The following is a 72,089-nucleotide window of genomic DNA, read 5'->3' on the forward strand; positions in this document are numbered from 1 at the left end:
GCCTTCTTGTTTCTTGTAATGGCGAGCAGCAACGCGACAGTGATGGCAACAGCAGCACTGTCAAAATGATGGATTGTACTGATGTTCTACTGCAGAAATGACGCGCCATTGATAAGTGATAAGATTTTGAATTAAACGACATCGTGCTTCCTAAGGCAAGAAATCATCTTTGCTTGTCAGTCACGTTGAGGAAATTCTAGTGGCTTAATTAGATGTGTCCTAACAGCTCCAATTCAAACCTCACTTGTAGCCAAATAATGATGATAGCGGTTTCAGCATTTATTAGGCCTGTTGCCGATTCCTAACATCGCAGAACTTTCACTGCTTGTTGAGTCTCGAACTCACTGCTTCAATAATTCTGCTTCGCTTAACCGCCCGGCCTCCTCGCCGATTCTGCACAGAGCTTAGATTGAACCCTCACCTCTCTGCTCCAATCTTGGTACTTTGAACTGTAACGACTGGGCCACCCTGCCCTTGAAGCAAAGGAAGTTCATAAATAAGGCTACTGTGTGCCTGAGTAGTATTGTCATTTTTAGTGAGTAAAGGCACGTTTAGTGCTGTGACATCACTATGACGACTAGCTCAATTGTGTACACAAAACCGATCATAAAGTTAGGAATTGATTGCATAAATTCCTTACTTGAGGCTCTACTAGTATGCCAACTTATTTAAAAAGATTTGGCAAAAGTCGACGATGGTTTGTTGAGAACATTGAAGCTGAGCTCATTCAACCTTATTCAACTATTGCCCTTTTTCAGCACCATAGCATAATATTATCGGCGCTGAAAAACAGGCCTGTCGCCAATTCTTGCATTATATTATTCTAATAACTAACAATAAAAGAACTAATCTCGAATTACAATAAAACAATTTATTTCTCGTGTTTTTTAATTGACCTAATTTTTGTTGCTTCACTTCAGAGGTTTCGTTCCCCATGGTTAACCATGTCGTTTCCTGCGTCATTCTGCATCCGCAATGGAAGACAGCTGTCGGAAATGATGCAGTTTACCTGTTGAAGGAATCAGTTGGCCTTCTAATCTTCGCGAGTCGAAATGCATAAATGAAATTAGCACCTGTTGTAGAATTGTCGGTGTGAACTATCAATGCAATCTTTTCCGTTTCAAGAAAAGAATAAATTTCTTCGATTTTCATTTTTAGAAGAAAATTAATGTACTTATGAAGTAAGATGATTCCCATAAAGAGACTTCCACTTGGATCAAGACGTCCTAATACTTTGGAGCAGGAAAGAGAAAACTCTGAGAGGCAGCAGGTATGCACTATGTTGACTGGGTTCTAGCTAACTCTTTTCTCTGATCATGGATATGCTGAATAGTTTGGGACTTTGAACCAAACAAAAAAGACTTTAATTATAAACACACCATCTGCTTTTTCAAGAAATTTCCATTGTCAACTTGCTTGACTCAAGTTGACTGGGATTGCACTACAGCAGTCAGCACTAGCGATGAAAATATCTGCTCTTGTACTAAAAATATTCTTTACTCTGATCTCAATGAAAATTACAATATAAACATAACTACATAAGTTTAATACAAGTAAAAGCAAAAAAGCTATGAATTTATTTAGTTATCAAATTATGTCTCCAAAATGGACCAATTTTTATCACTTTTTTTAACTTTCGTTTCTATGTTTCCTATGAGCTAATTTCACCAATTTCAAAAATTCTACTGATTCTAGCACCATTAAAAAGCTCTTGTTGTAGACTTGTAGCCTTGTAGGCTATCTATTCTAACTTAAATAAAACACTTTGACTGCAGGTGGATGTGGAAAGCGGGTGTGTGTGTGACTGATAGATATGAATGGTATAAATTCACCAAAAGGCAGAATAGAACAGAATAAATTGCAGTTTTATAAATAAATCATGAATAAATGATCTAGAAAAATATATTATAAGTAAATGATGAAAGAATGATAAACAAATGATGAATGAACAATGATTGGATTATAAATGCATGATGACTAAATAATGAATGAATGATGATTGTATGATGGATGAATGAATGAATGATTGATAAATTATAAATAAATTATGCAGGTGAGTTCATTGATGCATTCATTATATGATAGGTAAATGATTGATAAATTATAGGAAAAAGATGGGAAATTGATCAGTGAAGGATCTGTAAATGATAGGTTAATTATAGGTAAATGACAGGAAAATACTAGAAAAATAATAAGAAAATGATTGGTAAATAATAGGAAATTATAGGAGACAAATGATAGGAAAATTATAGAAAATGATGGGAAAATTATAAGAAAATTATAGGGAAATGATAGGTAAATGATAAGTAAATTAGTAGATAAGTATTATTTGAGTACTGAAGTGAAGTAGTAGCACTAGTAGCAGCCTAGGCTCCATGCTTACTAGTATCAAGTCTAACTGACTAAGTGCTTGATAAGTTTCACTAGTACATAAGTAAATCAGGACAGGAGGTAGGTGCAACTGCGAGTAAAAAATTTCATGTAACAATGTTTTTGTAACAGAACTTTAAATTGTCCTGGTCAGTCAATTACCTATAAGCAATTTACTCCCAAACTTTGAACTATGAATCTAACGGAAAGGCACTATGTGAAAGCCTACTGGCTAACATGATGACAGAACATAAATAACATTACTACTCTCCGTTTCATAACCCTTACTATAAGGGTTATGTATTATATACCTAATATAGCTATACGAGCTATATTATTATATACTCATGATATATAGCTCATATATGAGCTATATTATTATATACTCATGATATATAGCTCATATACTTCCTATATGAGCTATACTCATATAGGGTTATGAGCTATACTTATAACCCTATACCCCCTCATAGCTCATAACCCCTCATATAGGGTTATGAGCTATACTCATAACCCTATATGAGTATAGCTCATAACCCTTAATTATATATACTCAATACTTATTGAGCTGAAACATATACCCAATACTTATTTAAGGCATTTGTTTAACAGGAAGTGAGCTACCGCAAGGCAATCAATGAACAGGAAGAACCCTCTAAGCCCAAGCATGTCCGCAACCTCATTATTGCAACTCACAAGGACAAAAATGCTACCAATTTCTGGAAGCTAGTAAGTTACTTGTATCATGTATTTAACATATAAATATTTGAAATTAGAATTATGAACAGGTTTTCTTTTTAAATTTTTTGTTCATTTGCAATATTATCTTCAATGTACGTATCTAGGCTCCTTTCATAACTAACATCATTGTATTCTCTGATGGCTAAATTGCATTTTTGGGCATAAAAACCTTGTTTTTCCAGGCCCACACCCTGAGTCCCCTGGCCACAGATGTGACAGCATGGAAGTTCTGCCACGCTCTCCACATCATCTTGAGAGATGGTCACAAGCATGCACTTCGGGACACCATGAAGAACTTTGAGTTCATCCGCAGCATGAGGGAGCATTTTGTATGTTTTAACTTCACCTATTATTGAGCATTATAATCTGTATAAATAAGATATGACTTGTATATAGATTTATGATTACATTTTATGCTCCTATGGTATCTATGTTAATTCTTGGCATTGTAGTTTCCTAATTAAATGTATTAACATTCCAAAATTTGACTGAAAGAAAAATTCCACATTTTTTTCTGTAATATTTTTTTGCCTCCATAAAATATCAGTATGATTGAATAATTTTCAAGATCTAGAAATAATTTCTTACTGAACAAGAAAACACAGAGCAACTAAACTTTAATATGTATTTTTCAAACATTATTTGAGTGCATATAAGCAAATTAATTGTTGTCAGGGTCACTTGACTCATGGGTATGGCCGCCTCATTGTGCGCTACTGCGACTTGCTGATGTGTAAGCTCAACTTCCATAAGCGCAACCCTCAGTTCCCCAGCAACCTCAGCGTCAAGCCTGATGATCTGCACTCCATTGCTGAGACTGACGCTAATGACTAGTGAGTTGCTGAGACTGATGTTAATGACTAGTGAGTTGCTGAGACTGATGCTAATGACTAGTGAGTTGCTGAGACTGATGTTAATGACTAGTGAGTTGCTGAGACTGATGCTAATGACTAGTGAGTTGCTGAGACTGATGCTAATGACTAGTGGGTTGTGACTGATGCTAATGACTAGTGAGTTACTGAGACTGATGCTAATGACTAGTGGGTTGTGACTGATGCTAATGACTAGTGAGTTGCTGAGACTGATGCTAATGACTAGTGGGTTGCTGAGTGTCTATTAGTTAACTATTTTGAAGGAATTAAAGCTAAGTGTTGTTAAGACACAGTTTATGTTTGTAAATATGTATTCACTCCAAATCCTGTATTATTAGGCATGTGGTGTTAAGCATCTAATCTTGAACTCTGTCATAGAAATGTCCCTCTGGACAGCACCTGCACACTGGGGCTGGTGGACAAGTATAGATCTCCTGAACAATAACTCCTGCAACGCAAGATTTATTCTTATTTATTATTTATTTATTTAAATCATATTTAATACAATATATATTTAAATTTAAAATTATTTAAAATAAAATCTAAATAAATATTGTTCATAAATCTTTGGCGTATATATTGTAAGAAGTGTGAGGCATCAGTCTAAGATGCTTATGTATACAACTACCTATACTCAAGAAGCAGAGAGCACAGCATTTGTGCCATAATGAAATCTTTTACATGTAGATGGAACTAAATTTAAAATTATTTACTTAAATTTAATAAAAAATAAATTCTGGATATAATTAGTAATAATGAAGTTGATTAACAATTTTTAAATTTTTTTTTTTTTAGTTTAAGGGTGTTATTACTGTCAAGATTTGCTTTATTGATTACAGTGTGTGCCTAAGGGTACAAAGTGATGTGTAACTTGTACACGAGTTGTATGCAAAACTGTTCCAGGAGTTATTGTTTGGCACTTCTGCATGCCCCCCCCCCACCCTATTCAGCTGTGTACTTTCACAAGGAACTGTGTAACGTTCCTGTGTGCAAGTGCAGTCTTAAGATTGTAATCTAAAACTTTGATATCTCACTAACAAATATTTTGGAATCCCTGTACATTTGTACACAAAATGCCTCGTCTTGATGACGCATACAATTCTTATCTACTTAAGATTGTTGATTGGTAGAGTTTTCTGTTTCTTTGAAATTTTATTTGGCTATTAAGTTTTTAATCTCTTCTGTGTAATGTTGTTTGTTCTATTTCAGGAGTTTATGACTTATGTTAAACGTTTATAATGAAAATAGGGGAAATTTGATTTTGTCATTTCTTTGTTTTATATTCTTGGGTAATTTGTCTTTGAGGGAAAGTAAGCATAGTATGGGTATTTAATTTATGAATAATTACTGTTCATTATTGCTGCTCATTCATAGTCCAATTTTTTAGAACTGTATAGCGTGAAATTATATACTTTTATTGTGATAATTAATTGAAGCTTTGGTTGCAGTTTTGAATTGGCTGTGGAGATGTTTGAATACACAGAATGCATCCTGAAACTATTCAAGGAAGGTAAGATGTTTGAGTACACAGAATGCATCCTGAAACTATTCAAGAAAGGTAAGATGTTTGAGTACACAGAATGCATCCTGAAACTATTAAAATCAAGTCGTAATCAATGCATTTTCAACATCATTTATTTGAAGTGTTTTTACTTAGACCACTTATGTTGCTAATAGTTACTAGACTCGAGTTACACTTGACATTTGATAAACGTATCAGTAGTGAATATATAAATAATAATAATTGTTTGATGCAGTATTCAATTCGCTGGATCAATCCCGTGCGGTGTCCAACACCCGCGAGGGGAAGTGTAGGCTGGCTCCCCTCATCCCCTGCGTGCAGGACTCTGCCTCCCTCTACGACCTCACCGTCCGCATCCTCTTCAACCTCCACAAAGGTACGTATTATTTGTGTAGAAAATTAAATTTAATTAATTGTAATTTATAGTGAATCTGCGATTCAAGCAATCTAGTGACATTATTACTAAGGTATTATTTATCTAGAAATTAGCTACACGCACCTATCTCATACTTGTTTTAATTAGGAACACGTATCCAGGGTATACTTGTCTTAATTAGGAACACTTATCCACCTCATTCTTATGTAAATTAGGAACACGTATCCACGGTATACTTATGTGAATTATTAACACCCAGACACACACCATATTTTGGACTAATTTCTACTTATCTAAGTTGTGAAAACTGATCGCCCAAGTGGTGCTTTCTCTTCGCATTATTTAGTTTGGTGTAAGGTTGATGTATACAAAATAAAATTCACATATAGTACAAATATTCCAATATTTTTTCAAGTGTGATTAATATAGTCTATATTAATTTTTAAGGCAAAATGTTTTCATATCCTAAAATATTGACGTAGATTTTTAGAAATCTTATTCAAAAAAAAAAAAAAAACGAGAAAGATAAGCAACCTGCTGTAGAGACTCCTTATAATGCCTTTAACCCTCTACCGCCTGACAAGAGTAATTGAAGCAATATTAGTAGTATAATAATATACCTAATCTAATATATTACTAATATTAATAATATTAGTAATATCAATAATATTAATAACCGGAGCAATATTGTCACAAATCCCAAAAAAGATACGTTCTAGTGAGCGCAAAATGACTTGCACTGATGGTTGCCGCCACGTACGACAACTTTAAAATGTTCTCTATTGCGTACAAACGTCCACAGCTTGCTACACTCAATAGTTTACGTATAATTTGAGATGAAAGTTACTTTAAAATGTTCTCTGTTGCGTACAAACGTCCTCAGGTTGCTACACTCAATAGTTTACGTATAATTTAAGATAAAAGTTACTTTAAAATGTTCTCTGTTGCGTACAAACGTCCTCGGTTTGCTACACTCAATAGTTTACGTATAATTTAAGTTGAAAGTTATGTTCCTGAAGAGTGACATATACGGCAGTAGAGGGGTAATTCCTTGCCATACATTCATATCTGTTTATTTTGGCTCGTCTTGCGATTAGTTTGCATGTAATGTAACTGTTTGTACAGTAACTGGTTGTACTGTAGCGTTGTATTGTGCCTGCAGAACCTAGCATGTACTGCAAGCATCCCACTGACCCATGTGAGTGAGCCCAGTATTTACTGTTGCTTGAGTGCAGCCGCTGTCAGTATATGCTCCTTGATTGATTACTTAGCGCCTTGATTACTTCGCGCCTTGATCATTACGCGCCTTGATTAATTCGCGCCTTGATTACTACGCATCTTGATCATTACGCGCCTTGATTACTACGCGCCTTGATCATTACGCGTCTTGATTAATTCACGCCTTGATTTCTTCGCGCCTTGATCATTACGCGCCTTGATTACTACGCGCCTTGATCATTACGCGCCTTGATCATTACGCGCCTTGATTACTTCGCGCCTTGATCATTACACGCCTTGATTACTTCGCGCCTTGATCATTACACGCCTTGATTACTACGCGCCTTGATTACTTCGCGCCTTGATCATTACGCGCCTTGATCATTACGCGCCTTGATCATTACGCGCCTTGATCATTACACGCCTTGATTACTACGTGCCTTGATTACTACGCGCCTTGATCATTACGCGCCTTGATTACTTCGCGCCTTGATCATTACACGCCTTGATCATTACACGCCTTGATTACTTTGCGCCTTGATCATTACACGCCTTGATTACTACGCGCCTTGATTACTACGCGCCTTGATCATTACGCGCCTTGATCATTACGCGCCTTGATCATTACGCGCCTTGATTACTTCGCGCCTTGATCACCACGCTCATTGATTATTGTTTACGTCTAAGCATATGCGTCTTGAGAATTACTCCAGCTAATTATTACGTGGCTCTCCTGTCTGTGCTCTAGCAATACAATAGTTTCACATTATCATTACTTTCTTCCTCATTCATATTGCTACTTTCCTCTTCATTCATGTTGCTACTTTCCTCCTCATTCATATTGCTACCTTCCCCTTCATTCATTTTGCTACTTTCCTCTTCATTCATGTTGCTATTCCCTTCGTTTTGTTGTGTCACTTCCTTGTATGTTTACGTTACCACTGTGGGGCAATTCATGACTTTATTCCTATTTCTTTGCTTGTATAAGCTACTATTCTTTGATTATTTATCCCTGTGTTTCTCCACCAGAATATTCAGCATTTACAGACAATACTCCAAATAAAGCTCCATTCAATTCCTATAGGTATCCTATACATTCCTATACATTTTGCTCTCAGGTTCCTCTGAGTTTGTGGCTGTATATATATTTAGTGAATTGATTTATCTCTTCAATTAATGTTTGTTAATTTAGTGAGGTGATGTTTAGTGTTGATAATGAGCGCACCTAAACTTGATGAGATAGTTTAGTTTGCTGCAGTTATTAGTGCTGATAAACATGCTTAATATCTTAACTTAGTGAACCTACTAGTGCTAGTTACAACCTGATTCGAGTGCACTCTTTATTTTGAATTCATTTCACATTGCAAACTAAAAACTGTACAAACTGTATTGCTAAAAAATCTCAATACTTGAAAATACAGGATAAAAGGACCGCGACTGATGGATTTGTCTCCTTGTGTACAAAGACAGGCTCTAAATTCACTGTCGTAACTGCACTGTTAGAAAAATTACCGTTAACGGTATTACCGGCGTTTCAGTGGCCGGTCGGCACGTGAAAAGAAACACCGTGTCGCCGTGTTTATTCTAATTTAACACTAGAAATCCGTAAAACATCTGATAAAAACGGCGAAAAAGTTCATTTTCACGGGGCGACCGGCCAATAGAACGCTAGTGGGACCGTTTTTTCACTGTTTTTTCTAACGGTGTGTTGGCCCTAATTTGCAATTAAAGGAGAACAATTAAGTGAAAACTGGACCAGGCTTAGGCTGAGGCTTGATTGCGGGATCCTGAGTTGGGATGGGGATTTCAGAGGTCATGCAATCAAAATTATTAAAGAATTTGTAACTCCGTTAACCAATCACTGATATATTTCCTATCTAAACTTACCAGAGGAGAAATTGGTCGCTACAAGTACTGATACCGTAGTACAGACTCTTGTTTTAGATAAGTTGCAAGGGTTGTGGCTCTCTGATCATTCAAAATGTTGCTATCCTGTGGGATTATTTTTCTTGCTATTCTTGATTTTCTGAGGAATTTTCCGTCTTAATTAATGCTCATCACTTTTATTTGTTTTTATTGATTTGTGTGATCCGCTTACTGGTTCAACTTAAACTTGTGTTTTAATTTTTTTATTTCTCGATTTCTGTTATTCCAATTTATTACTATTTTTTCAAGTATAACGGAAAATTTTAAGAAGTATAATCAAATGAAATAAACGTGTATGTGAGGACTAATTAAGGGACGGTTAATGTTACGATGTCAACGTAGCCTTTACATCCCTATGATGTAAAGGCTACAAGGACATCACTGCCTGCGTCTTTTGTCGACCCTTCCCGTCTGGAGAGGCTGACTGCGGAATGTCGCTTAACTTTTCCGAGTTTTACTATTTATATTTCAAACTATGATTTTCAAGGCCTCAAACTATGCCTTTCAAGGCCTTAAACTATGCCTTTCAAAGCCTCAAACTATGCCTTTCAAGGCCTCAAACTATGCCTGTCAAGGCCTCAAACTATGGCCTCAAACTATGTCTTTCAAGGCCTTAAACTATACCTTTCAAGGCCTCAAACTATGGCCTCAAACTATGTCTTTCAAGGCCTTAAACTATACCTTTCAAGGCCTCAAACTATGCCTTTCAAGGCCTCAAACTATGCCTTTCAAGGCCTCAAACTATGCCTTTCAAGGCTTTTCAAGGCCAAAGTTTAGTGGCAACTAGCGCTATTTTATGCGAGAATAAATAAATAAAAGAAGTTTGTGCTGATGTCAGCGCTGACGACCGACCTGCTGACGGGTCACCGCACGCGCTTCTCTGAACAATTCCTGGAGCTGCGTAACTTCTACTCCAGCACCTCCAAGCTCCAGTACTTCCAGCAGCTGGGCATTACCATCCCACAACTCCCTACCGTGAGTACTAGTACAATATTGTGGTTGAAAGTGATGCATTATAGCGACATCATCCTATTGATTGTACCTACCATTGTAGGTACTCAACCATGTCATCCCAACATTGTACCCCTATCTTTCCCCTATCATTGTACCTCTATCCTCCTATCATTATAACGCAATCATTGTATCCCTATCATTATATCCCTATTATCCTATCATTGTATCCCTGTCATCCTCCTATCATTGTACCGTACTCCTATCATACCTCTATCTTTGTATAAAGTCTCAAGGTAAGTGTAGTTGTGTGAATAACAGGAATTGAAAATGAAAGAAAATGGATTAAAAATTAACTAAATCTGTATTGGATGTATAATTTTAGAATCTAATTATTTTATAGAAATATGCTCAAATTTCATCTTATTTTTCCATACTCTCGAATTTTCGGTAAATTTTCGAGTGGAGCAGTCGTGTGATCTTAGTACTTGTGATCAGCGTATGCGAATAGTCTGTATGTACCACATCATCAATAAGAACATCCTAAATAACAACAATAAACTGGCCCAACCCCTTAGCATGATAAGAATGCCCTACAATAATTGACGTCGCTTTGCAAAATTTTGTTCTGGAAATTCGGACGTGTCTATATTTGAGCTCTGAGTTAATTGGGACCTTACCAGCAGAGCAAGAGTGCGTTGCCTGCCAACAGAAAAATGAATGTCACATTGTCCATAGAGTGTCACACTTCCTTACCACAGCACGAGCAGAGAAGCGGACCTAATACTGATACGCTTTATGTCTGATTAAACTGAGTCAGGATGACCCAGATAAGAGCAATAAGTGTATCGTTATTTGTACCTGCATGGTCTCGCTCATTGAGAGTGAGGCGGTGGGGTGTCAGGCGTCCATGTGTTTGCTCTTGTCTACCCCGCTTCGTTCTTTATTTAACTAAAAATTAATTGAAAATTATCAAATTAGCAACTACACTACCTACCATATATATATATTTTACAAAATATTAATATTGAAGAAATCAAATTAATTAGTAATTACTACTCCAGGAGGCACCCAACTTCCTGGTGCAGGCGGAGCTGTACGTTCGACCTTTAACTAAAAACTAATTGAAAATTATCAAATTACCAACTATATTATTTATTCACACAATTAATTATTATTGAAGGAATTAATAACTGCACCAGGAGCCACCAAACTTCCTGGTGGAGGCGGAGCTGGTGGTGCACTACCAACTACAATATTTATTCATACAATTAATTATTATTGAAGGAATAAATTATTATTGAAGCAATTAAATTAATAACTGCATCAGGAGGCACCCAACTTCCTGGTGGAGGCTGAGCTGGCGGTGCACGTGGCGCCGGTGGTGCTGGTGCAGGAGCAGCCTGACGACTGCACGTCCGAGCTGTACGACGCGTCTCTTATAGACACCTCTGACCCGCCCCCCATACCCCCACACCCCCTCGACCACACGCTCAATGGGTGAGATAATGCGTGATAAGTGGGGGATCAATGGGTGAAATAATGGGTGATGGCTGTAGACACCTCTGACCCCCTCCCCATACCCCCACACCCACTCGACCACACGCTCAATGGGTGAGATAATGCGTGATAAGTGGGGGATAAATGGGTGAGATAATGGGTGATGGGTGGGGGATCAATGGGTGAGATAATGGTTAATGGGTGATGCCTTAGGGATCAATTGGTGAGGCAATGGGTGATGGCTTGGGGATCAATGGGTGAGATGATGGGTGATGGGTGGAGGATCAATGGGTGAGATAATGCGTGATGGGTGAGGAATCAATGGGTGATGGGTGGGGGATCAATGGGTGAGATAATGGTGATGGGTGGGGGATCAATGGGTGAGATAATGGGTGATGGCTAGTAGCTTTGTAAGTACATGTAGCGTCGTAAGTACACGTAGCTTTGTAAGTACATGTAGCGTCGTAAGTACACGTAGCTTCGTAAGTACATGTAGCTTCGTAAGTACATGTAACGGCCGAAGTGGGTTTAACTGATGAAGCCCTCATTGATCGGCTGGCAGAGTCACGAATTCGTAACTATATTTCATATTAAGGCTAAATTTAAATTTGAAAGAAATAGGGAAGAAAAGAAGGATTTTCATGATGAATTAAACGTGCCATGCGGCAGGTCGATGGCAGAGAGCCTGGCTGAGCGGGATGCTCTGATCGAGGCGCTGACGCAGGAGCTGCAGAGCACCCGAGCACGCCTGCAGCAGCACCAGCAGCACCAGCAGCACCAGCAGGAGCACCAACAGCAGTTACTGACAGAGCTGCAGCATCTCAGAGCTCAGAACCAGAGTCTGGTGAGTGATGTAGCCTAGCTTAATTGGTGTTGAAATTAGCCTCTCCTTATGGTCGTCTAACCTTCCGTATCTTTCTCGCCTTTGAAGCTTTTTAGCTCATATAGGCATTCACAAGGAAGCATTTTGTATTTTTTCAAGTTTTCGATGGCCTCTTGTTATGTATTTTTTGTGTGCTTCTTTGTGATGTATTTTTTTGTGCTCCTTTGTGATGTATTTTTTTTGTGCTCCTTTGTGATGTATTTTTTTGTGTGCTCTTTTGTGAATAAAGAATAAAGAACATTTATGAGGGTTGAGAGAGAGGAGCTCACGATGATGGCTTGGTCCGCGTGGTAAGCAAATTGCTTGGATTCTGTCACTCAGAAAAATAAGGAGCTCATGTGGTCCACGTTCTTGCTTCCATTCATCTTGTGTATGATAATGAATGTCACTCATAGAAAAAAGGGGCTCATGTGGTCCAGTTTGTTTTTGCCATAAATGTTGTGTATGATAATGAATGTCACTCATTAAAATAACTGGCTGATGTGGTCCACGTTCTTGCTCCCGTACATGTTGTGTATGATAATGAATCTCATTCAGAGAAAAAAGGGTCTCATGTGGTCCAGGTTGTTATTGCCATACAAGTTGTGTATGATAATGAATGTTTTAATTAATATGTCTTACTCCCAAAAATGTTGTGTATGATAATGAATGTTTTAATTAAGACGTATGTGTTAGGAGCTGGCAGTGCATCACGTGTTGTTGCCATACATGTTGTGTATGATAATGTTGTAATTAATACGCATATGTTAGGAGCTGGCGGTGCAGGTTGTTTTTTCCATACATGTTGTGTATGATAATGTTGTAATTAAGACGTGTGTGTTAGGAGGTGGCAGTACAGCAGGAGAGGACGGCCAAGGAGAGCGTCATGCTGCAGGTGGAGGCCGCCGCTGCAGGAGTTGAGGCTCTCGCTAAGCTGCAGCATGAGGAGAATAACCGACGGTTGGTGTTGAATAATTATAATTATTACAAGATTAATAATAATAAAAAGGTATTAATAAGAACAACCGCCGGTCACTGCTAAATAAAACTTAGTAAAAGAGTAATAATAATAAAAAATTGTTATTAAGATCAATCGCCGGTCAGGGTTAAGCAATAATTATTGAAACAGTAGGTAGTTATAGTAAAAATTATTATAAAGAACAACCGCAGGTCACTGCTAAATAATTATAATTATTTATAATAATACTAAAAATTATTATTAAGAACAACCGCAAGTCAGGGTTAAATAATAATAATAATTATTAAAACAGTAACAATAAAATTATTATTAAAAACAACCGCCGGTCACTCTAAATAATAATTATTAAAACAGTAATAATGATAAAAAAATTTTATTAAGAACTACCGCCGGTCAGCGCTAAATAATTATAATAATTAAAACAGTAATAATAAAAAAATTATTATTAAAAACAACCGCAAGTCAGGGTTAAATAATAATTATTGAAACAGTAGTTATAATAAAAATTATTATTATCGTATCCGCTACTGATGAGCAAAGCGCTGGTAAATAACCGCGTCAAAATTACTGGCAAAGATAAAAGTGCCTATCGCAGGAGCAATAATGATAAATGTTTGGTGATGAAATGATTTTATTTTTTATTTAAGAATAGTAGCTGATTTCAAATGTGAATGCAACTTAGAATTTTATTGACTATTTATTTTTTACATATTGGGGAAAAACTCAAGAAGCAGTAAGAATCAATATATATTTGTACATTGTAAATTATTTTACATGAGAAAGAAACATTGTAAGTACGAAGAATATATATATATATATATAGATGGCTCGTATACACGCATCATGAAGCAGTAAGAATTATTCTATATTTGTACATTGTAAATTATTTTTCATGATGAGAGAGAATGATTGTAAGCACGAAGAATATATATATATATATATTGATGGCTCGTATACACGCAGGATTGCCGAGGAGAAGTTCACGAAGATGCGTGAGATCTACCAGAAGCTGCGTGATGAACACGTCTCACTCATACGCTCCGTGAGTCTGTGTGAATTTGTATAGAGTGTGTTTGTGTTCATGGAATTTGTTCGGTCTCTTTCAACAACTTAATGTCTTCGTGAAATTTGTATACTGTGTGTTTGTATTCATGGAATTTGGGAATTTGTATAGAGTGTGTTTGTATTCATGGAATTTGTGTAGAGTGTGTTTGTATTCATGGAATTTGTGTAGAGTGTGTTTGTATTCATGGAATTTGTGTAGTGTGTTTGTGTTCATGGAATTTGTATAGAGTGTGTTTGTATTCATGGAATTTGTATAGTGTGTGTTTGTCTTCGTGGAATTTGTATAGAGTGTGTTTGAATTCATGGAATTTGTATAGAGTGTGTTTGTGTTCATGGAATTTGTATAGAGTGTGTTTGTCTTCGTGGAATTTGTATAGTGTGTGTTTGAATTCATGGAATTTGTATAGTGTGTGTTTGTGTTCATGGAATTTGTATAGAGTGTGTTTGTTGAGAGTTTAGTTTGTATGTGTTATTAGGGTTGTATTACTGTGTGTGCTGTATCGCTGTGTGCGTGTTCTGAATGAATACGTTAATGTAACCATTACGCAGAGTATGTTGTGTGTGTCTTGTTTGAATGCGTTATTGGAGTTTCTGCAACATAGTGTATATTATATGTGTCTTGTATGAATGTGTTATTAGAGTTGCTGCTACACAGAGTATGTTATGTGTGTCTCATATGAATGAGTTAATGGCGTTGGTATACAGTATGAGCTATATACATGCAGTATGTGTTAATGACGCTACTACACAATGTGTATTGTGTGTGCAGAAGGCGGAGGTGGACAGGGCGGCGGAGGGAGAGAGGCTGAGGCGTGAGGCTGGGGAGGCCGCCGTGAGGCGTCTTGAGGCCAAACTGGAGGACCAACAGCGCCTTATCTCCGACATGCACGATAACACTGATAAGGTATTCTGTTAATTACTTCATCTGTAGCGGCTGGAGATAAGTACGTTGACCTAAATCTATTACCACTATTACCATAACTCTGATAAGGTATTCTATTGAATACTTTATCTGTAATGGCTGGAGATAATTACGTCGATCTGAATCTATTAGCACTATTACCATAACACTGATAAGGTATTCTATTAATTACTTCGTCTTTAATGGCTGGAAATAATTACGTCGACCTGAAGCTATTACCAATTATATGTTAACTAGACACAAGTGCTACCAGCGTTTGGTTCAACAGGAGAAGGAGACGTTGCTGGTATTCTATTAATTATATTATCTGTAATGACTAGAGGTAATTATGTCTACCTGAATCTATTACCAATTATATGTTAACTACACACAAGTGTAGTTAACATATAATAATAATAACAGCGTTTGTTCCAACAGGAGAAGGAGACGTTGCTGAACCGCGTCGCAGAGCTCCAGCAGGCCTTGGACGCTGCTAGGGAGCTGGCCGATAAACAGGTACATCCTTTCTGCAGTCTTATCTTCTTCATCCGGTCTTATCTTCATCCGGTTTTATCTTCTTCATCCGGTCTTATCTTCATCCAGTCTTTACATCTTCCGGTCTTATCTTTTACCACCCAGCACTATCTTTTTCGTTTGATCTTGTATTTTACATCCGGTCTTATCGTTTTAACCCAATCCCACTTTATGCCTTTGCGAAGTTTTGGACGTCCACGGTCATGCTGATGCACTGCATTCGTCGTACGCCACCCCCAGTCAGGTCTCTCTGTCTCTTTAAATGTATTAAAGGTGTACGTATGTACAAGCTTAAGCATCTGAGAAAATCCGTGTCACGGATCACGGAAATCTTCCTATCGTTATAGGAAATATGCAATATGCAGCATTGCATGAAGTATGCAATATGCAGCATTGCCTGAAGTATGCAGCATGCAATATGTAGTATTGCATGAAGTATGCAGTATATGATGTATATGAAGTATGCAGCATGCAATATGTAGTATTGCATGAAAGGTGAGATAATGGGTGATGGGTGGGGATCAATGGGTGAGATAATGGGTGATGGGTGGGGGATCAATGGGTGAGGTAATGGGGAATGAGTGAGATAATGGGTGGGGGATCAATGGGTGATGGCTGGAGGATCAATTGGTGAGATAATGGGTGAGGGATCAATGGGTGAGATAATGGGGAATGGGTGGAGGATCAATGGGTGAGATAATGGGGAATGGGTGGGGGTTCAATTTGTGATTTAATGGTTAATGGGTGGAAATGGGTAATGAGTAGAGGATCAATGGGCGCTATAATGGTTAATGGGTGAGCTTGGTTGCGAACCCACTGCGCGTTACCGAAAAGGCCCTTGTGGTGTTAGTTGCTCTCCGGTTATTGGGCACGTTTTACTGACGCAAATATTAAATGTAATGTTTATAGAAGCAATTTTTTATGTAATTTAAATAACGGCAAATTAGATTTTGTTAGATGTTCAGAACCTCGGTGGCATGACGAGAATCTTGAAAATTTTGTGCCCATTTCGACTGTTCTGTTTTCTATTTTGGAATTAATACATAGTGAAAATGACTGCGTTATATGAGACGAGTTTAATTACATTCATGGGCTCTTCGGGTTCAAAGTTTATGTCGTAATAGAACTGGGCCTATACTTTCAAAGAAAGTTAAGAGATTGTAAGTTCATCAGCCAATCATTGACGGCCTATCAAGCAAAATCCACCAATCATAGACAAGAAAATAGAGCGTAAGTACTTACGTTCACTTAGCGAGTTTTGAAAGTATGGCCCCTGGTGGTGGTCGCTAAGGGCTGTGTTCAGTGTTGTCATGGTCATGGTTAATGGAGGTTCAGTGGTCGGTCATCTCGTACAATATGTAGTGTATTTTTGTTCATTTATATCTCTTTATGGAACCCAGGGTGAAAAGTAAGTTTCGGCGAGCCAGGGGCTGGACTATCAAAAGTGTATTAAAAACATGTAGCGTCTGAAGTACATGTAGCGTCGTAAGTACACGTAGCATCTGTCTCTTATACACATCTAGATGTGTATAAGAGACAGGGTATGCAGTATATGATGTATATGAAGTATGCAGCATGCAATATGTAGTATTGCATGAAGTATGCAGTATATGATGTATATGAAGTATGCAGCATGCAATATGCAATATTGCATGTAGTATGCAATACTTCAGTCTCCGTCAGCAGACGAGGCCGTACAGGCGAGATGTACGTCATAAGACGGCTAACACGTCTGGGGATTTGGACGTTGGTGTAGACATAACGTTACCTACGTTGCAGCTGTAGGAGCGTTGTAGGAGTCCTGACACTCGCTTCTCAACTTCAATTCTGCATTCAGCCTGACAATGAATAGTATATTGTTAAATATTATTATCAATAAACAATAACTCGATTATTTAATTTGATAATTTATTATTCTGATGGTCTCTGTTATGTGAATAATTGTGTCACCCATGTAACGGAAATGGCCTCACCTGTGGTGATAAGAGTGTCTGCTTCGGTATATGGTGCGCCTGACCCTTGATTTTGTTCACGATTTAGCCACGATATTCGTCGCTCTTTTTACTTTGGATTGCATAGAAGCCTTTGCATTGTAGCCGTGGAAATATCATGAATGTTAATTAGCGCCCCGAACTGCACGATGCGTCAGAACAAACTTGTTAGCACTGTTATTTTGTGTGTCCTATAGACCCTCACTTGGATCCATTTGCTTGTTTATTTAATATTTATATTTCTGAATTATTTTGTATGTTTTCAACGTAACAAATGCAGTCGGCGGAACACGAACAACGGCTCGCACTTCTTGAGGTTCAGACTGGCGGATTAACTGATGAACTTCAACTGAAGAACAAGCAGTTGGAGCAAGCCCAAGAACTGCTGGAACAAGCCGAGAAACAGTTGGAACAAGTCCAGGAAAAACTGGACGAAACTAACGCCGTTAAAAAGGCTACCCAAGACCAGGCTGATGAACTGAAAGCAACTTTACTGAAATCTGAAATGGAATTGGAGTCGCTGAAAACTCTGCTTTCAGCCTCCCAAGCTCACGCTGCTGACAACGCCGAGCAGAAACGAATTTTGGAAGCTGAACTAATGAAAGCTCTGGCTGAACGAGACGCGCTGAGACGCGACATCGAGAAGACCAATAACGAAAAGGAAGCGCTTGAATCGAGAAATCGTGTTCTCGAAAACCGAATCGAGGTTCTGATGAACGACAACGAGCGATCGATCGAGTCCCAGCAAGTTCTACGAACCGAGAACTCGATCTTACGTGACCACCTCGATCAATCCAGGGAAGATGTTTCTCGACTCGAGCTTCGATCGAAACAACTTGAAGAGACCCTCGGTCTCGGTCAACAAGCTCTCGATCATCTCCGTGAAGAGGCCGAAGATCGAGAAGATCGATTAGCGAGCGTGCAGCGCAGCCTGCACGAGTGTGAGATCTTAAAGGAAGATCTAGCCGAGTGCAAAGATCAGTTGATCGCACGGGTCGCTGATCTACAAGATCGACTTGCTACGAGTGTTGCCGACCAGCGGGCCATGAAGAAAGAATTCAAAAAACAGGTGTGATCTTCGAGTGATTTGTTGCTTCTGTATTGTGCGTCTCATCGTGTCTTGGGATCTGTTGATCGCAGATACAGAACTTGAAATGATTATCGTGATCCACAATATTATGTCCACTGATCGTGGTCTACAGAACTAAGGCTGCTAATCGTGATCCTCAATATCATGTCTACTGATCGTGGTCTACAGAACTAATGCTGCTAATCGTGATCCCTATTATATCTTGCAATCGTGATTATAACTCAATCTGTTTAGTGGTATTCTCAATATCAGATCTGCTTGTCATGGTTACTGATCTGTAATTTCTACATTGATTTGCGCTCTTACCTACCTTGCGTGATCTTAGAATCTAGATTTTTTTTATCTCTCTCTTATTGTGGCGTACTGATTTTACTTTTTATTCGTATGTAGTTAATCTTCGTTTTGTGGCCTATAAACAGACTCAGCTTATTGTGGGCAATATATTAGCGCTATTATTCAGAGAACAGTTTTTTCAATAGTGGTATAAAATTTGGAGACATCTCAAGTTAGTAACGCTTCGCTTCTACTCGTTGCGTTGTTCACATGTTCTTTGTAATGCCTCGTATGATGTCATAAGTCACTCTCCACAGTCCGTGATACCTAAGTGACTCCATCACTTCAGATGTGCACACATGGCATGTGTTGTTGCACATGTTCTGCATAGGTTTTACACATGGCGTGTGTTTTACATATGGCACGTGTTTTACACATGGCATGTGTTTTACACATGGCATGTGTTTTACATATGGCATGTGTTTTACACATGCCATGTGTTGCACAAATTTTGCATGTGCAGAACATGCGCATAGTGCACATGCACATATGTTCTGCATGTATGTGGGTAGTGCTACTTTCCTCCGTTTCCAACTGTCCGGTGAATTATATATAAAACTATTTAAAAATTGCCTAATTTCATGATCTGACATGATATTTCGAAAACATGATTCATGTATGATTTTTCTCAACTATTTCTTTATTTATCTCCGTTTTCATTATTTACCTCATGTTGTCCTTATTTCCAAACGTGTTTAATTGTCGCGTCTTTGTGTCTGTTATCGTGTGAACAGTTCACGCTGCCGTGGGCCGAGAGTTCACTGAGTTAACAAAATCTCTCTCGAAATGATTAATATGTGTTATGACTTATGGGTGTGTTTTGTATGCATCATATTGCTATCCCATTGTCTGTTATCGAGAACATTGCTTTATCGTCAGTACCTAGTTTAGTTTAATCTGGCTTTTGAGAGTTTTTTTATTATTATTATTTTTTTATTTTTTTTGAGAGTTTTTTTTATTATTTTTATTATTTTTTTTGGTATTTTTTTTATTATTTTTTTATTATTAGAGTTACATGCTCAAGAATTTTATGAGGAAATATTACTTTTATTGTCGCATATTGCGCTCGTATAACTCTCGTTAGTTGCTAGACGATAATTATCACTAACGACAAATTTGCAGGAATCGTTAATAATCGTGTTTGATGCAGCAGCCTTATCTGTACAGTACCAAGAAATGCTAGACAACTTCATAGGCCTGATATTTTCATCAATAAATCCCATCATATTTGGAACAAATACTTGAAGTACATGTAGACCTCATATTGTTGAATTATTTATTATATTATAGTATACGGTACTATCAACAAAGTACGGTACATGTAGACCTCATATTGTTGAATTATTCATTATATTATAGTATGCTATCAACAAGTAGCACCCTGCTCTGTTAAGGATATTTAATCCCGAGGATTTGTAGATCCCGTTCTCTCTAATTATTTTTCCTTCACCCACTCTTCCCTTGATCCAATTTCTTCCAGACCTCGTTTCCCACAGAACCAATTTCCCACAATTCAAATGCCCTTAATGCCACTTCCTCTAATTCAGTTTCCCATTTCCTCTAATACTTTTACGGATTTTCAAATTAAAGTAAAGTTTACTGTTCAAAAATCCGTTCCAACTCAAATTTAGCATGAAGGCTCGCATTCAATTTTATTTAAATTTAGAGCGAACATTAAATTTTTAATTGCCTCAAATTTTCACTTGCTTAATGAGAATCCTTGGTAAGGGTAGACCTTCAATTATAAGTTCGCAGTCTTACGCTCAACTAATATTCTATGGTTTTAAACCCATGGGTTAGGCTTTAAAACCCCGAAAAAGCCTTATTCTATGGTTTTTAAACCCATGGGTTTGGCTTTAAACCCCCGAAAAAGCCTTATTCTATGGTTTTAAACCATGGGTTTGGCTTTAAAACCCCGAAAAGCCTTATTCTATGGTTTTCAAACCATGAGTTTGGCTTTAAAACCCCGAAAAAGCCTTATTCTGTTTTTAAAATCATGAATTTGGCTTTAAAACCCCGAGAAAGCCTTATTCTATGTTTTTAAAACCATGGGTTTGGCTTTAAAACCCCGAAAAAGCCTTATTCTATGGTTTTAAACCCATGGTTTGGTTTTAAAACCCCCGAAAAATTGGGTTGTTGCAGTGGAGGCTCTCTAAGGATCTCTAAGTTATACAACTGAAGGATCAGTGAAGGATCTCATACAGTGAAGGATCTCATACAGTGAAGGATCTCATACAGTGAAGGATCTCTAAGTAATACAACTGAAGGATCAGTGAAGGATCTCTAAGTAATACAACTTAAGTAATTGGTTTGCTGCAGGTGAGCGTGCAGCAACGCTGCACTGAGGACCGCGTTGCAGCATGCGTCTCGTCCTGTGCTGCAGGCTGTGCTGCACTGCTGACTCTTGCACTGCAGCATTCGCGGTCTGATCAGCACGCTGAACTCCGCAGCACTCCAGGTCAGTGTGCAGCATTTTCAGCATGTGCTATACCGTATTATAAAGGAGTATATGTACACTTGAGCTCAGTAGTACATATCAGAGTCTACACTATAGACGGCCTACGCTACCTGGAGCACTCCAGGTCAGTGTGCAGCATTTTCAGCGTGTGCTTTGTGCTGTTTTATAAAGTAGTATCTGTACACTTGAGCTCAGTAGTACATATCAGATTGAACACATCGCTATCTTGAGCATTCCACGTCAGCGTGCAGCATTTTCAGCATATGCTATACCGTATTATAAAGGAGAAGTGTGCACTTGAGCTCAATATGGTACATATCAGAGTGCACATTTCGCTACCTGGAGCACTCCAGGTCAGTGTGCAGCATTTTCAGCATGTGCTATACCGTATTACAAAGGACTGTGTGTCCTTTTGAGCTCAGTAGTACATATCAGAGTGCAAACTTCGCTACTTGTTTTGTGATCACCCTCGTGTTAAATGGCGAAGGCCAGTTAGTTCTTAACTCCGAACTAACCAACGAGTAGGACCTTAGTCAAACACTTTAACTAACATGTAGGATGTTAATCTTAACGGGTTTAGTTGCACGGGTTTTAATGGACGAAACCCATTGCTATAAAAGTGAAACCATGCATTACGTGCATAAAGCATTACATGCACTGTACCATAGCGATTATGACCTATTTCACGCTCTAGTGCTTTGGTCGGGTCGCTCGTTCTGGTGGTCCAATAAAACATAGTTCAGGGAACAGTGAAATCTTATTATTCAAATCCAGTCAAAATTGCTCGTTCACAGCCAAACTTGTAGCAAGAGCAGCATGATCGAGCACGACATGCGTCCAAGCTCCTCACTAGAGTAATTCAAACTACTAACTATTGTATCAACTCGCCGCTGGCAAAATACTCATCTTGAGCCACCAAAAAATCCGCTAAACTAAACGTAAATGACAAAACTGAAATTGCCGCCAGAAAATTTGATAATAGTTGATTTATTTACATGAAAATATAAGAAAAAAGTTCAAAATTTCAAATTTGATAAGGCTAGAGTGAAAGAAACTTGAAACAAAACAATGCAAAAAATATTCCCGTTCTCATGTTGTTATCCCATGCTTGATAAACTTATGATTTAATCAATCAAGTTATCCTAAGTCTGAAAAGATTCCAATTCTGCCCACAACAGTGCAGCTTGATAAAAAGCTACCATCACCGTGTTCAATCACACTACGTGTAATTCTCGCTTACTTAACTCGTAACTCTCGTAACTTACTCTATGGTTATTCTATTTGTTCTTGTTCACTATTTTTTCACGCTCACTTCTTCCAGTGATTCCGCACAGTCCTGAGCTCAGGACTTGTCTATCAAAGAGTGATCTATTACGTATTATTAATTATTAAAAATTACGTATTATTAAAAAATGTGAAACACGCATCCTAAATTTCGTAATTTTGATTGGGCAAGAATTCTCACTCGGTAAAAAAATTCACCATTCCTTAAATCACAGAATTTGCCGTTAATACCGAAATTCGCTCATTCTAAATAATAATTTTCTTCCTATAAAGTCTGGAAAAGTAAAGTAAATAAATTCTTATTTTTCTCCCCTCCAGAATTCACGCTGGTATTCGAGCCAATCATCACTGGCTGCCTGGAGAGGCTGCCGCCGATCATCAGCCAATACTTCACAGCCAGCCAGTCAGTGTCAGCCGCTCCTGAGCTCATCAGCCAGCTGGCTGAGTACAGCCACAGCACAGCCAGCTTTGTGCTCTACGCCACAGCCGCCTCACATGTGGCTGCAGATATCGAGATGGCGCAAGGTTACTTATTCAAATTTCATATAAATAAATGAGAAAACCTTTAATTAAAAAACAATTAAAAAAACATAATTAAGGATAATGAAATATTAATTTTTCTGACACTTATTCACTACAAGTCAACGAATCATCTCTATCGAGATGGCGCAAAGTTACTTATTTAAATTTACCACAAATATATGAGCATACGTTTTGTACATAATTAAGGCTTATGAAATGTTAATTTTCTTAAACTTCTATAATCACTACAAGTTAATGAAGCATCTCGAATTGAAATATTTTTTAACATAAATATATGAGCATACGTTTTGTACATAATTGAGGCTAATGAAATGTTAATTTTTTCTTAAACTTCTATATTCACTAAAAGTTATTGAAGCGCCTCTAATTAAAACAATTGATGTTGAAGCGAACGCATGAAGGTCATGACTGGGTTGATTCAATAATATTCATATTCAATAATAGTACATATTCAATCTTATTCATATTCAATAATAGTACAACTTCAATAATATTCATGTTCTATAATATTTATGAATAATGTTAATGCCCAAATGTGTATCAAAAAGTGTATAAATTCTATTTATTATTCTATTTATTCACAAAAGTGTATCAAAATTGTATAGCGAACTTAGGAGGAACTTAGGAACTTACATTTACATACATAACATAGGGACATACATTTACAATTGAGGAACTTAGGTCGCATGTGTAACTGTATCTGCACTCAATAAAATAAGTGAATTTTTGTCTTATTAGCGATGCATCTCATGCCCTTGTGTAAGTAACCGAAGCTTGGTCGGGCTAAAAGAAAATGTGTCACTATTTAAACAATATTACACATTATTTTTCTGAGTGATCGTATGTATTAATTCGCTTGCCTTGCGTAGTGTGTCTGTGTAGGGATGTCAGACTCTAAGTAATACAAGCCACACACAGAGCACACAGGCTGGTGTCGCGCTGTGTGGACACGAGTTTAAACAATATTACACATTATTTTTTCTGAGTGATCGTATGTATTAATTCGCTTGCCTTGCGTAGTGTGTCTGTGTAGGGATGTCAGGCTCTAAGTAATACAAGCCACACACAGAGCACACAGGCTAGTGTCGCGCTGTGTGGACACGAGCGTGTGTGTGGAGGACGCGGCGGAGGCCGTGGAGCGCGAGATGGACGCCATGACGCGGGCCATCGCTGAGGCCACGGAGGCCACCGCCGCCATCTTGGCCGCCGCTAGGAAGGATCAGACTGGCCTCAAGCTCCAGGTTACAATAATTAAATTAATATTATAGTTTATTGATTAAATATCTTAACATTATTTATTACTGACATGTTATATACCTATTGATTAAATATCTTATCAACATTATTTATTACTGACATATTAACCCATAACCTTGGGTTTTGGAGGGACTGTCGTAAAGCAAATTTTTACAACGTATTTTTTCCTGAAATTTTATTATTAATATTTTGTCCAGCTGCAGCCAAAACAAAAAATTTTATTTTTTTGCGCATTTAAGTTGGAATTTCCCCGGTGATTGGAGAATTAATTTTTGTTATAACTTGGAGAATCATTTGAGGCGTGTCAGAGTGAAGATGGTCTGCCTGTAATGTTATTATTGCTGGTGACATCATTTCTGGTTGATGATTAAAACTTATTTTGGGTTGTCGGTGATTTTGGTTGACGGTTGACAAGTGTTTTGGGTTGTACTTCAGACGCTGGTTGCCGACCAAGGCACCAATGGTATTGTGGTGTACATAACAACATTGCAGTGATGGTGGTGTACATAACAACTGTACAGTACAGTGTTGCAGTGATGGTGGTGCTAATAATACTTATTCTGAGGTTAACTCACCAAGAGTGATGCTGTGTAGTTCTCTGGTTTAGTAACTGAAAATAATTTTTATTCAGATTGATAACACAGTCCTGATTTGGCCTTAATGAGAATGTTATTCGTTTTCTTGTGATTACACTATAATAATACCGTGAAATTTATACGGTACCAATAATATAAAGTGCATTGTGCTCTTACATGATGCGATATGTGTTGTTAGGTAAATCGTAACGTTACCTGCTTATAATATAATTTATATGTTGATAGATGATAGAATTATCATCATATGTATGTTAACTGTAATTACGATGATATGTCTCAGGTGAACGAGTCGCTGCTGGGTGTGTAGAGTTATCATTATATTGATGGTAGAGTTATCATTGTAATGATGATAGTTATCATTATCATGGTGTTATAATTACGCTGACGTGTCTCAGGTGAACGAGTCGCTGCTGGGTGTGTGCATGGAGCTGCTGAGCGCCGTGCAGGTGCTGGTGGTGCGTGCAGCGCACCTGCAGCAGGAGGTCGTGCAGAAGGGCAGGGGCGGCGCCAGTCCTAAGGACTTCTACAAGAGGAACCACCGCTGGACCCAGGGTCTTATCTCGGGGGCTAAGGCCGTCGCCATCGCAGCCCAGGCACTCATGTTCGTCTGCAGGATAATAGTAGTAGTTCCTCAATAGTTATATAGTAGTAGTTCCTCAATAGTTATATAGTAGTAGTTCCTCAATAGTTCCTCAATTTATGTCCACATATTCGATGTAGCAGCTGATGGATGGGGTGCGGGATGTGAGGGGAGAATGGGAGGGAAAGTGTGAGAGAAGGATGTGGCCTTATAAATGTTATTGGCAGACTTTGTTCGGATACGTAAGGTAAATGCTTAACGGGTGTAGGTTGATGTGGCTTGGTGATGAAGGCAGACGGGTCTGTGGATGGGTTGTGCATGGTGAATATGAGCTTTGAACAATATATTCTAAATAACTATTCGTGCTATTTCGTAAGCCTAATCAGTGTCAAACATATTTTGAAGCCCGAGGCTATAATCTCCCGGCGGAGGGCTGAACAGATCCAATGGAGTGACAGAATCGCATACGACTGGGAGGCCTTATCTTTATGTAACTTAGTCAAACCACTATTATCATGTAAAAAATATTCTACTACCCACAAACTGTGAGCTGTGGTGGTGCAGTGTTGAGAGACTCTGTCTCTCGCACACAGCTCCCAGGTTCGAGTCCCACTGCATGAGGACAAGTTCTACCGGGAAGCTCAGCTCATGGTCAACTCAGCCATTCATCCAACTCTGGTTGATAAATGAGTACCTGACTTGTCCAGGGTGTTGTGTAATGCAACCAAATGGTTCTGGCGGGTCAGCGAGCCAGTGATGGTCGTAGAACTACCAGTGGTACCAAGTGCCCGGAAAAACTGACCTATCACCCCCCTCCCTAGTCGCCACTGCCAGGATGGCAAAAATAAGCCAAAAAGGGTAATTACACACACACCCACAAACATGGCTGGTTCGCAGTGTTCGCTTCACCTCGTACTCCATCGTTATAAGAGCAGTTATAATTATATAACCTGTTACTTATGACTCCCTGTTGATGGTACAGGAGCGCGGCAGACGCGGTGGTGTGTAAGGGCGGCAGGTTCGAGGAGGTGATGGTGTCGTCCCGGGAGATCGCGGCGTCGTCCATGCAGTTGGTGATGGCGTCCCGCGTGAAGGCGGAGCCTGGCAGCGCCGCCCTCGCCGCCCTCAACACCGCCGCTAAGACCATCTCTACCCTCGCCGGTACCCTCGTCGCTACTGCAGAGAACGCCAGGGACCAAGTCGCCAGTGGTAGGTCCTCGTGAAGACTGGTTCGTGGGGGAGGATGGATGATTTAGTTGTAAAAGTTGGTCTGGAGTGGTGGGTAGTGTGTGGAAGGGTTGCGTCTATATAATCATTAATGGTGGGTTCCTGAGAAGGATGCAGTGAGTGGATAAATCTGGTTTTCGCGTGGCAGATTTGATGCGAGGTTGAATCTTTTGTAGGCGTTTGCTAAACCGGATTAGAATAAGTGGTAAAAACACAAGCTCCTACATCACCAGTGCCATGAATATGCATGCTAACACTACTTTATTTTAAACGTCGCCTAAACCTACCACCAATAACACAACTGTAGTGACAACATTATCTCCCATGCAACGCGATACGTTGTCCAATACCTCAACTAGAAACACCTTATCTCCCATGCAACACTATACGTTACCCAATACTGCAATCATTAACATGGCTCCAAGAAACGCAATTGTTTATGACGTGTTGCCGCGCCCCCTCAGATGACCTAGACTTCTCGTCGCTGTCGCTGCACCAGACCAAGCGGCTGGAGATGGACGCGCTCGTGAAGGTCCTCGAGGCCGAGAAGAAGCTGGAGGAACAGCGCGAGAAGCTGGCACATCTACGGCGACATCACTACCAGATGGCGGGACAGGTGAGGGCGGGTGGTGGGGCAGGTGAGGGCGGGTGGTGGGGAAAGAAAGGGCAGGTGGGGAAGGTAAGGGCGGGTGGCAGGGGAGGTGAGGGCGGGGGTGGTACTGTAGGAAGTGAGACCTGTTAGATCTATATGGCATCGAACTAATAGTCTAGTCTAGGGTTGGATGATGAGAGACAGTCTGGCTAGTACAGTATTTTTCTGAGGTAGTCACGCTATTACAGTGTAGTTTTAGGTGAATTTCAACTTGTAATGTAAGAGCTAATCGAAGTATTTCTGATCGTGCAGGCTGAAGACCCGCAGTAAGACGACACGACGTGGCAACCACAACTCGAATGCAGCGATCCTAAATGAACGCAAATGCTGCATCAGTGACTAAGATGGCAGGAATTTCCCATTGTTAATGCTGCTCTACACTAACTGCTACCATTAAAGGAGCCGCCTCCATCTTTATTGCTGCTCTTTAAATTAAGGTATCGCTATGTCGCTGCCTCCCATGCGTGCCGGTGGCAAGACGAGGACGACGGGCAGAAGCGATGCTCATGGAGAAACACGATTGCTTTTAAGTCTCGCTCGGTGATAATTTATTAAATTAAGCGGTTAGTGGAATGTGCATGCCTTATTATATGTGTCTAAAATTTGACAAGATGTGGCTTGTACGTGATGGTGAGATTAGGTCCATTTCTCGTGCTGGGGTGAGATTTGGCACGTATGCAGCGAAGAGTAATTTGGATTTCTTAGTAGGGAAAATAAAGAGACCACACAACGAACTTCTACTTCGGTTTTGAAGCAACTGAAATTCACAGGCGTGAATTCGGTGAATGCATTATCAGTTAACTCTTATCTGAATTTTTTCATGGTAACGAAGATGATAATGAACGCTCTAAACTTTTGCGACATGAGGTTGGACAATGAACCCACAAATGGAGACAGTGAATTGAACCCTTTGGTTTGATAGGATTGTGATTCAACCACGTGGGAGAGGAGCGGTCTATGTTGCAATTTTTGACGGTAAGGGGTAGGTAAAAGATAAGTGAACACATAAATCCCTCTGCAATATGGGATTAGGTGGATATTGTGTTGGGTTTAACTGGCAAGGTAACTAACTAGGGTTCAGTTGAGGGGTTGAGCAGGCAATACAACAAGGGTTCAGTTGAGGGCTTGAGCAGGCAGGCATGCTAGCAATGATTAAGTAACAATAATCGTATTTGATGCTTTAAAGATAAGTTTATAATCACCTTTCCCTCGTTTATATCTATTTTATAGAGGATACAATTTAAGACCATCCATGCCTGCAAGTGTCGTGGTTGGAACTTTACGCGTTAGACTTTCTCTTCAGTGTTCGTTTATAAAGTTCAATTCTATTTATATGAAGTTTACCTAATTGTGTTCCGTATACGCTTGAACTTTATTAGGAATTAAAACAAAAATTCTTCTTCATCTATATTTATTTCTTTATTATCTATAAGTATTTTCTTCTATCATTGGATGAGGCTACAACTGTAGGATACTGACCAATGGCAATAATACATTAACTGTATTACGTACAAGTAATATTTCTAATAGCTTAGCACAATAGCGTTTAAGTATTATTACTTAACTCTTCTCTTAAGACTTTCGCTGGACACGTTTACAGGAAACCTTATTCTTCCCGTGCGCTCTAACGCTTCTTTTTTCAGGACCAAACTAAGATGAAGAAGGAGGGAAAACGAACTTATGATAAATAATAAAATTTATGACTGAGTAGAGTACGCAATATTATTGAAATAATTGAATAAGAATACGTATATTAATTTATAATATTCATATGTCATGCTCACATGGAGGTCAGGGGCCATACTTTCAAAACTGGCTAAGTGAACGTAAGTACTTACGCTCTATTTTCTTGTCTGTGATTGGTGCATTTTGCTTGAAAGGCCGTCAATGATTGGCTGATGAATTTACGATCTCTTACCATACTTTGAAAGTATAGGCCCAGGTCGCTGCCAATGACGGCATTTAGATACGTCAAACACTGTTATTTATATCACTCCCTGATGGTGAAATGATAGGGGATGATGGTGCACATCATTCCACTATCAAATATGGTGCTGGGCCTATACTTTCCAAAAAAAAAGTTAAGAGATCGTAAGTTCATCAGCCAATCATTGACGGCCTTTCAAGCAGAATCCACCAATCACAGACAAGAAAATAGAGCGTAAGTACTTACGTTCACTTAGCGAGTTTTGAAAGTATGGCCCCTGGACACGATAGTAGTGACAGGATGATAGTGGAATTAAATAGTGACGGTAATGACAGTGGAGATGAATAGTGACGTCTATTACAGTGAAATTGATGCGACAGGACTGATGAGTTAGTTGAACTAAAAAGATCGGTAATGGGGTACAATTGAATTCCATATATACGGGTGTAAGGGGTGAATTCCATACAATATATGAAATGGTGTAAACAGTAACAGGTAGGGAGAATATTCGACTGGAATGGCCGTTAGATGGGCGGAATAGTGGCTGGAATGAAGGGCCTTTGGATTTAAAAGTTGATAATGTTTGGCAGTTAGAACGAACAGTGACGTGAATGGTGATAAGTGGTGATGAGAATGGTGTTCAGTTTTAATTGAATATTAAAACGATCTAAAGTTAGTTGTGCGTATTGTTGTCATTTTACTTTAGTTTATTCTTGATGCAAAACTTATATTGATGCCTTATTGCCAGTAAGTACAGCGTGCAGCCTGTGCTTATGTTGAATGTTTGGTGCTACACTGTTAGAAAAAACGGTGAAAAAACGGTCACACTGGCGTTCTAGTGGCCGGTCTCCCCGTGAAAATAAACTGTTTCGCCGTTTTTATCAGATGTTTTACGGATTTCTAGTGTTAAATTAGAATTAAAACGGCGACACGGTGTTTCTTTTCACGTGCCGACCGGCCACTGAAACGCCGGTAATACCTTTAACGGTAATTTTCTAACAGTGTAATATTGAATGTGTTGCGGGGATAAAAATGCAGTAACTGTAGTGTGTGTGGTGCAGTAGCTGGTAAATGTGTTCACTTGTCTTCAATATGCGATGTTCAATAAATGAATGTGATGTTGCTTTATTTGTTGCGGTGCAAAACAAGGGTGAAAAAAACTTCAATTGTTATTTTAAGCAGATGTTTTGTTGTGTTTTTAAGTATCTTATTATTATTGTAATACAGAAATGATTAATTTTCTAAGATTAGATGATTAATGAGATATACATTAATGATGAGCTATTGATTATGTATTATGGACAGCACACATCACAGTGATGTTTACTACCATTTAGCCTCCGCTTCAGTATGTTGCACAAACTTCACTGTTGTTTTGAAGTTGTTTTCAGTTCAGCACTGTTGTTTTCAGTTGAATTGGGGCAAAAAACTGTTTTCAAGTAGAAGTTCTGGTACATTTTTATCTCTATTTGTGAGTTTTTCTTCTTTTTCTCTTCATTTCTTTCTCGTTTCCCTGTACGCGAAATCGCAGCGCGGGCTCCTGGCTGTCAACATTCCCATTCCAGATTCCAACATTCGCTCATATTATTCGCCGTAATATTTGCTTAAGTTCAGAAGCGGCCAATTTCTCGTCCGTGATTGGCGTGTTTAGTTTGCCAAGCCGCCAGTGATTGGCTGACCGAGTATGGAACTCTTGACTATTTTTAATAGTTCGGCTCCTGTCATCTGATAATCATTTTAATACAGATAAAGCAAGTGTTCGTAAAGGTTCATTCAACGACTAAGAAGCGATAAGCGTGGAGTGATGTCAAAGTAACGTCATCACACTTCACGACCTCACTCGTCATCTCTATTCTGCTAATTGAAAAATATTCGATACCGGAACCATCGTAATTTTAATGTTCATTAGTATCTCTATAACTGTTTAAAATCATTGTAAGGGTTTGAAAATTATTCAAATCTCATTTTTATATTTATGTAAATTTCAGTTAAATTAAGATTTACATCGCTCACACTTTGAGCATATGCTGAATTGATTTCATGATTGAGGATTGATTTCATGATTGACGATTCTTATGTAAATTGATTTATTATCGGAGTGTTCTGCAGTATTGTAAGAATGTAATCCTCACTATATCAAATTGGCGTGTAGAATATGCTCCTTTGTAGATAACCACGCGAGGCTATGATTAATAACGCATTTCTTCACTCCTGTATCAATCTATTGTCTTCATTCCAAACAATTTCATGAATAAGAAAAGATTGGTGTATAGTGAGGATGAGCTTAGTTAATAACTTATAATTGTCAATCAACTATTCCATTAATTTCTTTTAATAGATGATAGATTATGGCAGTACATCGTGGCCATATTACCGTTAAGAAAATTAGGCGAGGACATGGCTAGAAATTCTGCTATGATTGCCGTCATATTTTCATATAAAATTTTGCTATCACAATATGATGGTCATATTGTCATTTGACTTTTTCTTTTCCCCCATATTGTTTTTCGTGAACCCTTTTTTCATTAAACATTTCATTTCAATATTTATTTTCATTTTATGATGTGCGAATTCGCCAAAATCTTCTGTAATTTGACATCAACCTTCTCTGTTTATCCGCTGTTCTTCCTACTTCGCTACCTTCATCTCTGTATCTACTAGCACTCAAATTCTGCTAGTAAAGAGAGAAAGGGAAGATCTAAGCACTTATTTTTACTACAACTAGGTTTAGTTTACTTAAGCCTTGTTGATGAACTAGCCACCTATTGTTATCACAACTAGCACTAGTTAATAAAGCGTTGTAGTTTCGTTATCATATGGCACCAAATGTTCAAGAATTGTTAAGTAATAGCGAACTTCCAGATGCAGGCGCTGGCTGCTCTATATTTCCATGTGTGTTCTGATCGTATAAATATATTTTATTCGAAGATACCAATTCTATTCATTGTAATCCATTCGGCTGTGTATTTACAATTAAACCTGGCATGCTCCGTACATTGGGATGTTTTAAGTGTCAAACAATAACAGTTTTGCTTTATTGTTTGTGTAATGTACATTGGGAGGTTTTAAGTGTCAAACAATAGCAGTTTTGCTTTATTGTTTGTTTAATGAGTTGCTTGGTAGCAGGCTGCTAGCCTAGCAGGTTGCTTGGTAGCAGGCTGCTAGCCTAGCAGCTTGCTTGGTAGCAGGCTGCTAGCCTACCAGGCTGCTAGCCTAGCAGGCTGCTAGCCTAGCAGTGCACCAAGCAACCTCACTGAGCACCTCCGGCTGAAGCTAGCTCAGCTCCTGGAGAGTGACCGACTGTCCGAGAACAACTTGAATAACAGAGTTCCTGTTCCAAAACCACAGATGTATTCGTAAGGTGAATTTTTTACGAATAAATAGACAAATGCAGCAGACGAAGACGTGCAAAATCGATTCGAAATTTACCAATTTACTTCTATTGGAAACGGAATTTTTATTCCGTTTTCAATACAGCGTTTTATTCCTCATGAAATCGAGATAATGATTATTGACAGCCCACCTGTGATCAAGCGTCGCACCTCCGATCATGTCTTTACCAAAGTGAATACCAACAATACTTCTTATATTGGCCTATATCAATTTTTTATAGGAGAACAAATGCTTTACTTTCGTTACGCAAATTTAAAAATACCTCTGTGGTTAAATGTAAGTTAACTCAATTAAATTTTCATGACACCAATACGTGATATTCAATTTATACGAGATGTGATACTTGAATGTGTGAAAATGCCGATCTACATGCAGGGCTTATTCAGCAAACGAAGCCCGCAATGCCTTTCCTACAACTTAATAGTAAAAGAAAGATTGTTGATTAAGCATAACACTACGCTTTTTCATTTCGTTGATTACTTTCTTTGACTTGTAATCTAACCTTAATTAGTTTAACTTCGCACGATGCCTATTTACTTACTTTAAGTTAAATTTGCAATTTGTTCTTCATTATATTAATTAAACATACTATGCATTATACTTAGTGGAACAGCGTCATTCAAATTTGTTGGAAATTTGTCATTTCAAAACACATTTACAGCCAGAAACGATGTGAAATTTTAAAGTAGTAGAAAATATTATGCAAAATTAGCTAATATCAATGACGTCGTTTCCAGGGCCAGATCTATTATTATATATCATTAAGTTTTCATCTATACTCTCAATATTAAAGAAATCAACGGACTTAAATCTCCTTGATAACCGAAAATGTACCGGCATTTTTGGTCCGGAGAAAACTTGTCCGTTCAAACAGACTTCGAGCAAACAACATTTTATACAACTGGAAGAAACCTTTTATTCCAGGTTTAATTTATACCTGTTAGGATATAAACAACAAATAGATATGACATTATCTAAATTTCAATCAATAGTGATTGTCATACTGGCTTCCGATTTGTATGTCTACGGCTTCGCGATGCATTCCGAAGTTTCTAGCCCATCCGCAGTTCAAGATCACGTGATGTTCAGCTCAGCTATGGTCTAATTATTATTCCTTATTAAGATGCAGTCTCCTGAACTATAAACCTGCTTACCAGTCTTCCTCCCTATATAGCCGGCCGCCTTAGCTAAAAAACTTAAAGTCGAGTCCTTATTTATAGGCCTTTGTCTTCTAGCAAATAATTCAAGTCTGCCACCAGACCAAACAAACGTGCTGATGCTTAATTAACCTCGCTGTTACCTTAAATTTATAAAAATTTACACATTAGGCTATGCCTTAAAGTTGTTGATAAGGAATAGTGGGCAATACATCACTCAGCTTGACGATATTTGTAGGAATAAATGATGAATTGATGCGAAAATATCCATGAACATCACTCATGTGGAAAATATCACTCATGTTACCCATGTATATCTATATTCGAATAGAGAAAGCATAAAAATTGTATACACTGGCAAAACAAAAGCGTTGCTTTTACAGTACAAACGACAACTTTTTTTTAGTCTTGTTATTTTTATGTTGTGTACAAGATTAGTTCCAATAGATGCTGCATAAAGTAACAGAAAAATCATGGTTGACAAGAAAATTTACAACGAAATTTACTGCCAGTTATTATTTTTATTGACCTATTTATGCCATGCTTAACGATTGGATTCCACTAGTATATGATTTGATCTATTTAATTCATTATCGGACATTGCACTCCAATGTTATAGAATCTCTGGAAGCTTAGGAAATCGCTTGGTTTAAAAATATCAACTTTTAAATAATTAACATTAACTATCAGGTTTGCTCGACGATCCTCGTGGTAGACAATTCCTGCAATTCTAATCCCGTCATTTACATAAACCATAATCCCATTAATAATAATTAATATTAATAAAGCTTATGTATTCTCATTAAATATTGCCTCATTTAAACCCACATTTTATATAGAAGATTCGCATTTTGGACTCGCATTTACTCTCCTCGACTCGCATTTTACTCTCGTTTCAAAATATGGGAAAACTAGTTTGCGTCTTTTCAACTTTATTTATATTCACCAATTATAAAATCATGTTTCAATTTTTGATCTAATCATTTCCTCCCTTCCTTCCAATCCTTTCCTATTATCTCACTAGGAATGAAATTTTCAGGTCCCGGAGAAATCCAGATATTAATATCCTGATATGCGCTCGTGTAGCCATGTAGTGTCAGGCTTCAAACACACACTCCCTATAAACTTCAAGGAATTTATTAATACAAGGTTAGGAAGTAAGTAAGAGATCGAACAAACTGTAACTGTAATCATCACAGGCGAAAACTGTGTGGAGCTTGATCAGGTAATGGCCTTTTCAATGCATGAAACGCGTGCTTAAAAACATATTATGATCAGGAGAATTCTATACAAAATTTCAAAAATTATCAGTACCTAAAAAATCTTAGTTTACTCGACAAAAATTTTGCATCAATCCACAAAGTGAAATGTGATTTATTTTAGGAAAAGAGCAGCTATTTCTACTGGAGTATTTTGAATAAAAGGCAGTAAAAATGTAGTTACCTTTAGACTGAATGATATGTGGAAAGTCAGCCAATTGGACATGATGGTTACTGGGGTGTTTCTGGGAAATAGCAACTAAGAAATGCACTCAAGCACTTGCATCATTAGTCTGCTTAAATCTCATGTTTACCTAAAATTTGAAAGCAAGGAAACGATAAGTAAGTTCCCAATGTATCCATTGACAACGTTTTGTAGACCAGCTCCATCATCAGTTCAATACATTTTATAGAATATAAGTGAAATCATCAGTAAAATTATAAATCTACACAAAAGAAATTAAAACCTGAGTTACGAGAAAGCGACATGGGAACATAAAACCTATCTATTTCAAGAGAATAAGAACTATACGCATTATTAAAACAAGGATTACGTTTCGAAAATTATTAAATCCGAACAGATGTGGAACCGATTATCTTGAAATCGCTCTCAGATATAGTCACGTCAGTGTTCAGCATGAAGGCGCACAGCTGAATGAGAAAGCTTCAGGTTAAGAAAGTGGCAGATTCGAACGAAAACTGTTTTCAGAAACTCGAAAGTTACGCAACGTAATTCCAACGAAAAAAGTTACGCAACGTAACTCCAACGAAAGAAGTTACGTGACGTAATTCCAACGTAGGCTGATGCGCATCTCGTACAATTGTTTTCATAAACCAGAGAAAAGGCCGCAGCCGAGCTGAGACAACATCCCCATGACAGAAGAAGGAACCAATTTTGAAATTATTCGCCAGCAAAATATGCAAGCTAACACTCGGAAAATATTCCGGACATTAATTTTTCACGATTTTGGACACTTTTTAGACGATTTATCAAATTAGAGTAGAGTACAATGAAAAGTATTCCCATTATTAAAGCTTAAATAAAATATTATTTTTGTTTCATAGTTTTCATTTTGAGCTATTCCAGTTGTTACATTACTATTCACCTAGTCATTTTAATTAAACATTTGATCCTAGTGTTGCATCTTTACTGATGATGCTGTAAAGTAGGCTAACGATGAATGATGAAGTTTTTTTAATCAGTAAGTTAAAGGGTCTGTTAATAATGAATGATAAATTTTAGTTTAATTAAAAATAAGTTCGTTTATCTGCCTGCGAAGAATTTTACTGAGAAATAATCTCAATAATTCACTTAGTGTCATCTCATGATACTCAAAAAAAAAGTTCCATAACGATCACCTTACGAGGCTTTGAGTAAACAACAATTTTGTTCTTAATATTTTTGAAAATAATACCGAAAATCATGGGTGACGTCTGTTTTCCCTTAATAACCCAACAATGCCTTAAATTACCGATGATAACGTTCCATATGGGAATACCAAGAATGTGTTTTCAGCGCATTTTCTCATTTATTTTCGCTATTGTGCTCGTCATGTCCGTCCGTCCGTCTGTCCGTCCATCCATCCGTCCGTGACCACGTTTTCGTCGACGGGAAAATGCGCTCTCTGTCACTCACTGCAGTGAGAACTGAGTTATATTTTTTTTAATGGGCGATAGGCTTACAAATTATTTTAGTTTGATGGTTGACGCATATATACCCGCACCTCAGCTGGAGGCTGGTGCTCCCTTGTTAGTCTGTCACTGACGGTCCTGAAGAAAGGTGTGTGATGCAATTTTTTCCTGCTAGCCTCGTTCGTATACTAAGGTTCTTAACAGGCTTTGTACTAATAAAAGAATCACTTTGCTGAATGATAATTGAAAATGCTGCCATATCTCCTCAGTGTTGGTGGCAGCAATTAACACCAAAATATAGAGAAACATTTGAATTTTCTGTTGTCTCGTGGCGTATGTAATTCTTACCAAAATAGATAGATATAATGTTGTTACCAAAATAGATATAATGGACCCCAAAATAGAGGGGATATTGTTAATTCTGTTCATTGTTGTAGGCATCAGCGGTCACCATTAAATGATAATTCAATGTGAAACGATTATCGTAACTATACGTGCGATTGTCAGCAGCGGCTATTATCTTCTATAAAACAAAATTCCACGTCAGCACGCCACTCTTGGCCGATTCAAAATGTATCACATACCAACGAGTATTGGTGGTTACAAAAAAAAATATCACTAATATTAAACGAAGTGCATGTGACTAATAATTAATCAATGGCACTGATCGAGATCGATATATATCGGCTCGATTGTACAAGAATCTTGGTTAAAATACTTAACGGCAAAAGCGGTTACTGTTCCGATTTAATACTGCATATCATAAACTATTCGATCATATCATAAACTATATCATAAACTATTCATAAACCATAATTTGAGGCTTCAACTCACAACCTTAAATCAGGACCCAAACACACATCCGAAATAAGACCTTAACATACACAAACACCATTTAACGTAGCACCCTTAACGCTCGATCCTAATTCAGTACCCAATTTTTGCCACCGTAGCATGAACACGGAGGAACAAAGACATGATCCCCTCAAGAAGACCCACACTGGCAGCCCCAGCTACCAGGACACCAGGGGGCACTGGGGAAGTAGGATGGAGTTCCTACTTGCCTGTCTCGGCTTCTCGGTGGGCTTGGGGAACTTGTGGCGGTTCCCCTACCTGGCGTATGAAAATGGAGGAGGTGGGTGGCTGCATTACTGAATTCCCTAAAATTATGTTTTGTTGAAAGAGATTTATAAATATTATAAATTCGGTGCGGATCGGCCAGACGGACACTGAACCGGCCGAAACTTGTGGCGGTTCCCCTGCCTGGCGTATGAAGATGGAAGAGGTGGGTGGCTACATTGACGAGTTCCGCGGTGTATCATTTGAACCGATGCGTCTTCATCTATATATTTGATACATATAAGGTTCGTTAAAGACCAGAGAATATTTGTCATTATACAGGGTGAACCAGAATTAACTGACCCTTTTAATTTATTAATAAATAAAAAACTAAGAACGTTATGAAGTTGAAACTTGTTTTATTTAAAAGAAGCACATTTTTATGGTAATATTGTATCCTAGTTTTTAGGATACAATAACTAACTAGGATACAATATTACATACAATATTTTAACTAATACAATAATAAAATATTGTAAAAGGATACAATATTTTAACTAGGATACAATATTACCGTAAAAGGGTTCTTTTAAATAAAACAAGTATTAACTTCATAACGTTGTTAGTTTTTTATTTATTAACAAATTAAAAGGGTCAGTTAATTCTGGTTCACCCTGTATTATCAATTCGTCTTCGGTGTGATTAGAAAGTTCGAATATTAGGTTTTCAATTGACATTTTATTATAATTTAATTTACGACGTTTCGAATACTCAATTTTCATTATCAAGTAGGAGAAGAGTTTTGCAACGCTTAAAATTGAAATATCGGAATGACAAAAGTAATTACATATGGTAATTACACAGCCTAAACATGTAAACCTAAAACAGCCTAAAATTTAAACCTAATATTACTCAGAGAACAATTACAACGTCCTGGCAAATCCTGTGGTTTCCAAATTTATAGCAGGAGACTCATCCTTGATGATGAGAGCCTCTGTTATCGCCAGTCTTGTAGCGACGAAGCCTGCTGCAGGCTTCCAATGTCGCTCGAGTGATGGTTTCGTTGTGAACTTTTCTCATATGGTTCTTTGGCCCCTATATTTTAGATGACATGTGAGGCGGCGGCTTAAGGTCGTACTAGTTAAACCGATGTAATTTATATTCTGGTGAAGTCTACAATTTTCCTTATTGCAGGAAAATTTGTAAATAATATCGGTTACTTGTTGTGGTCCCGATTTTTTGTACTGATTATTTTTCATGACTAAAATCTTCAGTTTTTTTCTTTTGTAGTATATCAAAAGTCTGATTCGGTCAGTTACTCGTGTGCTTCTAATGTTATTCTGCACAATTGAATTAAAGACTGGCTCGTCTGTCTTATAGCCGATGTTGATCGGATTTGGTTTGGATCGGGCAGGGTGGCCCAGTGGTTACAGTTCAAAGTACCGTGCATGATTGGAGCAGAGAGGTGCGGGTTCGATCCCAGCTCTGTGCGCCAGTTTCTGGTCAGAAACGGCGAGGAGGCCGGGCGGTTAAGCACAGCAGAATTGTAGCAGTGAGTTGCGAGTTCGATACCGCAACAAGCTGTGGATGTTCTGCGATGTTAAGAGTCGGCGACAGGCCTACGGCCTACTAAACGCTCAAACCGCTATTATATTATTATTATAATAAATAGTCGTGGTGCTTCCACTGGATGTTGGATCATTGTTAAGTCAGTTTTGACGTGGTCGATAATTGGAAATTTCTGAGTCGATATTTTTGTTCGCGTAGCCGTAATTTACCATAACTATGTCATTCCAAAATTTCAGTTTTATGCGTTGCAAATTCTTCTCCGACTTGATAATGAATGTTGAACATTCGAAACATTTTAAATTAAATTATAATAATATGTTCTTTGAAAACCTAAAATTCGAATTATAACTAATTCTACCTAGTTTCTGACTCGCTGAATTGAGAAAAACAATAAGAAAATTGCTTGTGAGGGAAATATGAAATTAAACGAGATGTAAAATAAAATCTTGCATTAAGCCTATATGTTACCGTATTTCAACTGATTGGAGTCAATTGATTATAATTCGGACGCCTTTTATGATATCAGTCTTCTGATCTTTAATAATTAGTGTTTCCTTATTTTTTAGCATATCAGCTGTGTCAATCTTACTACGAAGTCAAGACCACTTGTGTTTAAATTAAACAGGTACTTTTTTAGCCAGGTTACTTCAATCGCAATTTAATCAATAGGATAAAGTGAAGAAAACACCACGTTGATTCGCAATATCTTCATCGAAAACGTTTCGGAGGCCATCTTGATCATCGGTTCAACAATTAATAGCATACGAAAATTCAATATTCAAAGAAATAAATTAACTTAGCCATTTGTGCCATTTTAATATGTTATGTGATATTTTATATAATTTATGTTTGATTATTGATATCATATTGATATTTGATATATTAAATGTGACATTATGATGAAATTCCATACGGCTGTAAACGCCCATTGTTCCGAGCGAGCCGTTCATATGTTCACGCTCTTACATGAAATTTCAGATCCAGAATTTTTTTCACTTTACTGTCATCTTTTATACTGAAACGACGAGAAAAGGAAAATTTATTACATTCAGGCAAATAATTTAATATCAAGCAAAGACAAATTTCACTGTGGATAATTTTTGGATATAACTATCTATATGTACTAACACAATGCGACACAAACGTCCAGCCTTTGACTCGCATATTTATGATTTCAGTCGATGGCATCATGACGCAGAAGACAGCGTGATTACGGACTAGTCTGGATTAGAGAATTTTAAGTTGTCGTGTCCTACTCCTTATTTATTTCCAACCTTTCTTCTTGGTCTTGATGTAGTAATTTCAACTTTCAACCTAAACTGTAATCATCGATATAAGGGGGTGGCGTCGACAGGATTTATAGTTATTATCAAGAAAATAACGAACACCACGATTGTTTCTAAACACTCACTGTTTGTCCGACTCTCTCTAACGCCGCCGCGTGACTGCCCGCGGTGGCCCGCTCGCTCCTGTTAAATACTCCCCCGGTCCCGCGCATGCGTGCTAGGCGGCTCGAGCTCCACCCCTTAATTCAAACTCCGCATCTAAACCCCCAAATCCCCCTATTCTTATCTTATTTATTCCTATTCCTAATCAAGCGTACCAACTTGAGGTACTAAGCTAAATGGTAATAATGGTTTGGGTACTAATAATGGTAATAAGCCCATATGTACACTCCACTCCAAATTTATACCCGAACATAAGCACACTAGAGAAGCACACCATGAAGTCTAGTTGTCACGAAAAATGCTGAGTTATTCCTGGCCTCACTTCCTTTTGACGGACAGATAGTAACAGCTAGATTGCAAATACTGTAGTAAAAAAATCATACGACGTATATAGTTTTATTTCGCAAAAGAAGCTTCTACTGAGGCCTCTTTTCCAGCGGCGTTCCTGTTGCCGTACCTGCTGCTGCTGGTGATCGTAGGTCGTCCCCTCTACCTGACGGAGGTGGCACTCGGGCAGTACAGTCAGCTGGGACCCCTGCACACCTACAGGAAACTCACACCTCTCATGGCGGGTATGTGGGGCCTGGTAAGAAATCTATTCAAAACAATCGTATTTATCGGTACGGTCACATTGGTACAGCCGTGAAAATCGTCCAGTTTTGAATGAATCCATAGAATCAATACATCGCTCAACCGCACTTGGCTGTGAAACGAATCTCTTTCCGGAAGACTTAGGCGGGGTTCACATCATGCTGTCGGGCACGTACAAGGCATATGTCAGTCACGGTCCAATATCTTTAATGCATTTCCATAGAAGCATTCACAACATGGGCAGGGCATGTGTCTTGCACGGCTGGTGTGAATGCAACTATCTATGATCAGTCAGTCTTCTTGAACTTATCAGATAGAAGCTCTTACGAGTTCCAAGATGAAGAAGCGATGAAGCTGTTATTTGTCGCTGTCTTGCGTCCGAACCTAGAGTTTATAAACGCTCTGTGAGAGAGTTTTCAAAGAGGTGCAACAAGGATAATTCCTTGTTTCTTCGTTTTACGAAGTAAATTGAAGATTATGTAGCCACCAGCCTCTGTTATTGAAGTTTGCGCGATGACCTCATTGAAGTATACAAGTATACTCATGGTTTATACAAGGTCCCAGAAGGATTGTGGGTACCTCATTGAAGTATACAAGTATACTCATGGTTTATACAAGGCCCCAAAAGTGTTACTAGAATTTGAAACAAGAACCAACAACGGCTATAAACGAAAAAACTGCGTTGCAACTTATCCACGCGACAACATTTCTTTTCGCTTCGAGTCACCGACATGTGGATGGCAGACTCTCCGAGTACATCGTTGGCGCTCCGTGTATAAACGCGTTCAAGAACAGACTAGATAAAGCTTTGGAAAAATATATGTTCAGACTTGAAATGTCTAGCACCATATCGAACCCGATGGAAGTCTAGTAACTATTTCAAACTACCGTCAGTTTTGAAAATATCCGGTCAACGGACATGTTTATAGATCTCCTGTGAACACGGCACTAAAAGTATAAGAATCGGCGACAGGACACACCAGGCCTTTTCTTCAGCGCCGACATCACTATGACATGATATGATATGATATAAAACGTTATGGTATGATATTGAAACGCATTAAAGAATATTGGACTGGACCGTGCATGGCGGTGGCAAATGCCTGTCGCGTGCCCGGCAGTGTGGTGTGAATCCGACCTTACCATAGTCGTCTGTGTTATACTTATACAGTACAGTGATATCACAGTACGATTGACATCAGTACAAATTTAATTTATTACTTCGAAGTAAGATTTTAGGTAAAATAATGCTAAGAATAACAATGCATTATTAGTTAGTTTCATCGAGGTTATTCAAGAACTGAACCAAAATACTGATGGTCACCGTACATCGATTTTGATTTTTACAGTTTTTATCAACGTAAAGGCTCCTTTTTCATTGCTTTACGAAATTTATTTATGTCCTCGTGCCAAATACCGTGTCCACCTGTCCCTTTTTTATTAGATATTAAGCACCTTTTATATGAAAAACATAATAGTACTCAGGTAACCATAATCTTTTTGTGGTATAATCCTGACCATTTCTATTTTAGCCCAAGTTTGAATTCAGGGAAACTGTAACAAATATCGTGTTTTTGCGCCTCAGTTAATGTAGAAATGAAGCTCTTTATTTTGCAATATAACGCGAAATAACGTTAACGGGACTTCTAATTACTAAAGAAGAACCGTGTATACGCTTGATAACCATGCTCATGAAATTGCTTGTGGTGAGAAATCAATACAATTGAACAAATTATTTGTTTTTGGATTTCAGAAGCTAAGTCCATTAATAACTTCAAATTATGCTAAAAAATTTTTGTTCCGACTAGAACATGAAATGTATAAACTCCGGCATCAAAATTCGATATCAACCACTTCATTTTGCGGAGTCACTTCAATAAAAGATTCAGCGCCTTCCTTATTCTTTAATTTTCACCTGTACCAAAATTCAATAATTTAGACAATTGATTACTTAAACTTCTCAAAAAATTTCATGAAATGGAATTCCAATCTAAAACTTCAATTCATAAATCAAATATTTTGCTAATAATTCCAAAAATGATAGTAATATAATTAGAAGGATATTTTTCTCAAATAATATATATGACTGAATTCGAAACCAACCAGGTCTAGGATACCTGCAGCTCCTCTCAGAACTCACTTCCTCCTCGTACATGATCATCCTGGGCTACTCCCTGCACTACCTCTTCACCAGCCTCACTCACATCGGACATACCGTGCGTATACTATCAGAAAACCGTGTTAAAAATAACGATAATAATAATATGGGAACAGCTGAGAAATGTTTCCTATTTAAATGCCCATAAAAGGTAATGAGCTTAACATGCGGAATATATAATACTTGTAGAGAACTAGAGTGCAACGAATATATAACAGAGATCAGTACTAGAAGTATATTATATAAGTACATCGTAAATTTTTATTGTAGTAGCCATGGACAAAACTGATTACTGCTTGTCACTAAAATTGAACATAACAACAATAATAAAAAATTACGCTCATTCTAAACCAAATAAAACCAAGCATAGTAGCATGTACCTCAAAAATAAAAAATTTAGACTTTTCCGATATTTTGGCTTATTTTAAAGGTCCAAGAACTGCGCATTTAAAGAGCCCAAAAAAATTTTTGTGCGTTCATTTGTTCATTCACGACAGCTTTTGAAGCGAAAATATAAAAACCTATACCTTCACTGATCACAAATTTCAGCTTTTAACTCTCTTGAAAACTTGTAATTTTTATCTTAAAAATCTATCTCCTCCTATTATTTTCAAGCTATAGTATTGAGAGATATACCATTCGAATCGCAAAGACGTGATCTAGCGATTATCCGGTCACTTTTTCTGATTTCTTTTTTGTTTGGATTATATATTGAAAAAAATCGGGAGGAGGAGGGGACAAAATAAAAAAAAAAAAAACAGAAAAATCACAAAAAAGTTTTAAAAATGGAAAAAGTGATCATATGATCGCTAGATATGGTCTTTACGAATCGAATGATATGTTTCTCGATGTTGTAGCACGTCAGTTCAATGAGGAGATACACCAGTAACCTCCTTTTTCAAAGTACCCTCCATTTTGCAATTTTCTATAAATTTCACGTTTTTTTTTAATTTTTTTCGAAAAATTTGCACGAACAAAAGTCTCAGATTTCTGTTTTACATAGTTGTACCAAGTTCCAAAGTGATCTGTCCATATATAAAAAGTTTTTTATCCAGACGCTCCCGTTAAACTTCATTAGATTTCCAACAAATAAGCAAATGCAATTACGCAAATCATTCTTGAATTCATAAATACTGCGACTAAGTCAATAATTCATCAAGTGGTCTTCGTAAATGTGTGCTAAATAAGTTAAAGTAAGGAATGCGTTGTATATAAGTTTGTATCCATTTTCTCCCTCAAGTTGCCTTGGTCTAAGTGTGACCCCGCATGGGCGAAGGAACCATGTCACGTGATAGGGGTGACTACATCTTCATGCCGCGGCGCTAACAACACAGAAGCTTGCGCCTTTTCCGACCAATCTTCATCTACGCAATACTGGAGGTGAGACTGAATGCTTACATTTTAACCATCTCTTTCCAGCCAGAGAAGATTAATTCGCATATTATTCTGGTTGCATTAGAACTAAATTTACATCAGGATCGATTATTTAATCATTCTAAACTATAAATCCAAAATCTGCTGGTAGCTATTCAGTCATTGAGATGATGGATTAGCCGATTGGGGTCATTTCTTTCATGAGTGATGAGCTTGTATATGAAGTATGGTTGTAACAATGAGACTATATGAAATTCATTTATATTGGAATGAAAAGTTATGACTTAATTAAGTTCCATGCCCATTCATACGGATAAAACTTTGAGCCACTTCACATAGAATAATGTAAATGTGTCGAACGATGACCCACTCAAGTCCTTTTCATTGGGGGCATGATCGAAACTTAGGGAAAATTCCACACTCATGCATCTGATGTTAATCAATAAATTTTCACAACTGTCTAACTCTTATCTCTAGTACGGCTCTATATCTCATGTGTTAATACACGGGGTTCCAGAAGGCAAGAAAGGATGATTTGAGTGTCACGCCATGTGAAGTGGACATACATACCTAACTTTAAAGGGTATAGTGTGGGGGTATCTCCGCGTCTACAATTCAATAACAATGGACATTTTCACGATAGTACATCGTGTGTTCGTGTACCAAACGTTCATTGGAAGAAGCCGTTCTATCATTAATAAATAGACGTTTTGAAAATCATTTAAATATTGGCCGTCATGATCATGTTCTGATGTTTAAACCAATAACGAAGTGGTTGAATAACTTGAACAAAATAGCTCTGTACGACCCGCAACCACACGAGAGGTGGTTGAACAGTACAGGCTCCCGTAAACATCAAATTTACGTCGAGCAATTAGAGCAAGCCCTCGACGTTCAGCCATTCAGCTTGCTCGTGGTTCCCACATAATGGACCGATCAGTCCGCCGGGTTTTACATCGCACCCGAGGTAACATAAGCTTATAGCTGCCCAAAAATTACTGCCAAACGACTAAGGAAGACGAATAAGGATTGCATAAACAATGTAGGGTACTTTAATGGAGAATATTATTATTGTTACAAGTGACAGAGCTCTCTTTCATTTCGACAACATTCCCTTTCAAATCCACAATAACTCCTGAACAACTGAAATGGCGTCTCTTGACGAGCAGACACCTCCATCCATTTTACCCTTCACTCCTCTGCCTGGTTATTCCTAAACTCTTTATCCGCAACTCATAATTATGCTTACGTCACGTGGCGTAACACTCAAACCATCCATACCTTACTGCCAGACTCTGTACTAATCACTCTAATATAACTCTCTTATCTCCGTAAAGCAATCACATATGCCGCAATCATTCATGTGGCTCTTCCATCTTTCTGCCCTGAATGCAGAATATAAATTTTAGGCTACTAATTGTTTGTACCTGTGTTCTAGGTTTTGAACTGACGATGGAGCTGGACTCCGAAACGTTTTCGCTTATAAGAAATGGTGAACTTTTTGGCTATTTTCTTTACTTTTAAATTCCTGGAATACAGACACGAGGTGTTGCGATTAGACTCGGAAGGCCTCGTGAACTTCGGAGAGTTGGGAGGCCTGATCCCCTCTCTTGTGTTGTGCCTCTTCGTGGGGTGGGTGATTACGTGCCTCTGCCTCATTAAGGGCATAAAGACTACGGGCAAAGTCGTCTACTTCACAGCAACCTTCCCCTTCTTCGTGCTACTTGTCCTCGTGGTTGCTGGAGCCTTGCTTCCAGGAGCATCGAAAGTCAGTGAATTTTTCCTGAAAGCACAAAAGTTTTTTATTCAGCACTATTTTCATTCCCTTCTGACCTTCGCGATGATTTTGTGCTTCAAACATCTTACAGTACGGCACCAAAAATCCCTGAAAGGTGAGGTCCAATACTCAGGAGCGGAATACATAGATAACGAAATATATACAACATGATAATTCATGTTCTTTAACTTAATTTAGTTTTACAGAAATGGGAGCGCGGCCGTGAGTAACAAAATTGACTCGTAAACAGGCCCTGGGCCTAACGCCAACCATTAGCATGCAATATCTAACAGTAAATCCGCTTTGCACAACACAGCCACTGCTTCACAGCGCCGGAGCACAACTGGCCGGAGCGCAACAGGCCCTACCGCAACAGGCGGCGCAGGTTAGGTTAGGTTAGGTTAAGTTACGTTAGGAGTAGCAGTTTCGGTAGGGCCTGCTGCGCTCCGGCCTGTATGCGCTTCGGCCTGTGACTGAATGGCGCTGTTGTGGTGGGGGTTTTGTGTCAAAAGCCGTGAAGATGCTCGGCTGCGTTACGCTCGGGAAGGTATATGAATCGCACTGTGGACTTGGGCTATGCTGACCTCTAGCTATCCACCCGCGTCAGTTAGCTTTTTCGAGGAATTTGACCGAATTTTCGACACTAGTTCACTTTCGGCCAGTTTTTTCAAATCACGCTGTGTAGTGTTAATGAAGTAACAGTGGAATACTTTGATAAATAGTATTCACAATTCTACTTCAACCAGCGCCAAATTCATCTCTGTACTCTGTAACTAACTAATTTCATCACAAAATTTCTGATTTAACGTCTAGTTTTTAAAGTGACAAAATATTATAAAGGTTGTGAATTTTAGCTGTCGGATCTTTTTATCCCATCGAAACTTTTCGTGATGTCTGTTGATAGGGTCTCTTGTATCTGTTGGCAGGGTCTCATGTATCTGTTGACGGGGTCTCTTGTACCTGTTGACAGGGGCTCATGTATCTATTGACAGGGTCTCTTGTATCTGTTGACAGGGGCTCGTGTATCTGTTCGTGCCCAAGTGGGAGAAGCTACTGGATGTGAACGTGTGGAGGAAGGCACTAGAGCAAGTGGTCTATTCGCTCTCCATAGGTGGAGGCGGATTGGTTACTTTCGGCTCTTACAACGATTTCAACACAAAGGTGACATTTTTAAAACTTTTTCTCGGACATGTTACAGCAATCAGTGACAGATTTTTATTTTTCAACCACCTTGGCCACGGTTCTCCATGAATGTAACTCATGAATGCACTAACGTTTTACGTTCTTGAAAGTATTTCTATACATTAATAAGTAACGAGGCACATAGTCTGGGTGTAATGGGTGTAACTTCTGAAGTTAGTTTGAATACGAAACATTGGACATGCAAGCGTCATAATACTTGAAGTTTCATTTAATTGATACAATATCTTCATTCCAGAATCTTTTCTGTATGAGCAAATGGGGTCTCCAATTTGGCTTGATATACGCCACTTGTTTCAGGCATTTTTTGCTTACTCATTTCTATTTACCGCTAGTTTTCTTTCAGGTGCACATAGACGTCTTGATTTTATCGGTCTTGGATCTGATCGCGTCGCTGATGTGTGCCGTGACAATCTTCTCTGTGATGGGCGCCATGGCCTATGAGCTGGGCATCGAAGACGTCAGTAAAGTCGTCGCGTCTGGTGAGTGGTGACATCGATAACCTAAGCAAAATTGTAGTTCGATATTTTTGCACGCCGCTGGGTGGCCTGGGGGCGGGCTGGAGAGGACAGGGAGATGAGGTAGATTGGACAATGAGGGAAAGAAAAGCAAAAAGACCGCAGGTTGAACACTGAACAGGGCTTTTCAAAAGCGAGGAAATAGGAGGGTCCGCGATTAAGGACTGATTGTGGAAGAGATACCGTGTGGAATGTATGGGATCTTTATGCTCCGGTGCTCGGAGATGACCTCGTCTGAACTAGCAGCTTGCAAGGTTACAAACCCGACCGCAGCTGAGTTAGTTTAATTAATACTTTGAGTGCGCCATGACCAACCAGGGTTGCCAGATTGCCTAAAAAACGGCCAAGTCCACGGACAGAAAACGCCTATAATTCAATATATACAAGTAAATTTGTAGGTTCCAGTGTAAAAATTAAATTTTCATTTGTTTGTACTTTTTAAAATTTAATAAAGAAGTACCGTCATCATAAGTTTTATGCCGGACAACGCAATTAAAAAAATTGAATCATTGACTCAGTCCGGAAAAAAGACCCTGCAACCCACCGGTGGGTCGTGTCGCACTCAACGTGCATGTTAAAGCGGTAGAGGTGAGAACATGCGACTTCCTTAAAAGTTCTCGGAGGTGTGGAGGCAGCCATGGCTCTGTTGTTATTGTTGATGTTGCTGTAGTTAGGAAGAAGATACTCCTGCGATTTGCTTCCGCTTGGGAGACAGCAGGCAAGCTGGCGTGCACCAGGAAATGAGCCACTATGAGACCAAAGCGGGATCGCAAGGTAGATTTCTCAGGTGCGTCACAACGAGTGCGTCAGCATAGTCGTCGCGTCTTGCAAAAGGAAGCTATGACAACGTCAGCAGAATTATCACGACCCGATGGTAATGCCATGCACAACGTCAGAAAAAACGTCGCGTTGGTGAGTGATGGCGTCGATGACGTGAGCAGAGTCGTCGCCTCCGGTGAGTGGTGACATTTATGACGTTTATAATGCCGTTTTATTATCGTGTACCACGATGACCATTGATTTAAATCGTCACGGGATAATTCTCATTGGTGACCATTCATACACTGCATCACATATCCATGTTCCCCGAAGGTCCGGGCTTGGCATTCGTCGCGTACCCTGAGGCGATCGCCCGTACCTTGCCAGTACCCCACGTCTGGTGCTTTCTGTTCTTCACCATGTTCTTCATTCTCGGCCTCAGCTCCTTGGTACATATAATTTGTTTTATATGCATTGTTTGTAAAGTGCATTGCCTGGAACGTACTTCGCTTGATATGTGCATTTCGTGATGATAAGCAGTTTTATATTTTCGTGCATTTACTGATAACTACATTGCTCAGTATTGCTACTTTTACATTTATATGCTAATGCATGGTATTACTACTAGCTATTCTTAGGAAGTTTATATCTACTTGGAAGTGGTATTCTAATTCGCTTTCCCATTGGTACATGCTCCTTGTGAAAAGCGCTAAATCTGGTGAAATTGCCATAGGTTGTTGCTCTCTTTCTCGCGTCCTCACCTCGGCGCATTCTCCCATTAATATGATTTCCTCTGATACCCCTTGGCACGCTAGTCGCTCTCAGGTGCCCCTATCCCCTGCAGTTCGGAGGTATGGAGCTGCTGATGACGGCGCTGCTGGACGAGTTCCCGCAGTTGAGGCGCCGCAAGCCGGTGATTGTTGTGGGTCTCTGCGTCTTTCTCTTCTGCCTCGGCCTTCCCTCCTGCACTCCGGTACTATTGCACACAATAATAATCACTATTAAGCTATGATAACTTCAATAATGAAAGTTAAATGGCGAAGAAAGTTTTGTGAAAGCGCTTTTCATTCTCCGGGAGAGTACACAAATCAAGCTAAAATGAACAATAAAATAATTTTAAAAAACTACATGCAACTTTAATTAATTTTCAGTGACGCCATCTAAATAGAATCATTTTCAAGCCAGTGCAGAAGTTGGTCAATACTTTCAATGTGTAGTGTTTTAACCAGTGCGTTGAAATGGGCTTTGACGGCATAGTAGTTGAAATGGGCATTTAGTAGCTCTTATCTGGTACCGAAACCCCACTCACAGCCGCTTCTTGTGGCCCCGATTCACAGGCGCAAGACTTTAGACGGACTTGGCCAGCTCCAATGAGATTCCTCTAATAAATTAGTTCGCCCGAATTCAAATCGTAAATAAGATAACATTCTGAATTTTTCATGGATTTCCAGTTACCCATTTGCAATCAATGCACAGTGAACGAAATATAAAAACTTTGCGTTTATATATTATAAATATATTATATTTATATATTATATATTATCTATATTATATATAAATGTTTATATATTATATTTATGTTTATATATTATAAATATATAAATGCGCATTCATTCATTGATCAACGTGTTCATGGATCAAGTAAGTTCTATACTTTAAAGATCTCTATCGGTTGTAAAACTTATCCTTGCTGATCAATATACCAGATATTTCTTGATCAGCTTCCTTGTTGAAGATTTTGTCTCCCAAAACTGGTTACAAACGGACATACCAAAATGGGGAGTGCAAATTCCTTTTATCAATAGTTACCATGAAGCCGAATTGAATAAATGAACAGGCACATACACCGTAAGTAATCAACAGGCACATACACCGTAATTTGACATATGTCAACACTAAAACACTCTGGTAGTTTAGCATTTTTGTTGACTTTTACGACATAGAATGTCTTTACAGAAAGGCCAGTACATCATCTACCTCATCGACGTCTTTAATTTCGGCATTGGCAGTTTACTGGCAGCCTTCATCACCTGCGTCACCGTCCACTGGGTGTTTGGTGTCAACAAGTGAGTCAAGGGAGAGATGTGAGTCAAAAGTGAATGAGGCGTGATATTCAATTCTGGCAGAAATAAGTCAAACGAGAGTGACGAGTCAGCTAGAGGAACAAGCATGAGTGTTGTATTAAATATAGTGAATCGAGCATGAGCGGTGAGCCAGCAAATGAATCAAATGTGAATGAAGAGTCTGAAAATTAATTAAACGTGAGTAATGAATTCAAGCACGGAACATGCGTCAGAGGCATAAGGATGCGTAACACACTCCTTAAATTTTCTATACGATTTACATGAGCACAAGTGAGGGCAGGATTCGTCGACTAGTGATCAGTGAAGGATAATTACAAGTCTATAGTTATTTTAGAGGTGTCTTAATACTGTGTGTTACCTAAAGGTATAGAATGTCAACGTCTGTACAAAAGTGATCTGTTAATAGACGGCTATCACCTACGAGCGTCAGGGCAACCTTCCGTCTTTCAAGTAGGAGCGATAAGACGCGCTAGAGTTAAAACATCACTGGAGACAAATCCCATCCTCGTTTGAATCGTATATAATGTATATGCTTATATATGTCGTGCCAAAATTGCGGGATTGCTGATCTATCTGGGGTTAGGTAAGTCAGTCAAGTTTTTTTTATATTTAAGTAAAGGAGCTTGACTGAACTTGAACTAACCTTTCCTAACTCCAACTGTCGATTTATGTTCTAACTCTAACGTCCAATTGTCTGAATAAGCAACGAAGCGCTAATTATACAGATTCAGCAAACTGGCTGCCGTTTCCATAAAATCGGCATTTCCGCAATTTCAGCAAGACATACATCTGGGCCAAAGAATCATTGCTCCTGGCAGAAGCGCGAGTAGTTAGTCAGGAAATGATTCAAGTGTAAGTTGTGCACCTGAAAGTGAACTGATTTAGAAATAGTATTTAGATCAGAGCAGTCAGCAAGGGAATGAAGCGTGAATGAGCAAGTTAATCAAGCATAAATGGGACTTATCAAGTGAATCATAAGCAGGTTCATCAAGTGGGTACAAATGTAATAAGTAAAGTGGGTGGGTGATAGTGGGTGATATGCCCGCATGTGGGTCAGTAGAATAGAATAGAAGTGTCGGCACTGAAGAAATAGGCCCATGGCCTGTTGCCGATTATTGAATTTTTCGTGACTTGATTCACACGGGATCCGGCCTTTGGAACCCGATCTTTCCATAACTGACGATTGATTGAGATAGCTGCTGGACTTATTGCCTGGTCCGTAATTTGCTAGGCATTTTAAGACTGAACATATGCTCCTGCATAGCTTCGTCTGGACTTATTGCCTGGTCCGTAATTTGCTAGGCATTTTAAGACTGAACATATGCTCCTGCATAGCTTCGTCTGCATAGTCAGTTCTTGAAGGCGTTCATACTCGGAGCGTCAACGATGCTATCAGGGCGGCTGTTAGTGGGTTATGAGTCATTAAGTGAGTGATGATCCAGGAAGTGAGTCGCGCGAACGGCGTACAATAACTGTACATATCACTGAACTTGGTATTAGATGGCAGAATTTGCTTGTTTATACGCGTGCGATTAATGACCAGCGAAATCGTTGATTTAAATCATTAGAGAGTTGAACAATTCTTCAGAAGACGTTGGTAGATCGAAAGCCATGTTTCAGGAAGTAGTTTTAGTTTATTAACGACGTTTCGAAAGCAACATACATTCATTTTCAAGTTACAAGAAGTATTAAATATTGAAATTTCGGCGAAAGTAGGTACACAATATGCGTAAATATTAAACAACTGTAAAATTTTGAACCAGAAAAATCACTCTGAAAACGATCTCAAAGTTCAGACCAATCCGGCAGTTAGAAGATATATAGCTGGAATCCAATCCGTAGAGATGAGGGGTTCAGCTAGCGTCGTTCGGTTGATGTCGGGCCACTGCTTGATGACGTGGGGCCTTCCAGCTCAATATGTGAGTGTTAGTCCAATCAGATCACCAAGCCGGTGTCTCAATAGCTACCTGCAAACTGGAGGGCAAGTGAACCACATGAGACAAGCTCAGAACCAGACCGTCACTCTGCTGGAGGAACCCATCAGCAACGTCATCAAGTAGTGACTCGACATCAACCGACCGACGATAGCTGAACCCCTCATATCTACGATTGGACACCAGCTATCTATCTCCTAACTGCCGGATTGGACTGAACTTTAAGATAGTCTTCAGAGTGATTTTCTGGTTCAAAATTTTACTGTTGTATCATATTTATGCATGTTTTGTACTTATTTATTGTTTTGTACTTATTTATGCCAAAAATTATATCGCTAAACATGCATAATTTCCTCCTTTCTCAGATACGACAAAATATGAATCCTATACTTGCAAAGATGACCTTTCAAAATTTTGTGATCAATAATTGGAAAAAATGCGAATATTTTCAGATAGTGACTATATCTAGCAACAATAATATAATATCAAGTAATAATAATGCTATATTCTTATCAGTTTCAGTGACATGATCGAGTTCATGCTGGGCTTCCGTCCGTCGGTCCTCATGCGCGTTACCTGGGCCTGCATCGCTCCCGTCTTGCTGCTGGTGGGTGCCAACGATGGTAGTGGGAACCGAATAGGGGCAGTGGTGGTAGTAGTGGGTATAGTGGCGCTGGCGGTAATTGGAACATGGGTACTGGTGGGGTGGTAGTGGGTATAATTGTGGTGGCACTGGTGACAGTGAGTAAAGAGGTGCTGGTAATGTTGATAGTGGGTATAGTGGCGCTGTCACGGGTCTTTGTGGGAATGGTGGCACTGGTAGTTTTGAAAGTGGACATAGTGACACTGGCCCTGGTGGTAGTGGAATCTGAAGTAAGCGATGGTGGGAATAGAAACACCGGTAATAATTGTAATGGTAATAGTATCACTTGTTTGTGGAGTGCAGATAACATCATCATATGCTGCATCTGGTGTTTGTGAGACCTAGATTCTCATGAAGAATCGAGGTTCGGAATCAAGAACTAAGGCCTTCCTTTAAATGAAATAATAATGTTTTTGAAATACCCTACCAAAAGATTGAACACGCTAATAATGATAGAAATAAACAAATTTGACTCGCGAAAATAATCAATATTACCGTCACGATACACTACAATTGCATATTATCAGCCCTCTAGAAATACACCTCCATGACAAGATCATCAGTCTCAATACTGATTAAAACTCACTGCCAGTTGAGTTTATATCAAGGGTAATTGAAAGCAAAAACATCAAAACTGAAACATCCAAAAACCCAATGCGTTGCCACTTATAAATCATATGTACAGATATAGATTGAATCAGTTTCCTCTATAGCTACACTTCCAGCTAACGTTATCCAAGTTCCACCTGCCGCAGATTGTTCCTTGATAACCTCAGCCCCTGCCGCTGATGGTTCCTTGATAACCTCAGCCCCTGCCGCTGATGGTTCCTTGATAACCTCAGCCCCTGCCGCAGATGGTTCCTTGATAACCTCAACCCCTGCCGCAGATGGTTCCTTGATAACCTCAGCCCCTGCCGCAGATGGTTCCTTGATAACCTCAGCCCCTGCCGCTGATGGTTCCTTGATAACCTCAGCCCCTGCCGCAGATGGTTCCTTGATAACCTCAGCCCCTGCCGAAGATGGTTCCTTGATAACCTCAGCCCCTGCCGCAGATGGTTCCTTGATAACCTCAGCCCCCCGCAGGCGGTGTTCGTGGGTTCCTTGCTGCAGTGGAGCTGGCCGCTGTACGCGGGCGTCGTCCAATATCCTGTGTGGGCGCTGCTGCTGGGCGCCGCCATGCCCCTCGTCACCCTCGCCCCTCTCGTCGTCGTCGCCCTTGTGCACGTCATCAAGCTCGTCAGGCGCGGGGTGAGCGTTAGAATGGGTTCTTTGAATGAGGGCCATGACTTGAATAGTTAAAATGGCTTTACTAGGTTAGGGTTATGACGAGGAAAAAGTGGTTAAAGTTCAGAGCACCAGGATTGGAGCAGAGTCGTGCGGGTTCGATCCCAGCTCTGTGCGCCAGTTTCTGGTTAGAATCGGCAAGGAGGCCGGGCGGTTAAGCAAAGTAATTTGGAAGCAGTGAGTTGCGAGTTCGAGCCCGCAACAAACTGTGGATGTTCTGCAATGTTAAGAATCGGCATCAGGTCTACGGCCTAATAAACGCTGAAACCGCTACATATTCACTAAAATAGGGGTTTTGACTGGCATGACTTCACGAGAACGATGTCATGACTATAGTTGAGGTGATGACTGGAACAGCTGTAATGGAATAGGGTTCAGGATCTGAAGCCTAGGTGTAATTGATGGAAAAAGTGGGACGCGGAGAGAAATCTGGGCGAAAGATCGAGCATGTATGCTGCTAGTTCGATGGTTTTTTAATTTCTTCTATCTTTTGCTTCTCCAACATTTAAATTGCGTTATGTTCAATCTCAGACTTTCGCTTCACATTGAATGACAAATGTTGTACTCGTCTGGTATCATTGACCAAATTTAAGTGTTCTCACAGAGAGATGCATGCACCTCTTAGGTAAGTTTTTTATGAAGTTTTTTCCGTGATCGAGATAAGGAGCCAAAGGTTCACAAAGATTAACAAGGATGATTCAGCTTGAAATTCATTGAAATGCTAATCAAATGCCAATTAAACATCCTGTTGTGATTTCTGTCCGGCATCGTAACACCTACGTAAATGCCAATATTAATCTTTCCCCGTAGACGTTCCAACATATGATTAATCATCGGAAAATCTACCGCCGAACGACTTTATAGATGCCTTGAGACTTATTAATTATGATAAATCTACAATGCCTCAATATGCGCATAACAGAGTAAATATTTATTACGAGGAAAATATTGTAATAAACACAATAATATGCGTTTAAAAATTAATTTTTAAAGACAACACTTCTAAAGAATCCAATGATTTCGAGGTTACACATGTACAATGAATGAATTTCTAATTTTATTTTCAAATATAAAAAGTAATTAATTATTTTAATATTTAAAAATATTGTAAATTTTCAAAATTGGAGGTAGAAGTGTGGAGAAGTAGAAGTGTGTTAAGTATCGATTATAAGATTTATAGCAGACAGACAGACAAACAAACAAGAAGTAAAGTTGAAGAGAAGTGTTGTAAAAAAAACTTCAAAACTTTTTACTTCACTGCAAGTAAAAAGTGAACGAAGGAAACACAAGCAAGTATTCTGAGTCGAGAAACAGACTCTAACAAAGCGCTTAGCATGCGTACACGTAACATTTTTCGTGCCATGAAAAAAGACGCAGAAAAATGTAGGCTTGTTTATCGGAAATAATCGAAGTGTTTTAACAAAATTGTTACCTAGAAAAATTTGATTGCTAATTACCGGCTGTTCATTAGCACACGTGTAGAAGTAAGAACTGCAGGCTCAAAATTGGCAACAATCAATCATCACATCAACCATCAATTTGAACATCAATCACGGAAAAAACCATCTCAGCGCCTAGTTTAATCACAACTGCATTATGGAGCGAAGACACAGCAGATTCTGAAACAAAATAAGAGAGAATTTCTACTGGAAACTATGCATTAGTGGAACAAACCCTGATCAGTACCATTACACAATAACAAACGAACATGCACAGCCTAGAATGGACTACATGAGAAAAGTCACCTTTGAAACTATCTCGGGGCAAATTCCTCCTACGCAAGTAGCACGGCCATATACTTCACTAAAAATTAAGCATCCTGGTACTAAATTTTCAACAATCCAAGCCTGCTTGTCGCACTATTTTGTGCTTTTCAGTAAATTGAGGAGCTGAACCTCAACAATTGGACATAAAGGAGATATCTGAAATCCACCTTCTAACCCGGAAATACTGAACTCTGGCAACGATTTTCGATCAACGATTGGATAAAATAATTAGCAATTAATCAATTGAAGAACGCACGACAGAATGAAGAATAGAATTATTCGAGTTCAATCTTTTGCCTATAATGCACTCTGCATCCGCAAAAAATAAGTATTGCAAAGATTTAGTCATAAAATTTCAAAAATATAACAAATTTGACATTTATAGCGGCGGTATCAACAATACCAAGGAGTATATAGCTCGAGTTTCAGAACAGTTCGATAACTGACCGCGAAAATCTTACTTGCGAATTGAAGATCGACTCATAAACATGGAAAGCCGAAAACCAACAAGCTAAGTTCTTCGAACCCTTGGACGTGCCCAGAGGAATTGGAGGCTTGGAACCGCATGTTGTGAAGAACCTTCCATGGCGACCTAAGACGATAGTTGCGGCACTGGGGCAAGCAGCACAAGCAGTACGAATGACTGCTGCGAGTGCATGAAACAACGTTGCTGCCTAACTGAAGATTCCTGCCAATAAAGCACCTCTTTTTCGTCTCGTTCAAGTTCTGCTGAAGATGAAAGCGACATGAGTCGGTCTTGTAACGTGTGCAGTGCTGCCTCTGGAAAATTTAGATCCGAGACTAAGTCTTCAAGCAGCCGCTGTAAGAATCGAAGCTTGAAGTGCATTAGTTAAAGTGAGGATGAATCAGACGGTTGCTCGGCCTCTAGCGAAAGCTCAGTTCGTGCATGGCAGCGTTGCTCTTCTAGGAAGCCTACCTCGGAAAGGTACGAAATTTGCTCAACCAAATCTGAAACGAAGTCGTGTCCAAGCTCAACGAGAAGTAAGAGAAGTTCAGAAAGCTCAACCTGCGCTCCAACAAAAAGCGAATGCAGTTGCTTGTCCTAGACTTATTCAAGAGCATCTCCTTCTAGCAGCAAAGCATGCACTTCTGAGCCGAAGTCCAGCGTTTCGTCGGGCAACACGCAATGTAAATCTTCAAGAAGCAAATCTACATCAAAATGGGAGAGTCCATGCAACTCGACTCGGTCTGAAGATAAAAGTTCTTCGACGGTTTGCAAGTCCACTGATGACCAGGGAACTAACTCAAGCACGGGAGCCTCTTCAAATTGTAAATCAAGTTCGAAAAGTACAGTTTCCTCGAAACGCCAAAGCTAATCCTCAGCAGACTCCTGTGACAAATCAAAGAAACTGAATTCAGCATCATGTAACAGAAAAATCAGGAATAGATCAGAACGCACAAAGAATTGTAGCTCTCGGCTGCATGAGTCTACCGAGTCTGACGATACGAAGAGCGCGGTGAAGCGTAGCTCATGCTCATCAGAGACCAAAAAATCTTCAGGCTCCAGCAGAAAAGGGGTCTAGAGCGACTCGTCAGATAAACCGACTCGATCGACGACGGAAAATGGTTCGTCTCAAAGAACTGCTTTGAAATCGAGATCAGTTACGGGAACAACTTCAACATCAAGTAATTCATCGAGTAAGAGCATGGCTGGTGACACAGATTCCACCTTTTCTTCCAGCAGTCAGACTAAAGACTCGAGTTCAACGACAAGCCAGAGCTCTGGCACAGCCATTTCGACCTCAGAAGGAAGCAACTCTGAATTTAGTTCAGCAACCGCAAGCCGAGGTTCAACGGACTACTGTACGTGTACAAAAACTGCAAGCACTTGTACTCGGAGCGACTCGGAGGAATCCTCTTGCAAAGCGAGCTCATCGAGCACAACAACGTCGAAGGAGCTTGATTGTTGGTGCAGGAAGTTTAACTTCTTCACAATGAACGGCGCCACATGCGGAAGAAAGTACTGATGAGCCGGGCAGCATCGTCGTTTGAGAGTAAATTTTTGATTTCAGGAAATGTGATTTGTGAACGGATGTAGATCAAACTTAGTTTTGTTTGATCTGTAATAAAATTATGTAAAATGATTAATAAATTATTTTCCTTTTAAGGAGAATCCGAACAACAAGTGAAGTGACGTTTCTACTAATGCTTATGGAGTCTGTTTCTATTACTTTAATAATGTTAATGGTCCGATCCCGAAACTCGTCTAGACTCGATCGTCTTGGAATAGTTTCTCGATATGAACCGGGACGAGACGATAAATATCTCGGAAAAAACGAGACAACGGTTAAAAATTGTTTAAGAATAAAGTAATGTAACGGAATGATAATTGAGTACCTGAATTTTAAACTTGAGTCCCGGATGTTATGAAGCGTTATGAGTCCCGTTTTTTGGAACACTCAATTAATCGCGTAGCGTAGGAATTCGGTAAATTTAATAGCATCAGCTATATCTATTGTTGCTCGTTCACGGGTTCAATTGTGGCAGACAGTACTGCATGAGTTCCACGACTGGCCACCATTAGTTTCATGGGCCAGTAAGCTAATATAAACGAGGTCATTAATGGCTTCAAGTATTTCCTGAAGTATGGCTGGCAGTGTGTGTCTTGAGAGCTCGCATCAAGTTGATTGATAAAAAAATGCTTTTAAAAATTACTTTTTAAGGACAACACTTCTATAGAATACAGTGATTCTGAATGAAATGTTACACATTTACAATAAATTTCTAATTTAATTTCCAAATATTAAAAAATTAATTTTAACTTTTTTGATCTATGAAAAAAAGTTAAATTTTCAAAATTATTTATTGTGTAAATTGATTCATTCGTAGTCTCCGACTTTACGCAAATGTGCAAAATTTCAGATCGATTGGACAAGTAAAAGTGTGTTGAATATCGATTATAAGATTTGTTGAAGACAAAATTATTTTTAAAATTTTTTTAAATTAAAAAATAATTTTTAAAATTATATATTCTGTCCATTGATTCATGCATTGTCTCCGACTTTATGCAAGTGTGCAAAATTTCAGATCGATGGAGGGGTAGAAGTGTGTTAAATATCGATTCTAAGATTTGTAGCAGACAGACAAACAAGAAGTGAAGTTAAAGAGAAGTATTGTAAAAATGAGAGTGGAATGATGGATGTCTATTAGGGTTAAGGACTGGACATGGCGTGAGAAAAACATGGGAATGATATGTGAATGGCTGAAGGATGTACATCGACACAAACGGTCTGGTATGAAGAATCGAGGTTAAATTAGTATAAACGATGTTCACCGTCTTTCATGAAGTAACGGTTTAAAAAGTTTTTACGACTTCCTCCGTTCGACATAGAAAAGGATTTATTAAAAGGGTTGTACCGGCGTCTCGGACAAAGCTTAGTAGAACGAGTCCCGAATAATCAAGCAGCTCCGGTTACAAACTCGACCACGATGCTTGATTTTAATGTTCCTTGTAAGGATTTCATCATTTATGTTACAAAATAGCGGGTATCCAGAATGATATGGATAGTTAGTAGGACAGCGGACCGGAGTTTATCACGAGCGTGGCATTTCATGTCCTGGTAGTTGACCATAAGACTCTAGTCTCATCTGAAGTGTCAAGTGTCTCTCTTCAGAGTGCCCTTCTTTCTTAACCTATGTACTTTTTAGATATACTGCTAATTTTTTGTTGCTCATTAAATAAATAAGTGTTGAAACTACCGTGATCAATTCTCCTGAGGAATAGAAAGAAACAGCTGACCGGTGGAACCCTGTGAAGTTATGACATTCCTTATATTCGTTTTGTAGGAAGAGGCCCGCTCGTGTCAGCGTATTCTACCATCAACATTTATTGAATATTGCGCTACATCGCTACACGCAGTTGCTTTGGGGCCGCATATACAGCTACCATGCTAACATACCTTACTTCCATTTTTGTTACATGATCTATACAAACACTCCAGATAGATTTTTATGCTTACGAATTTAAATTTTTAACATTATGTCCATTGCACCATTATATTCAAATCCTTTTAAAATATATAATTGAAGTTATTTAAGTCAATCAATTTTGGTTGTCACTAACAAAACTTAGCGAAATTTTTCACAGCAGCCGCATTGATTTCTTTCATCTAGATAACATAAGCGCAAATTTCAACTATAAATAAAAACCTTCTCATGCACATCCCACTGTCATCTTATTCCTCCCTATCACCAGAGGGTACGCGACTTCCTAAAACCCCATCACAGCTGGGGCCCCGGTTGCCCCGTGGCCCGCCAGCGACTCGGTGAAGTCGTGCGGCATAGCCTAGAGGAGCTAAGACTCAACACTCGCGTCACAAAGAGCACCGTCGACATACCCGACCAGTAGTGTCCGTAGCTTCATGCCAGTGACGAGACTCCATAGATTGCTAGTCTTTGTCGAGAACATTTGTTGTCTGTAACAAGCTTTTTTTGCTCGCGTCACTTTTTCTGTACCTTATTGAAGTGCAACGATTAGGTCTTGTCGTAGGTGTGCAATTTTTTGCTTCTATTTTCGTCAACCCACTGTTTCATTGTTCATCGAAAGTTCTTATTTTAAGATGGAGTTCTTATTTTAAGATTATTATTTTAAGATGTATAATGCCGTGGAAAGGGCGTTTCATTCCTTCTCAGCTTTGCACTTGTGAACGACAGACGTTATTTGTTCATTAAAATTCAGTTACTCAACTTCAAGTTTACACTACTCATTAGCTAATTTTACTTAAACATCAGTGAAAACAGTTTATTTCTTACGCAGGCGTTTTTGACTAGCCACTGGTCTCCTCTGCTTAAAATTGACGACAGCATTAATAACGGCCACATGCCGTTCGTCGGTTGCGTGTTAGCTGCTAAAGCGCCGGGGTAGTGCCGGAAATACCAATTTGGATAGCTGTTAGTACCCAATTTTTGGGTTGAATCGTATACGAGGCGCTCTCGGTGACGGTTGTAGACATGGGATAATAAATCAGTGCGGTTTTATTGGCAATGGCCTAAATACGGCTGTCTCCTTTGTTTTGTAATCACGCCATCCATGTGGTCCGTGCGCAATTTGAGATATGCGCAGGTGAGATACAGTATGTGCGTATATGTGAGATATGCGCTAGTTACGAGTAAGTAAAAAATTTATCTTAAAAATGTATGGTTACTATATAACGAGTGAACACACATTCTTGTCCCGCGTACGTTGTCCCTTACCGATTTACCGAAACCTCGAGGTTATATCCGGCCTTTTTTTTTGCGTCTTCGTTCTAATTAATTCGCTGTTCGATGTTGATAAAATCTCGGATCATGAACAAATCTAGAATATAATTAAATTTAACTAAATGAAAATCAAGTTATTGTTAACTTTTATCATGAAACTCTGAAGACTATTTGTAAATTAGATTTTTTATCGTAAATTTCGAGTGCGAAATTTACGCACTCCGACCAATAATATGACATGAATTGAATTATTCATTACAAAGTTACATGCACATCAAGATATTTAAGTGAACTCGTTGTTTTCAATAAAGAAGTTGTTTTACCCATGCCATAAAGCAGCACATGTAGGATAGCTTCTGGGGAGAAGAAATGGGAGCATACAGCTTGGGGCTATCGATATTAACGGGTCATCATTTAATTGCACCACTGGTTGATGAAACAAAACTTGACTTTTAGTTTTGTTCATAAATATGGCTTATAGCATTATAAAATGTTTCATTTATGAAGGTTTAAAAAATAAATTATTCTGTCGTGTATGCGTTTTTAAATGTTCACGTTAAATAAATTTATGACTTGTGGAAGCAACGATTTAGAGACTTTACTGAAAGAGATTTTTGATAAAATAATAATACCGTAATACCTTGTAAAAAGAGTGATTGTAACAAAACAATGCCATCATCCAAAACAATGCCATCATCCAAAACAATGCCATCATCCAAAACAATGCCATCATCCAAAACAATGCCATCATCCAAAACAATGCCATCATCTACACCGTCACCTATCGCAGTCGCAGTAATTGGGATCATGCAGGAATGTGAATCTGGGTCAGCCTGGCTATGAGTCCTAGAAATGCGTGCTTTTACTTGGCGAACTCAATACCCCACCTCAGATCGCCAGCTGGTCTTCTTCAATGCCAAGTTCAAATGCGTTAACACATTCAGGCTCGCCTTAATTTTTTATGTCACTCCAATTAGCATGAACGGCTATAAGTTAACAGTACAAAAGAAACAAGGTATAGGAAGAGCAGTCATTGCTACGTGTTATTACATAGGAATGAATAAGAGATGCGTCTTTCATGACATGTTTTGCGCTAATGTATGACTGTTTTGAACCAGCTATTATTGTTCAAAGCTCTTTCTATTATAGACGGCTATAGCCGTCTATAATAATATTATATTATATTATATTATTAGCCGTCTATATTATTAATAGACGGCTATAGCCGTCTATTATAGAGACAGGTTTTCAACAAGAGCCGTCAGCGAGCGTGAATGTCTTAAAGATCTTTCACATAGACGGCAAACCTAAATAAATCAAATTCGATTTTCCATATTTTGCTGTCCTGTCCAAATTTTCGCTACGTGTTTGTTGTTGTTTCAGATTCAAGCAGTCCGTCAAAAATCTCGTGTCAATCAGGATTTTATGAACTTTTCTGTCTTACAAGGAATGTAAAAAGTTGAAAATGTGACAATTTATCAGCGAACCCTCAAAAAACTATACCACTCATCCTTTATTTATTGTACATACTATTTTTTGTCGAGTTTTTGTTATCTGCATTAAACTCTCTAATATAATTTTGGCAACGTAAAATTTCTCTATGACTGCTTAAATCAGACAAACTTGAGCAACAGTACTGTATCGACCAGAGTTTCCTGGCTATAATATTTAAATTTTAAAGCCACCCAAAACTATTCAGGCATGAGCAATTGAGCTGAATGCTACATTGAATCTTTATTCACTGTTATTTCAGTGATTACAACTCAAAACATATACAAATGCTGCAGGATTTAATAAATTATCCACAAAATCCCGACTTACAATCATTAAAAATATGAAGAATGTTTCACTTTTTTCGAGTCATAAAGGAATAGGTCAGAGTGTCACAAAACTGAAAACTCATGTGTATGCGGCACCCCTTCGACATGGCAAAATTTCTTTAAAATTCACCAAAACATGCATGCATCTGCATGGGGTTGGACGTTCTCTGAATATTGGTGAATGTTTATTGAGTAGCTAATTATTTGGGGAAATTATCATTCACGAGAAGTTAAACATTTTAAACAATTTGATGAATTTTTAAATGATGCACACCCTCCTCATGCATATTCTAAAACGCACATTTTCAACAATAACCAGGCATTTATATTTGTGGAATAAATGGTACAACCAGCACAATTGCTAGAATAAATTTTTTCGGCACAAATAGTATATTATCATCATTATAATTTCCGTCAAGGAAAAATAAAATTGTTATCAACTGTTCTTCATTGAAATGGAGCTATCGGAAAGTGTGCTACAATAACTCTGTACGAAAGACGTTGAAAGCATTGACTGAGAATTGATCTTATTATATCAGATATAAACTGAGAGGTAAGCTATCAATAGAATTTAAATGAAAAGCAATAATACTGCCAATTAGTCGAGACTACACTAAATAGAAGAAAATAAACACACTATCACAGAGAAGAAATATCATAATAAATGACGAAAAATAACAACAATCACGGGGACGCAAGACTCACTAGCGTGACGAAAACAACAATAAAAGAGATACCAGATTAAACTAAATTGACGACAACGGCACTCGCATATACTATAAATGAGACTAAAAAAGCTCCAAGGAAACAAGGACCATCATAAAGAAAAATCACAAACGTACATGGATATACTATTGACGAAAGCAACAAATGCAGAGATACATGAATGTGACATTTAACAAAACTTGTTTAAGAGAAGAAATTCTGCCAGCCTACACTAATATAGATACATGAATGTAAACAAATGCAGAGATACATGCAGAGTACACTAGATGAGCAAAACAATTAACAATCACACGGAAGAAAGACTATATTATTTTGATGTAAACAATTTCGGACATACAAGACTATACTAGAATGACGAAAAGCACGATCACAGCCATACATGATAATACTCTGTGGCTAAAACAACAAGCATTAAACAGCCTGAATATACGTACTAACTTTACGAATACACGATTCGTCAGAGGAACGCTCCGCTCTTCATACTAACAGGACAAGTTGCAGCCATTAAAGCAAGTAAGAGTAATTATGTAGGGCTCGGAGGCATCAATTATTGTTTATTTCCTGTTCTTTCCACCAATCCTCGCAATAACCGCCAATTTACCTTTAACAAAACCAGTTGCAGTTAATGGCACGTATTTTAAATGTTCTTCAGTAGCTCATATGTAAACGGACTTGTGATTAATACGTATTGTGATCAATTTGACTATGTGCAAACGGAGAAAACTTTTCTATATACATGGGTCAACCGCGAAGCCGTTCTCCAGCTGCCGTCAGCTGGCGCTCGCTTCGTCAGTCGGTCACCGAGTGTCGTGACGCGAGGGCTGTGAGGCAAATCTTTCCTGCCTGCTTTGCGACTGAGAAATCAAGTTTTTTTAAGCTAGGCTCTTATAAATATATGTTTAACGTAACAGTAGAATAAAATAATTCGTTTAACAGATAAATGGGAAAATTCCGATTCCATCTTAGCGCAACATGTATACGTGTCATCGTTTGGACAATTCGCCAAACAACTGACCTCTCTGACACTGACGAAGCTTGGCATGCATTCAAACAAAAATGAAACATAGCCATCTTAACCCCTGCAGTGTTCCGCCGAGTGATCGAATTGATCGTTCTTTTATCCGCAGTGATTGCAAGATTTCTGAAGTGTGTGTATTACAGGTTGAATATCAAAGTCAGACTAACATGGAGAATGGAAACAAATCAAGGACAAAGTTCCCGATTATTACTAATGGTTATGTCAAACTCTGACAAATACAAAAAGAAATAAATAGATGATTAATTCAATCCCTAACAATGTTACAATGTTTGCAATGCAGTTGTCAATCTTGTACGTGCTTGCGGTCATCGTGCATGGAATTCTGCCTATAAAATCATTCAAATCTGAAATTGAGTGTCGTGTTCCTGTGGTGACGTTCTTTTTCATTCTAAATGGTGTTCCCATCCTATAATGTCAGATACATTTAAATAAAATTGAGCGGGAATGAACTTGGAAATAGCGCTACGCTTGGACCGTTGTTGTAGAACCAAAAATATCTGCATGCTTTGAGAGTGTCAGCTTCGTTATAATCAATTTTCGCTACATCTTGGTGATAATTAATCTAGAGTGAAAGTTAAAGCAGCGCTAATCTTGGAGCGTCGGTTCAACATAACAAAACAACCGTGAATACATGTTGCTTGTTCGGCGAATTGGTCTATGAACTAATCATATTGAAATTATCTCGATGTCTGAATAAGATTTTCTAGTCCATCCAAAGTAAAAATGTATCTTGAAAATCGAGTTGTGCTATGACAATGTTTCTATACGTTCAATTTATTACGTTGATAGTAGACTTGACCAAACATTCTCTTCTCAATGCGTTGGCCTCTCCATATGGCAGGTCACAACTCGGTGGCAAATTACCTTTAATGGGTAACTGTCTATTTTTTAAGAGAATTAGGCTAAATGAGCAATTTTAAGGAACTATCTGTGTCAATTCGCAAAATCGGTGTGGAGAGAAACTGCGCCATAAAATATAGTACACTTGTTAGAATAGAAGTGTCGGCGTTGAAGAAATAGGCCCATATGACATTCTATGCTATGCTAATAGGCATTCTATGCTAAAATATAGAATATGCCAAACTAGCTCGCCACTTACACTGATGATTCCAAACTTGGCTACTTGAGCGGCGTTGAAGTCACCGTAGATGTTAGAATAATTATAAAGCCTGTTTCGGAAAATGTAACCTGCTCACCGTTTTTTATGCGCATGTTGCTGGGAAATAAAACCTTCTCCACGCCCAGGTCCCTGATGCACTAATCATCTAATGCCAATCAATATATTGTCATCGCCGCGTTCTCTTCTGCTGTTGAATAAGGAAACACAATCTAGGATGGGCATATGGCCGAGGTCGAGCGTCCTGAAATTCCCTCCTGATGTACGAATTTTAAGTGCAAAATCCCTTGACCATTCAGCGTCTCGTGTGATCGTTACTGATACTAATAATATAAGTCAGTCATGCATTTGGGGTTAGATATAGTCTGTATAATTACATGCCTGTGGTCAGATATTCCTACATTATGATAAAAAGTTAGAAACTATTAAATAAAATTGCAAATTTTAAATATATTTTCGAAAATAAACTCTCCAGAAATTTTAGAGCAACTTCTGTTTGAGCGGAAATTTTTGGAATTTTGTCGTGATTTTAGCTGCGCATTCCGAGGTTCAGCAATGGCTTTGTGTGGTCCGATCGCAGTGTATTGTTGAGCCAGCGTGTTAAGCCCGCGAGAGCTCACTTTGTTATGCAACAAAAAACTTCTAACGGGTTAGTGCTTGTAGGCTAGTCGCCAGCTGACTAGTGACGTCATCCAAACCTCTGAGCTGGCTGGTGACGTCACACCAATCACCAGCTGGCAAATGATATGAAACCAATATCAAGCTGGCTACCACCAGAAAATCAACTTTCAACTGACTATATTGATAGCAACCATGCATAAATATATCAGATATATAGATAAAAACACTTCGGTACGTACAGGCACTACGTAATACATCGCGGAATTCAATACTGCCAGCTAGAAAGTAATGATATCCAAATTTCCAGCTGGCTAGTTCTAGTAATCCGATCGCCAGTAAGTTAGTGCTTGTGAACCAACTGTCAGTTGGCTATAAATGGCAACCCAAACTGTCCTGCTAGCAACCAAATTGTCAGCTTAAAATCGCTAGCAAACCGACTATCAATTACCAATAAATTACCGTCAGGCTAGTGATAGCAACACAATTATCAGCTGTTAGTTATGGAAGCCCAACTAGAGTACCTGAAGAATGGAAACATATTCCAGCTGGTCTTTATTAAAAATTCGATATCCACTAGGCTAGTGTTAGAAAAGTAATTGCCGGTTGGGGTCTACTTGACGAATCCTCTCTTATGACGCTTTTCTTGTTCTCGCTCAAATAGTTCATATTTTCAAACATCTTGGCATGCTGCCATTCTTCTGGTACTATTGTCGCAAGTTTCACCAGACAACTTTCTCTCAACAGTATAGTTTGTTATCCTCAGGCCTGCCAGACACCAGCCTTATTGGGTCTGTGAAGCATAATTAAATATTGAAATGTAAATATCATCCCGTTACTACATGGGATGAAATATTGAACAATACATGTTGAGAAGAATGTGTCTATAATGATTACGTGGAACAAATGTTCTAAAAAAGAAATAGAGTGTAATTAAATAACCTGCAGCCCCTCCTAAACACTCATTTCTAATTCAGAACTCTAATATGCTGCCATAATTTTAAACATAAACCCTAAACCCCAATTTTGCACCCCAATACCCGACATTTGTCATGAACAAGACAGGTCACGATACCAACGCGAATTGGCCCCCAAGACACAAGTCTACTTTATGATCACAACACAACCCTATTAAGACCCCAATTAATTCCTGACACTTGATCATGAGCACGACGGGTCAAAGGGGTCAAGCTTCCTCCAAGAAGCATCACACCGACAACACCAGCAGGAGCTCCAGGTCCCTCCAGCATGACAGCATCAGCTACCAGGACAACAGGGGACACTGGGGCAGCAGGATGGAGTTCCTACTTGCCTGCCTCGGCTACTCGGTGGGATTGGGGAACTTGTGGCGGTTCCCCTACCTGGCATATGAAAATGGAGGAGGTGGGTGGCTGCATTGCTGAATTCCCTGGTGTATTATGTGTAATGATGTGTTTTCTTCATAGTTTTGATCTAGAATTGTGTTTTGTAAAGATATGTAAATATTATGAATTCGATGCCGATCGGCCAGACCGACACTGAACTGGCTGGATAATATTTGTTGTACATAGAATAAAACTGGGTAGAAAATAATCTCATACAACCTATGGCTGTCTCCACGCTAAATGAATTTATTAATTATAATTTAAACACCTTTAGTGACATCAGTGGCACTGATTCTTACTTAATTTGTACTTTTTAACTCTCCTAAGCTCATGAACTGTGTTAAATTTGCTGCGCATTTTCGACTGACGATATTTCAATAATGTGATACATCATACTTTTTTTAGTATTTGTTTACAGATTTAAACCTACTCAACTGATTAATGAGGCATTATTGTTAAATCGCAATCGGATACAATTGTTAATTTTTACTTACATGGACTATGGTATAAATTATTGCACATCCTCATCAGGATACCGTGTGTTTATCAACTTGTTCCGAAGTATTGTAGATATTGTCAGCGCAGAGGCTGCCGCGTCATAGATTTTGTCGAATCATTCATTTATTCCTCCTTTCCCTGCCGAACAGACAATAAAAGACGAGTGATATTGTTAAAAAAATTGCATACTTGACTTTATTTTGCTGAAGAAGCTTCTACTGAGGTCTCTTTTTCAGCGGCGTTCCTGTTGCCGTACCTGCTGATGCTGGTGATCGTAGGTCGTCCCCTCTACCTGACAGAGGTGGCGCTCGGGCAGTACAGTCAGCTGGGGCCCCTACACACCTACAGGAAAATTGCACCTCTTATGGCGGGTATGTGAGGCCTTGTGTGAAATCTATTTAAAAACAATAGTGTTGAGGTCACATTCCCTGTCAAAATTTAGACGTGGAAGTTGGTCGGATTTCGGTTGCAACTCTCGGATTAGAGATGATTCAAATGTGAAAATGGCCGTGCATAGCGCACAACCATTGAAAAGGTGCATACCGCAACCGAAATGAAAAGGTGCATAGCGCACAACCATTGTAATGGAAGTTGTGCGGGGTTTGGTTAAGGTTGGAGAAGAAAGAGGGAATCCGTCAGGGCTCTGGATGCATGGTTTGCACGTGGGAAGGAAAAGGTTATTCGTAGTTCGAAATTCAAGTTTTTTTTAAATAGAAAGTAATTTTCACTGTTCAAAAGCGTTACGGTATTTTTAATTTTTTAATTTGTACAATTCTTTTACTTTCTATACAAGATGATATGATATGGGGAGAGTATTGGCGATGATGATGTCGATAACGGTTTATGTGATGAGAAAGTCGCTCGGGACTCAGGAGGTAGGTTAGAGTAGTCTGTTACTGGGTTCACGCTGAGTCGTCAGTTTCGTAAGTAACTGTCGGTGAGTTTTGTCAGCCCGTAGTCAGCATCGGGACAAAAGCACCTGGGCGCGTTCATTCAATAACTGTCGACCATGCAGGTACAGATGCCCGTTGTGTATGTGATATGTTTGAGACAATAGGTATCACAAAAAAATCACCATTTCTTTATAAGAGAAAACGTTTCGGAGCCCAGCTCCATCGACAGTTCATAACGCAAAGTTCAGTGCAGAAGTTCAGTCCTAGTACCACAAATACATAAAATTAATTAGTAAAGCATATCCAATGCCAGGTATTAAATTTGAAACAAGTAAATAAGACATGAAATGAACGCTAGTAAAAGGGTCTATCTATTTACTATTTCAAGAGGAATGGAGCTAAAAGTAGCATTCAGACTAGGCTTCTGTTTGAATATATACAGGGATTCTAAAATTCGTAGATCATGTACACCGGATGTGGAAGCTAGAACTTTAGAATCACTATCAGAAACAGAGGTGTTGCATGAACACGTATAGCAGAATGAGGAGGATGTGCAAGTAGGTTCCACGTTCTATAACTCCTGCTATAATGCTCAGCCAGCCTGGTATAGAAATTTCGTGACGTCATACTGACGTACGCTGATGCGCACTTCGCACAACTATATCTGTAAACTAGTGGCAATCGCATAAGAGCAGGGAGGGTATCCTTATACCTGGAAAACGAGCCGATTCTAAAATTGTTAACTAACAACACAGTAAGATTTTACATCCGGAAGGTATTTAGCGAATAAAACTTTTAATTCATTTGACATAGTCTCAGCTGCGGGGCCAAAGCAGGGAAAAGAACAGTAAACAACGCTCCTATTGTTTCCCCTACAACGTTCCACACTTGGGAACAATTCCAGTTCATTGCTTGGACATGAACTTTTTAATTTTCGTTAACACCAAGCGCGATGGAAAGCCATTTTGTGAAAAGATACTGCGCAAAAATTCAAATTCAGAGTGCATGGCTAGGAAAGTAGAGCAAATGCGAATTACGCGGTTTATTAATGTTTGGATTTCATTCAATTTGAAACGAATTGAACAAAAGCTAAATAAGCTGGTGCTTAAGCCTGTAAATGTCTATTTTCTAAAAACAGGAATTTGGAAACGGCCAATAGATTTGATAACTTTGAAGTCAAGGAAAGACAAGTTGACTTGAATCAAACTATTGTTTGATTCAAGTGTCATGGTGAATTTGATAGACTTATGTTGGAAATCAAGATAATCGAAGATAAGGCCCACATGAGAGGGATGCTTAAAAATAAAAAAAGAAGGTATCATCAACATATCTGCCTCGGCCCTACCTTTGCCAATATTTCCATGTTTTTTCACGAGGCTACTTGGTTGGCCAATTGTCCTCTTGATTTTAAACCAATTTTATATAACTGATTTG

At 38.7% G+C, this 72,089-nt stretch overlaps 3 protein-coding genes across 3 annotated transcripts in view; all 3 read left to right on the forward strand.

Annotated features, from left to right (window-relative positions):
- The first annotated feature begins 989 nt into the window (after positions 1-989).
- LOC108665798 (huntingtin-interacting protein 1-related protein) lies at positions 990-28,595 on the forward strand. Its single transcript, XM_047885603.1, has 22 exons — positions 990-1,270; positions 2,983-3,099; positions 3,294-3,440; positions 3,787-3,944; positions 5,432-5,493; positions 5,741-5,881; positions 7,044-7,079; positions 9,864-10,000; positions 11,307-11,476; positions 12,146-12,320; positions 13,183-13,298; positions 14,281-14,359; positions 15,152-15,286; positions 15,722-15,799; positions 18,089-18,877; positions 21,551-21,689; positions 23,292-23,498; positions 24,588-24,757; positions 25,765-25,970; positions 26,932-27,158; positions 27,641-27,792; positions 28,081-28,595. The coding sequence occupies exons 1-22, from the start codon at positions 1,187-1,189 to the stop codon at positions 28,096-28,098; spliced, it is 3,543 nt and encodes a 1,180-aa protein (XP_047741559.1). The 5' UTR covers positions 990-1,186; the 3' UTR covers positions 28,099-28,595.
- Positions 28,596-37,331: 8,736 nt separating this feature from the next.
- Positions 37,332-62,658, forward strand: LOC108665799 (sodium-dependent proline transporter). Its single transcript, XM_047885602.1, has 14 exons — positions 37,332-37,344; positions 38,150-38,331; positions 41,710-41,844; positions 43,970-44,079; positions 45,262-45,401; positions 46,935-47,163; positions 48,187-48,333; positions 48,719-48,854; positions 49,983-50,098; positions 50,494-50,622; positions 51,606-51,715; positions 54,184-54,274; positions 55,394-55,558; positions 61,577-62,658. The coding sequence occupies exons 2-14, from the start codon at positions 38,151-38,153 to the stop codon at positions 61,727-61,729; spliced, it is 1,842 nt and encodes a 613-aa protein (XP_047741558.1). The 5' UTR covers positions 37,332-37,344; position 38,150; the 3' UTR covers positions 61,730-62,658.
- A 5,832-nt stretch (positions 62,659-68,490) lies between these two features.
- The window catches only part of LOC108665800 (sodium-dependent proline transporter-like), a 15,783-nt gene continuing 12,184 nt past the window's right edge, over positions 68,491-72,089 (forward strand). The window contains exons 1-2 of the mRNA XM_018152602.2: positions 68,491-69,283; positions 69,999-70,133. Of these exons, the coding sequence (XP_018008091.1) occupies positions 69,064-69,283; positions 69,999-70,133 (355 nt within the window). The 5' untranslated portion in view covers positions 68,491-69,063. The remainder of the gene's footprint in view (positions 69,284-69,998; positions 70,134-72,089) is intronic.

This window comes from Hyalella azteca, unplaced genomic scaffold, assembly GCF_000764305.2.
Source record: "Hyalella azteca isolate HAZT.00-mixed unplaced genomic scaffold, Hazt_2.0.2 contig2509, whole genome shotgun sequence".
In the NCBI taxonomy this organism is placed as follows: domain Eukaryota; kingdom Metazoa; phylum Arthropoda; class Malacostraca; order Amphipoda; family Hyalellidae; genus Hyalella; species Hyalella azteca.

Bases quoted from the DNA above. Each gene is read 5' to 3' on its own strand.
- LOC108665798 (XM_047885603.1), top strand. From the start codon at position 1,187: ATGATTCCCATAAAGAGACTTCCACTTGGATCAAGACGTCCTAATACT. The intron at 5,882-7,043 runs GTACGTATTATT...TTGTGCCTGCAG, and splicing joins CCTCTTCAACCTCCACAAAG to AACCTAGCATGTACTGCAAG. The intron at 27,159-27,640 runs GTAGGTCCTCGT...GCGCCCCCTCAG, and splicing joins CAGGGACCAAGTCGCCAGTG to ATGACCTAGACTTCTCGTCG.
- LOC108665799 (XM_047885602.1), top strand. From the start codon at position 38,151: ATGAACACGGAGGAACAAAGACATGATCCCCTCAAGAAGACCCACACT. The intron at 44,080-45,261 runs GTGCGTATACTA...TTCTCCCTCAAG, and splicing joins TCACTCACATCGGACATACC to TTGCCTTGGTCTAAGTGTGA. The intron at 47,164-48,186 runs GTCAGTGAATTT...ATCTGTTGACAG, and splicing joins TGCTTCCAGGAGCATCGAAA to GGGCTCGTGTATCTGTTCGT.